The sequence below is a fragment of the Coffea arabica genome, chromosome 7e (assembly GCF_036785885.1).
Source record: "Coffea arabica cultivar ET-39 chromosome 7e, Coffea Arabica ET-39 HiFi, whole genome shotgun sequence".
Lineage (NCBI taxonomy): Eukaryota > Viridiplantae > Streptophyta > Magnoliopsida > Gentianales > Rubiaceae > Coffea > Coffea arabica.
In genome coordinates, this window is record NC_092323.1 from 16982631 (window position 1) to 17054159 (window position 71529).

Sequence of the window (71529 nt, forward strand, 5' to 3'; positions counted from 1 at the left end):
AACAGAACTGTTCTTAAATTCTCAATTAGCTTTTCTGTTGAATTCCTTCACGCGTGCAAAGAGGGCAAACATTCTTCTCCATTAGCCACCTTTTGATGCAGTCGGCATGGTACTCATGCCTGCATTCTAGAGTTCCAATTGTCTCCCCATTCTCGTACTCGCACTGGCAAACTACGCAAATTTCAGGTTCTTGATCAGCAAGTGTTTGATAATTTCTGATTTTCAGGTGCTCTGAGATGGCTGCTTCTGTCAAGCCACTATTTTCACTATTCACGTCTTCTGGGACCGATTGTAGTAGGAACTCAACGATTGGGTCATCAGCAGGAATCAAAACGCTGGCAAGAGTTCCATCCTCATTGACGAACTCCACATCCAATGCACGTACGGGAGTATCATCTTCTGATGCAAAGCTCGAGCTCAATCGCAAGTGAATATTTCGTCCCTGATCAAATTCTTGAAGCTGGTTCCCAAGAGGGTAGTTCTCCTCTGCGTCCAAATCAAGTATGACAGTCTCGTCTTCTGGTGAGAAGCTCAAACGGTAGAGGAAGTCCGGTGTCTGATCAGACTCTCGAAGATGGCTCTGGGGCCATTGGAGGTTCTGCTCTTGATTAAGATAGTAATTGTCGTTCTGATCATAGTACATCGCTTCAGCAGGATGACCGTAGTAGTATTGCAGAGGGCTAGGAAGAAAAAAATCTCGATAATCATAACCTGGCTGAATGAATTGAGGATAAACTGGGAAGCCATAGGCTGATGGAACAGGGTAAAAAGGAGTCTGATCAGGCGGGGGGAAGAAAACACAGTGTCCGTCGTAAATTCCCATGCTTTCCTGAATCCTTTGCGGATAAGTTTGGTAGGGATGATAATGGTGATGAAGAGCAGGTGAATAGAACTGCTGCGGCTGCATCTTTCTTGGAGGGTTTTTTTTAAGAACGATGCTCTGGTATGAATAATGTGAAGCTAACGTTATGAACTCTGATTCTTATATAGGAATTGTAGAATCCACATCTGGTTAGGACATGGGATTTGATTTGGATTTTATCTGGAAAAGTTCGCTTAGGATTAGGAAAACAGGTTTTGGAAACTTTCCTTTTTTTTTTTTCTGATTGATTGCCGTCAAAGAAGGAAGAGAAGGTATAAATTGAACTCAATTTCAATGCTGATTGATAACATAACTAACGGCAAGACTTCTAAACCCAAGGAAAAACTAGGAGCAAAGTACTGAAACAAAATTAATAAAATCCATGCTTTTAATTGAGACTACATGCGCTCGCTGATGAGTTAATACAAATTGATGAATCGTTTTAAAGCAACCGATTATTTCACAAAAGCAAAACCAGCTCCACAAATACCAGACAAATTCTCTTAAAAGTGAAAACATCAGCATGCACACGAAAGCTGAATCCAATCTTAAACAGAACACAACAGGAGAACCACAACCGCGGTATCCCACTGCCTTCTGAAATCCTAGCACAGGCAGGTTCCACCAAGGGCTAAAGACAAAAGTAGACTCCCCCACCATAACTGACAAAGCGTCTTTAGTGCAAGTAGCGAATCTATAAGTCACCTCGGCCTTGACATGTATGGAGGAGCCATCATAAGCAGCTGATGCAGGATCAGCAGGTACGGACTCCAACAACTGTTGGAGTCTTGAGTAGTGTGGTGTTCTTTGCTGCGCTCCTGGGACCAATATAACAAACAACAGAAATGAGAACTTTACTGAAGAACATGCTACAGAACATCAGAGGCTGCAGCATGTACCTGCAGCACCCATGGACCATAAATAAGAGGTTTTTGCAACATCATCAGATGCTGCAATTGACATTGTAAAATGATGACAGAATCACCTAGGACAAAAGAAAAAAGAACAAGAGGTACAAGAAATAGGTTCTTTGTCACCTCTCTTTGACAATAATGCGGCCTACATTATCAGATGAGACCTAGAGGTACATAGTACCGTCAAGCATCATGCATCATGTAGAAACTCCAGTTTCACAAGATGCAAACTATCCACAGATGCCCAGTATCTCTAGCTGGGCTCTCTACATTGACTTGACTTCAGAACTATAAATAGATCTTGAAGCTTGTGCAACGACCAGAATTGTCATCAGAAATTATGAGATCTACCTCTTTCTTGATTTCCAGCAGCATTCCTGATATCCTCCAATGGTCTGTTAGTAGTAAAATCCAAATTGTATGCAGCATTCGTACTGTCATAGACGTTCCCCTGCAATTTCATGAATTTCAATAAGCAACACGTGAGATATTCATTAAAAACTGAAGGAAAAGCAGCAGGTTTCCAAGAAATTTTAATGTTGCCAAAGACTTACCATTGGGAAAATACTAGTGGAGTTTCCTTGTATGTCAGATGCATCGGGCAACACTAAAAGATGATGCAAGTCTGTCGGATGTTGCTCGTAACCAGGAATATTGTCACCATTCCAGGTATGGTTGCTAGTGTTGTATTCAGTGCATAAACTCCCAGCAAACACATGCTCAGATCCACTAGAATTGCTCGGTCTATATAAGCCACCAGTATGCATTTGTTCAGGTCCACAAGATTGAGCAGTGAAATTCAGTGGAGCATCAAGGTCATTAAGTTCTAAAAAGCCACTGTCATCTTGTAGACGCATGTTGTTTGTAGTATAGCCAATTTGATAATTATCAAACAAATTAAGTCCACCTCCATTGAGCTCAGCCAAGTTACTGAGGTCTTCTAGACCACTAAATAGATCACCTCCATCTGAATGAGGGATAGCTTCCGCAGCTCTTCCTTGACCAAGATCACCAAGCTTCTCATAGAGAAACGTAATACCAATCAGCAATTATTAATTACCTATTATATGCATCAAATTAATACAGCATCATCTCTATGTTAGAGCATTTTATATAAAAAATTTGCATTTTACCAATCACTATGCAATTTTGGAAAAAAAATTTACACTAGTAGGAACTTCATGATCCCTACAACAACATCCACAACCCAGAGAGACAGGGATGTCCTGTACACTTTAGTAAACACCAATGAAGTGCTTAAGCAGGAGATGCTCAGTAGTTTACAATGTAGCATTGAGATCATTTGAAAGTTGAATTGAAAAACAAATAAACCTAGAAGACTCTCTACCAATGTCATTACACCAACCACCTGGAATGCACAAAGGTAAGAGGCATAAAGCAAATCAGAAACATAGATGAGTGCTAATCATAGATGGCCACTAGGACTATATCAGCTATAATCTATCACTTGACATAGTCTATGACCCATTCAAATAATGATTAGACTCGAGGATTAAGATAAAAATAGCAACAGACAATTGAAAGCAACATGGATTAAGATGGAGTTTAATGTTTAGGTATAACAGTTATTCAACGGGCAGGATAAAATCTAGCATTTGAAACCTAAACTTAGTAACTTGTGTATTGGACCACCACAACCTTGAACCTCAGATTTGAGTTAAAAGCCAAATCCTAAGAAGCATGCGTAGACTCCAGACCTCTACAACCCGGACGACAAAAGAAGTAATAATGAACATCAATGACCTAAAGGCCAAAAAAAAAAGTAATAATGGACAAGAAAAAAATCCTTAGAATACCAGAATCACAAACTATATCTATACGAGCAGCACAAACGGCTTTCTCAATAGTACAAGATCAGATCTCTTTACTGGATGTAGACTACAATATTACAGTTCTCACAATTATTCTACATAACATTTGTCATTTATCAGCATAAATTGTCTTGGAAAACTACACAAACCAAACTTGGAGGTGACCTTTCTTTCAGTGACACTTTCTCTGCATGATTTAAAACCTAAGCATTCAAACCATTACCGAGAACATTCAGTTACAAGAAAATAAGAATGAGAAAGATATTATGATCCAAATTTTAAACATCCAAAATACATAATTGTAGGCCTATTGTTCTACCCCGCCCCCATCATCGTACATCATGCTTGCTAATAGTTTCTATCCTCCTGAATATTCTAATTTTCATTTATGATTACCCAACTAACATAGAGCCAAAACCTTGAAAACATGGAAAAATAGACAGTAAAAATGAAGAAACCTTTAAAATATATATGAATGGAAAAGGAAGATGTATATCCCCTACAGCTGAGAGTACATTCCCCTTGAAACATTTAAAACCACTTTGAGTTCCTTCTCAAACTTAGTAACACTAAACCATTCAGCCACCTCAACAACTGATCTACTTTTATAGATGGCATTTCAATAAGACACTATAAAGTATATTCTTTCACCAGTCCAGAATAAACAAACTCCAAAAATGATCAAACCAAAAATAAAAAAGGAGTTGTCAACATTTCAACTGTTATTTGCATTACATTTAATCAGGCGAAAGAAAGTGAGTCAAAAGTTATAACTAGCAATTCCACCTACACCAACGCATCCAATCCGACAGAGAAAGAAATAAAGATAACAAAATAAGGAAAAACACACCTATACACAATGAATAATCATACAAATAGCCATAGCTACACATGTCACACCATATCACGCTACATAAACATCAAGAAATCAGATGGTATTACATACCTCAGTATTTCCATTAACAGTGGGGAGCAAAGGGCTATCTTCTGAGAAAGCTGCAAGCAAATGAAGAATATCATCTGGTGGGTCCATGTCCATGCCATTACCAGAATGGCTAGCTGAGGTTAGACCAGCTTCACTTAAAGACCATCCAGATGCATTCCCAGTATCAACCACTCTTGTGACCATTGAACTATTCTGACCATTCGAGAGAACCGTATCTTTGGAAGGCTGAACAAAGGAAGGTCCAGGTTCATTTGGGGGCATTAGGGGTGCATTTCCAAGGTCAACCAAGCTAATGGCAGCAGAAGAGTTATCATTTTCAGGCTGCACAGGTTCTACAGTTGATGGGCCACCAGGTAACAAAGAGTCAACAGGAATCTCTTCATCATCATCCCAGTCCTCTTCTCTAAAAGGCGCTCCATACGATGCACCATTTTTAGGTCCTGGTCCACTCTTGTGGAAGAGTTTGCACAAAACATAAGCATCCTGGAAGACATGGGAGTGAGACATCAACTTGAATCAGATGACAAATGTATACCCGCCAGCTAATAAGATTGATAATAAAAGACGACGAATATCTAATAACAAACATAAAAGGCAGTAAGCAAAAGAGTATATTTTTTAGTTGGGGGGATACTTTCTTAAAGGCTCCACTAGGACTCAGTCATAAACAAAATGAGGTTACATTAGTGATTCAAAATTCAGGTTCAGTCAGTCAATTTGAAATATTTAAACAAACAAGAACCTTAAATTTGAACTTCATTGGCATGCAAAGATGCAAGTTGCAATGATCATTCCATCCCGTAGAAAAGGAAACAAAGAATAACAAAGAGATTAGAGTCAAAAATAATATTTAATATGGCCTCAATCAATATTAATAGAAGAATACAAGAAAGCAGGACAGCTATATTTCTCAAATGAGGCAAAATTTAAAAATTAAGCTAACTTGAGTATAACCATACCTGAGCATACCCCATATCAGCCAAGTTCTTATCTTCAATCCTGTATTCATGTATCACCCAATCAGTTCTTTGCCCGCGCGGAGCACAACCTTGGTGGAACACCAAGGTCTTAACCATTCCAACACTGTTCTTATTATAAGTAACAGGTCTATCCTTTCCTGTGGTCTTCCAGTATCCAGTTTCAGTTGAACGGTTCATTCTTGACCCGCTTGCATACTTCCTCTCTCTTGGGCAGAAGAAATACCACTCAAGATCCTTACTTTTCAAGCAAGATTTATCTGATAAAGAAATTCAAGTTACTGAGAAGTTTTTGTAGTTTATAGAAGGGACAAAGGATGGAAACAAAGAACAAATCTGAGCAGGTCCTGCCACTAACAAGACAGGTCACATGCAAGGATGATGCATATTGTGCTTCCAAAACGATAAATATGATACCATCATATTCAGAAAAGTGGGAGGTGGGTGGGGAGGGAAGGGAAGCAACTAAACAAATTAAAGATTAGAGAAAAATAAGTACCAGGAAGATCCCATGGAGAGAATTTGTAAATGTTGAGCTCTGATATGGCTTCAAAAGGAATTTTCTTTCCCATTACCTTCCGTTTCAGATAGTACATAACCAGCTCAACATCAGTTGGATGAAAGCGAAATCCAGGAGGAAGGGACGTCCTCACCATCAAGAATGACCTCAGAACGTCCCCCAAGAGAATAACTTCTTAACAACAGTAACAATCTTCTCAAAGCTCTGTGTCTGACAAAAAGCAATACCAAACCCTTTCCAAGACAATATTGTACTTCGTCGGAGAAGCAAATAGTTAACCAGATGAAGAAAAAGGAAACTAAAAAGAAAAGCACTAGAAGAAGATATATGTACGCCACAAACCCCAACACAATACCCTCCTCCCTCCTAACTAAGTCAGCCAACGTCAAGTCCAATGCCTAAATAAGATCTTCCGATGGCACCACAGCCTTCCCTGGTTCATGAAACAGAAAGCGCCCCAGAAAAACAAATGATACTTCTTCAAGGAACCAAAAGACATCTGGCGTGCAGTACAAAACCTATATCATCCAAAGAATCAATTAGCTACTTACCAAAATATTGCAACTAAAATAAAACACTCGAGATGTGTTTAACTCCAATTATAGCAAGCTAGATAACATACATCCAAAATCAAAACTTTTTAGGTGAAAATCACCTCACATTAGAAAAAAAAATTTATTCAACATTCATCAAGATGGTGGAAGTTAAAGCCACAAAAAACTTGCACACGTTTGCTACGTATATTACCACAACACTGTAGAAATCCATAGCATTTTAGGCATTAAAAACAATAAAAAAAAAGTTTCATTTTCATCCATCCAATCCATTCAACACATAAACTGAACCCATCCTACGGAACTTTTTTCAAGCCCAAATAAAGTATAGCATGAAAGCACTCAACCCCTAACCACCAAATTTTCCAAAAACACTGGCAAGACCAGATTAGAAAAGGTTACACTGTGCAGATGCTAGTAAACAGCCACAAACAAGATAAACTCTTGCATCAAATAATAAAGCCTCCTAAAACCCATTGAATATGCCAAAAATACTGGAAGCCCAGATAAAAATAAACATCAAAAGCAATCCAGGCCACTCCAAACTTCCGCCGCCAGCCAACGCCGCCGCCACCCCCCCCCCCCTCCGGTTATCAAGTAATCAAAAAACAAATGAAATTACCAATAGTTTTATCCAACATGAAAAAAAAAATCCACAGCAGCTCTCCTCAAATTATTCATCAAACAGACACTAAAAAGGCAGCGAAACCCTAGAAAACCCCCAATTGATGGCAAATTGAGCATTGAAAACATAAAATTTGAACGCCGACCGATGGTAAATTGAACCGCGAAAACATAAACATCGATAAAATATGAGGACTGCATTAAAAAGAAGGCTATTACTCACCCTAATGGGCGACGGACGGGAGAGGCGAGACGAAGAGAGAAAACGCGTGAAGAGATAGTATGTGGGAAGAAGCAAATGCAAATGAAAGAGAGTGAAATTGTTGGGAAATGAGGGGTTTTTATAGAGACAGAGAAGAAGCTCAGGACTCACTCAGGGGTTCAAGGAAAAGTGTGAAAGGAGGGAAGCTTCAGAAGTACACCTTGAGCTGTGATTGGTTTGGCTTATTTCATTAATCGGAGGGTTTTAACTTTTTTTTTAAGTAAATAAATGAGTATTCACTGTGCAGAGGGGTTATTACTTATTATTCCTATTAGGAAAATGCTCGAATCCCTCTTAGGTATCGTCTAATGATTTAAACTCTTCAGATAATTTGAAAATTAATTACCCTTATTCTATATGTAATAGTAAATTTAATTTCATCGATACGATATCTAGAGAGGATTATAGAATTCTTCAATTAATTATAAGGTAAATGTATATTCGCTAATCAAATGGTTTAAAAAATAAACAATTAATCCACGAGATTGAGAGCGGTCCTGGCCATAGTTATTAAACTCAATCTGAGAGTGGGTTAATGGGTTACTGATTGCACTAAAAGGTGGACGATTGAAACTTTTAATTGATGTAATATATTTAAATATAATATTTCGCAATTCTTAACACAAGACGTATGGTAAAAAGAATAAGTAAATCTTGTTATAATACAAAAATAAATAAAAATTTGTTATAGCATGCTATAACAAAATTTTTATTTTATCTTCAATGATTTATCAAATAATTGTCATTGTGAGAGTTATAACCAAGCAAACTTAATTTTTAATTTATCCAACTTTCAAAATTAAAATTTTATTTTTGTTTAGCTTGTTGTTGTATTTTATGTACACTTTTTTAGGAGTAATTTTTTTGTCTTGAGAATAAATTGAAATAATATACTATGTTTTTATTAATCTGGCATTCTACCTCTTACATTTTATGATATTAGGTGTAATGAGCTCTAAAAAAACACACACCAAGTATCTACTGAAAGAGAGAGCTTTATTTTATATATATATATATATATATATATATATATATATATATATATATATATATATATATTGAAAGTAAAAAGAAATAAAACATGTTTAAAATTAATATAAAAAAGCACAAAGGCCACAATTATAACCTACAAGGCTTGTAAAATAATTCCACGAGATCCTTTTTTTTTTTTGTCTGAAATTGTACTTTGTTTGTCACAGACATATTTTTCAAAGAAACTTATACATGTTCCCATGGACATAATCTTTAGAAATAGAAATTAAAATGCAAAGTTGACAAGACTGGAGAGCAATGTATTACACTTTTGGAAATATAAGATCTAAACTCAGAAACTTTTCATGCTTCAATGAGAAATTGGATATCAAATGAGCTTATACCTTTCTTTTACTGTACTTGGTTAAAACTAAGACCTTTGTTCAATTTCTTTAGAAATTTTAGGTTTATACTAACTATGCTGGAACATAAACATTATTGCCTTCTAATTTTTCTTTTTTGCTTCTAATTTTTGGATTTAAACTCTCTATTTATAGCCAAAATATGGAGTGTAATGGCATAAAATTACACAATCTGGAAGAGCCAAAATATGGAATGTGCTAGCTCTTAAAAAAAAATCTCTAGAATCTTCCATGCAATTTGGTTGACTTATAGATCAAAAAATCTATTAATAAAGACTTTAACATTTAGGGTGGGTTTAAGTTCACACCTCCATAATCAAAATTCACACCCTTATAGCCAAGCTGTCCAAAAAGCTCATAATATTTATGGGGCTTGGTAGAATCTTTTTCAATAAAAAATTAGACTTTTTTTGGTGAAAATAGATGGTGCTAATTTGGATTTAAAATTTACATCATTATGAATAGTCATAAAATTTTCTGATTTTTTGTTTTCATTCACTTTGATGGCATTTATTTTTTTCCTCTTATTTGGTGAAGAGAATGTTTTTATCCCTTTTTATCACGTCAGAGGAGATGAGAGATTTTTACAAAAAAAAAAATACAAGCGTTAAGAAAATATTTTTATCTTTTTGGCACGTTGCACTTCAAAATTGATTAAAGTATAATTTTGGAAAACACTAGCAGATCAATAATTAGGATGATAGTATCAAACAATTTCAACTAATTAAAATTTGTAATTGATTCTTTAAACATATCTTGTTTTATGAAAGACATTTTCTTTTATTGGAAAAAGTTTCTATCAAATTCCTATTGAGGGGTACTGTGAATTTAATGCTAGACGTGTGAATTTAGACTGAGGGGTATGGATTTAGCCTTACCCTAATAAATAAGGTGATCAAATAGTCTATTGTTAATTACTTTAATTTATCCACGTCAATTTGAATGAACAGTACTGCACCTTTTATTCTGGAGGGAATTTCTGTTGAAGTTTTGGAGGGTTTGTTTGTGAAGTCTCAGGGAACATTACCTAATCTTCAGTACTCTGGAAGGAAACCATTTAAGTCATTTTTTGTTACGTCCACAATATCCAAGGCTTGGTCTTCTTCTTAGCTTTTCTTCAAACTATTCAAAATTTTTGAATTCCTCCTATTTGACAGTGTAAAACAAATCCAGGGCAACTCTTTTGAGTTCGCAAAGTATGGCATCTCAGGCTCTTTGGAAGCCATATTTTTTCACTTCTGTAGCTCCTTCACTTGCTAGAGGTAGTTTGGAGAAGGCAAACTTCACTTGTTCCTTCCATGATGGTCTTATATCCTTCTAGCTCCTTCTTTCTCTTCTGCTAATGGCGATTTCTTGGAGGTTTTCTATTGGTACCATTCTTCTTGGTCTTAGGCATATTATGAGAACTTGTCTATTGGGGTCAAGAGGATGTAGACTCCACCTTCTCATTTTCGCATGAAAATTTCATTTTTGCTGCATATGATAGTCTTGCCTTCTTACTTGGTTTTATCTGCATTTTCTGTTCCTGGAAAGTTCTCCTAGCTGAGGCATTGTGATCGTCGTTGAGAGTGATTACATAGGAGTTCCTTTAGGCTGCTTCTTGCATAATCTTCCAATCTCCTATAGTAACTAAATTACTCAATTCTATGCTAACAAGCGCTCTTAACTCAATATGAGCCATGTTCGTTTCTATGTTTTTTTGTAGTCACCATATTAATTTACTTTTACTGTAAATGTTTGGATTAATTTTATATACGCTGTCAATGTATATACTATCACTATTATATACATGACATATATGCAAATTTTGAATTTGAAATCCAAAATTATTTGAATTTTTTTAACTGCAGGATACAAAATTTGAAGTCCTGCCTGCAGTCTAAAGAGGGGTTTTAAATTCCTTTTGGTGGCCAACTGACCTAAAACAAGTTGGTTAAATTCTTAGTTTCCTTGATTACCATAACTTCAAAATAGCTACTAAGGTATCAATAATATACTATGCACATAAGAAATCAAAGATAAAGGAAAGAAAATTCAACCATAATATAAATTGAAGAAATTTAGGGCACAATTTTGAATTCCTTGCATTGATAGTAAATAGAATGATACAGAATCTAATCTTCACATTTAGCTTTATGCTTTGTCTTTATTATTAAAATATTTTATCTCTAATTATCATCCATTCATTTTCAGTATGCTTATTAATATAATATTATTTTGCAATTGTGCCTCACGTTGGTTCACCTCTGCCTCCTAGTGGCGGAGTCACATTCAAGTGCGGGCAACCTTAAAGAATTTTTAAAATTGGCTTGAAAAATTATAAATTTTCAATCTTGTCCTATAATTGCACCTCCTAAAATTTCTAAAATTTCCTATGCTCCTTTACTTTGCCCCCATAAGTTCTTGAAGTCTACAATTATCACTTAGTTTATATATGATGACATATTTGAAATGAAGACAGGTACCAGTTGAAAATTTAGGAAAAAAAAAAGAAGAGAATTTCAAAACTTTTGGTACACAAAAATAAATGTAAAAAAATTTGTTGTCTGCTGCACAAAGAAAAATATCATCTAGTTGTTATTGTTGAAAAACACTAAATAATTTTAACCAAATTCACACCATTATCATACTAGCTATTAATGTTTTTCAACAAAAAATTTTGTCTTAATCGTGGTAATTACCTCTCTAGCCTTGGATTCTAACTCCATCACTGCTCTCTCCCAAACTAAAATCTTAGGTCCCTCATTGACCTTCATTGAGTTCAAGTACGAGATGTAAAAAGTGGCAGGACGTTGCCCTCAAAGGGAAGTTTCAATGCTTACGTTAATATATGTATACAAAGAAAATACTAAAGAGATAAGCTCTTAAAATGAAGAAAATACTTGAATAAAAATGGAATGAATGAAAAGAAAATGAAAAATCGACCTTTATAATATAGAGAATCGCAGACGGGCTTCATGGCCTTTTTACTTGTGAGGCTTGACACTTTTTTGGATCCGAATAGGACTATCAATAGGGTCCGGGCAATCCGAACTCGGCCCATTTCGCTCGAAAAAAAAAGTGCACTTAACTTAATTTTTATTGGGTCGGACAGAGATTGGATCTAAATATTAGGTCCAAACTAAATGTGAATCAAGGTGGACTATACTAGGATCAGACCCGATTAATATTCGGCCCATATATGAGTACAATTATATTCGTAAAATATATATAATAATATCTATAATTTATAAATACTAGAAGTTAAGGCACACCCAATGTGTGTGTTATTAATAAAAGATACTAAAAATTATTAGCATTATTTTTTTGTTGAAAAAATAGTAATTGAAAATAGTTAAACTGTTGTAGTTTGAAAATAGGTAAGTGGTGGTTAATTCAGTAGATATGGAGTGATTTTAGGGATATGAGTAGTTAAAATAATGTAATTCTTTCTAGAAGTAAGGTAGATTAGTCAATACATTAAATGACATAATTTGTTTACACCAAACCCGTCATCCCACTTTATATATACTAAGAGATACACATTACGACATAAAATGTTGATATTTTATATATAAATTTATAATTATAATATATATTATAATTATGTGTGTATATATATATTATAATTATGTATTTAATAATGAGTTTGGGCGAATTCCAATTTAAAGTCGAAACTCATATAATGGTGTAAATTGAGATTAAATCTTTTAACATGAGACCAAAAGCTTGAAAGCCCAAAAATCCATGTAACTTGTGAGTCCAAATTGGGCTTGCTATAATTTGGCTTAAAAAGCCTGATTGACACCCCTAGACCTGAATCTTACTTTGGGTTGTAACTCCAACATCCCAACAAGGCCTGTAGATAGTTCTGCTAATTTCTTGTGGCTCTTGGCGGTTTTGTACATTTTGCACACATCGTAACTTTATTTGCACACGGCGTAATTTTAAAACAAAATTTTGTGGGTTCCACACACATAAAAATCGAGGTACAAGATGTGATTTGGACCATATAATTTTTTGTGGCCAAATCCTGCCTATGAACTGTGGGTTCCACACACATAAAAATCGAGGTACAAGATGTGATTTGGACCAAATAATTTTTTGTGGCCAAATCCTGCCTATGAACTGTGCGGTGACGGTCCTTCTGATGACCGTCCCTGCCCCTTATCCCTTCTGAAACTTCATTCCTCCTAGCTATCTGCGCATGAAGAAAATAGATCACGGGACTCAAAAGTTCCACTTCAGTTCAATTGAGGGTAAAATAGCCATTTTCTTACACTGTAATCCTAATTAATTTACATCATACCTAAATTTATTTACAGCATATCTCCACTTAATTATACTTTAGGGACAAGTTGATCGTAAAGGATCTTTTCTCCCACTTTTTGTATTATTTCCTGTCATAATATCTATCAAACTGTTATATATTTTTCAAGAATATCCCATTTTAATTTTTTTTCCTTGTTCCTTTTAAGTTCTAACACTACTAAGAGGGTAGAATACAAGACGTTAATGTCATAATTTTTTTCTTCGACCAACTTGTCCAAACATCTTTCCGCAAATCGGTTTGAACTTAAACTTGTGAGACCCCTAGTTCGAAGAATACAAAAGTGGAGGGGAAAAAAAAAAAAAAGAATCCCACTGATAATTATTAATTACGCTTGACATTGAGGTCAACGAAATTCGGAATCTTGTCTGCGTTTCGGTTTTTGCCGTCTAGATCTGAAGAGTATATGCAATACGTAAGTATTTCTGCAATCCTAGTGGACAGGAACAAATTGATCTTCCATCACTTTTCTCCTTAAAATGGCACAATATATATATTTTTTTAAAAAAAAATACGTAAAATATTAAGGTAATATAAATAGGTTAATTCTTTTTACATTGACAATGTATATATTGATAAGATTGGATACATACCAAATATGTAAATTTAGAAGTTCAAATTCATATTAAGACTCTGAGATATTCAAACCTACTAGCGTATACCCGTGAATGTTAAAAAAAAAATTCACCAAAAACATAAAACTTTTTCTCCCAAAAACCACAATCGGAACAAGAAATAACTAATGTTAGCCGTTGACGATATATGCTTTGTACAGTGAACCTGCACTTTCTTCCAGGAGGGATATAAAACACCTATTCGGGGGCAAAATACCATCCACTCTTTTGGTAAAGATGGCCACCTTTTATATCTAAAATATTAGTAGTAATTTTTGTCATCTCAGTATTTGATTTTGAGCCCTCATATTAATTTCCTCAAAAAAAAAAAAAAGCCCTCAAATTAATTGGGGATAATTTCATAAACCTCCCCTGAGGTTTCTGATAATTTTACTGAACTCTCCTGAAATTTGAAAAATTACACATACCTCCCTTATCATTTAAAATGATAATTTTACCCTTAAATATTTTAATAAAATACCCTTATTTGATATACTTATACTTAGAATGAGTTTTAAAATTATTTTTTTATTCTTTTTCCTTTTTATTCCTTTTTTTTTAATTTTTCGCCAATAAAACTGTAGAACTACCATTATTGCTTCTAATTTTTATTATAATCAAATGTCAAACTAATGATTTTTTTTATGAGTTAATTTTATATGTAATCCAATATTTTTGCTGTTCTTTATTTTTTATTTTTGGTATTAAAATTAACAATAAATTGAAAAATAGGCCAAAAGCACTACGAAATTATGATAATCCCATTATTTCAAAAATTCATAAACTCTAAATGAATTATTTCAACATTTTCTTTTCTATCTTATAAATCTAAATCTTAATAATAAAATCTATCTTATAAAACAAAATACCATCAAAAATATCATATCATAATAATAAAATTATTATTATTATTATTATTTATCAAATAGTAGAGATGATACAAAAAAGTTGGCACCATTTCCTTGTAATTATAATAAATAATCTTATAATTGTATAAAAAAATAAATTAAAACCCATAACACAAGAACATTTTTGGATATTCACTTAAAAAATTGGCCAAGTCAATATTATTTTAAAGTTTTGTATAAAACTATCAAATCAAGGAAGGTAAATATAATTTTTCCAACCTAAGGGGAGCTCAGTGAAATTGTCAAAAACCTCAAGAGAGGTTTCTGAAATTATCTCTATTAATTGGACCATAAAATTAAAAGTACAAAAGATAAAAAAGAAACAGAAATTTGTAAATACTATTTTTTTTTAAAATAAAAGGTATACATATGCTTCCATTAGAATGCCAGGATTCTAACCAGAACAAGAAGAAAAAGATTCACATGTTGGCACTAGATTACAAGATTTTTACAATGTATTGTGATAATGACTGATCAAGAAACTGTTCAACTGAATGAATAAATCAAAAAGGTGCAGATTCAATATCCCTTAATTGGTTATGTGAGATCTCTAAGTCCTCATAATCATAGTCCATCATGGTGGCCTCGTTCTCTCTCACACAATTCACCACTGGTTCCAGCCCCTGCCATAATTAATCACCACCAATTAAGTCAGAATTTTCACAATAGAAAATGATACGTGGAAATATGCAATTCATAAAAAGAATCCATCCTTGTAAAATAAATCATGAAACAAAAGTATAACAAGCCATAGAAAGAGGTGCCAGCACTTGTTAAGATGTATTTCAAGTGCTATATTTTTAAAAATATAAAATTAATTAAAAAAGTAAAATAAACCCAAGAATGAATTAGCTGTTTTTGAAAATGTTTTTAAAAAATTTTGCTGTAGCAGAGTTTTTAGAATATATTTTAAAATATTTTTAGAAAATATTTTAAAATATTTATGAGTAGACCAAAAGCAGAAATCTGACTCCTAAATGAACACATGCATAATAATAGGACTATGACCTACCCTGAAATTGGAATAAAGTCATTATATATATATCCTCCTAAATTTACTTTACAAAAAATAAAAAACATGCAATTTAGGAAATGGATTGTAGTTGTTGAACTTTTACAATACGGTCAAATTTTCTTCCGACCATGGAAAAATGATCCCATAAAAACGATTTTTCTAACCTTAAAGTTTTGTTGAACTTTTACAATACGGTCAAATTTTTCTTCGGACCATGGAAAAATGATCCCATAAAAACGATTTTTCTAACCTTAAAGTTTAAACACAAGTTTATTGCTCTTTTTGCAGAATAACTCCAGCAGTTATTTCATGTGTCCTGCGGTTCTTGCACAAAGACTCTTAACTATCTCTTGATTTTGAATACTATTTTTACTAAAGAAAAAAGAGAACAAGAAAAACTCAACCATCTTAACACTTTTTTCTTGGAGCAATTTTAGCACATGGTTTAAGAACTCAAAATAACCTATAATTTTGAATATGATGATACAGATTACAAAAAAGAAAAAAAAATCATCAACCAAGTGACAAAAAGAATCATCAAACAAGCAAGAATTATAAATCCAAAAAACCAAGAAAGCAGAAAAGGAAAATGTTAAGTAACAAATTTCAAGAAATCGTTAGATATTATATTCATGTTAGCCATTACCTTAGTAAAAATTCCAAGTGCTTCTTCCATGCTCCTCGTACTCATCACATAAAGTGCTGCCTCCTGTACAAATTATCAGAAGCAAAGATCCAGAACCATCAAAATCTTCCAAAAAGAAGAAGAAGAAAAAAAGAAAGAACAATAAGATTTAAAGGAAAAAGAAAAATATATATATATATGTATTTACCCTTGCAAGTTGGAATTGTTGAATATTTAGAGTCCGAGGTTCATTTTCAATAGATGATTTCCTGTCCAATGAAGCCATTGTTGTTTCCTCTATTCTTGAACACTTCTATCTATCAATCACTCAATCACCTGAACTGCAACAAGAGAGAAAAGAATCCAATATGAAGTATGAAGCCTCCTGTCAGGAGAAATGGTGGTGGTATATATAATACGAGGAGATGGTGGGCTAGAGTTTTACGTAAACAAACGTGGCAGAACAAGGCCTTAAACATGGCTGTTTGCGTGGAAGTAACTGAGTCGAAGATGGATTGATTGGGACACGTGGCATTTGATTAAGGTTGTTTTCATTGTGTCTGACTGTTTGCGGAAACAGACCGTGGAAAATGTGGACGTGGGATATTTTCCTAAAAGGAGAAGGTTAAATAGTTTGATATCTTCTTGAGGTCTTGCGTGGTTTGATGGGGCAAACCTGTGAAAGCCACGAGTACCTAACGGATCTGGTTCTTTGACGGACATGATCTTCTGGAAGGACATGTGGAGGAAGAATGGTGGTGGTAGATTATTCTATTCTTCAATTTATTTCATGGTGGTGTGCTGTGGATTTTTTTGAGGGTACATTGAATGGTTGGATGCAGGGGAGGCATTCGGATCAATATTGGATTGGCGGGTCAGGTCAAAACTCGAGTACAACAAGAGACCTGTTGACCCGAATACGATCCGTTAATCGTTGACAGGTTAATAAAATACTGTAAAAGTGTTTTATTCCAAACCAAATCTGAAATAAATTAAGACACTTTAAAAGGTGAAAATAATATAATACATCATTTGTCCAAACATAACAATTCCAACTTCACACAAGTTAAACAAATTTATTTAGAATTAAGTGGTTAATGCCTTTGGAAAAAAAAAGAATAACGTTGTTTAGTTAGATAAATTATTTTTTATATTTATTAAATTATTTTTAATTCATAAATAGGTTATCGGATCAATCCGTGGGTGATCTGAATTCGACCTGTTTTTCAGATTTGATCCGAACCTGCTCAACCTCAACTTAAACCCATTAATTTTATATTAATTCGTATCGTATTTTAAGATCAAGTCAGAAATTGCCACTCCTAACTGGAAGGTTAGGAACGAGGGAAGGAGAGAAGATCTGGGATAACCGAGAATACAGTTAGTTTCATGAAAGATTCACTCTCTTCATAAACAGTAAGAGACAGACTTAGTATTGGTGATCCTAGGTGAGATCGGAAGGGTGATGGATAAAATGTAGATCATCATAGCTACCTTTCATGTAGAATATTGTACAATAGCATCCTTAACCTTAGGAAAATTGCACTGATTTTCCTTATTGCAAGGGTTTGTGTAACACATCAACCCAAGAATTGGAAGACTATGCAATACTATTCAAATACGAATGGGCATAATAATTCAAGAATTGGAAAATTATGCAATACTAATAGAAAATGAAAGGGCATAGAATAGTTAATTGATGAAATAATTGTCCCTTTATTCATGACTTCACGGCTCGCCTTCCTAATGACCCCCAAGCCCTCCACTTGGCTAATCACATTCAGCGTTGCTACTTCCATGTCCTTCATAACCTAATAATGCAGAGCAATTCTAGCCCATTGAAAATCTAAAAAGAAAAAGATGAGAGCATGAGATTAGTTTACAAAATAAAGGAGATAAAGATTTAATTTATGACCACTGTATGGTGTTTTGTAGAATGGAAAGCAAAAGTAAGTGGGGAGAGGGGGCAAGGGGAGGCCATAAGGAGTGGGAAAGGTAGGGATGTTAGGTTTCTTCCATGTCTCTCTCTTTGAAACCTTTCATCATTTATTTGAGTATAAGGATTTCTGTTAAGGTTATTATGTGTATTTTACTCTACAAAAGGGAGGTATGTGCAAATTTCAAAAGGTGTAGGGTACTGCCCGTTAAATCCATTAAGGGAGGTTTCTGAAATTATCTTACAAAATAGTGTGTAAATTAGACTAGTGATATTTGCTAGGGATTGCAGCAAATCGGATATTCTCAAAAATCCCTCGTACCAAACTATAACCCGCATATCCAATTTTTTTTATTAAACCCTATCGAGTAAACCTACAGATTTTAACTTTCATTACCAAACTCTCTCACTTTTGGATTTAGATTATTCATCGGGTACCCTCTACTTGCTAATTTGAATAATTCAGAAAAAGATAATTAACTATTATCAAACTAAAATTAATACATACATAATGTTAAATCAAGACATTATGTTAAATTTTAAACTTTGGTAGAGTTATACATGAGAGGAATTCAACATTTTATGAAGGGCAAAATGCCTATGCTATATATATATATATATATATATAAGGTTTGAGATTTTTAAGGCTCTCTTACCAAACCCTATCGGATTATTCATCGATTACCCCCCATCAATATAATGTCCTAATGGATTATTTATCGGCCATCTAATTGGATTAATCATTGGATCGAGTACTTGCGGGTATCGGATTTTATCCTACCCATTACTATCCTTGATATTTGCATTCTAAAAATAATCATTGTACTCCACTTTGATATTCTATTACGTGAAGGAAGATAAGGTGCCAAAGGATTATTTTGGAGTTCAAACATCATTTGCCGTAAATCATATAGAGAAGAGCAAATTATCTAGATGGCCATCAAACTTTTGGAATCATTGAGTTTTAACCATTGAACTATTAAAAGTCTGATTTTGACCATTAAAATATTTAAAGTTTAGATTTCCGGCAATTTCATTAGATTTTATTGTTAAACATGACAGATTTGAGTGCTTGCACAATTTGACAAGACAAAATTTGATGGAATGATCCGAAATCTAAATTTCAAATAGTTCGGTGGCCAAAACTAGACTTTTAATAGTTTAATGGTCAAAACTCGACGATTCCAAAAGTTTAGTGGCTATCCGGATAATTTGGTCTATCGAGAATTATGTTTTTGAAACAATTCTCATTCTTCTCTTTTTAGATTTAGGAGATTTTGTTTATTGTATTTCTTTTAAATGTTTGTTAGGAGGAAAGCTAATAGTATTAATCGCGTACTTTATTATGTTCTAATCAATAAATTATTTTAATTGAAGCATTAGCTTTCTTTTGTAGCTTTTGTTAATGGTTCAAATAATCTTCAACCAATTATGTAATCTCTGTTCAATGATTAAACACTATTTGTTATCGTCTCTCTTTTTTTTTTTAGAAAAAAATAGCAGCTATGCTCCTTAAATTTAAAGGCCTCAATTGTGGTCAATGCCGACATTATTAAGCAGAAAAGTGGTGTTAATTATGGGCCGTTTGTTCTCTTCCACTTGATCTTTCATTGTAGTTGGAAGTTGGAACTAAAGTAGGTGACGGAGAACACACTTGGACAAATCAAATCCGCACACGTTAAAACTATACCGTACAACGAGTCCTATATAAAAATAAATTAAGCACTAGATATTTAATTGGAAGTGATTGATTAGACTTTCTCTTTGCAGCACAATTTTTTTTTTTTTTATGAGTTGGAGAATTTTCTTGATCAAACTTAATGAGACTTTCTTTGTCTTCCTCAAATGAAGACCAGTGACGGAGCCAGGATTTTTTTTTTTGGGGGGTCAAAATTGAAATTCCATTCAAAGATGACTAATTCATATATATATATATATATATATATATATATATATATCAACTCTCATAATATAAACTAAAATTGAAAAAATTTAGGGGGGGCCAATTTTATTTTACACACATATTTACATATTATGAATTAAAATTCTCAAAACTTAGGGGGGGCCATGGCCCCCCTCTGCCCCCCTTGGCTCCGTCATTGATGAAGACAACCTTTCCACCATATGAGTTGACCAACCTCTTTGGTATGGTCTCATCCTTATGACTTATTTATTGACTAAAAATGACACACCATGAAGGATTGCAATATTGCATGCATCATAAAAGGATGACCGTTGAGCCCCCACGTGAATGGGTTGGTGCCTGGTGGTTGGCGCCTCTTCCTCGGGACCGTCAGGTCCTGGGGTCGAATTTCCGCAGCAACATTGACTTCTCCGTGCAATTAACGTGCTAGGTCTGGTTGGGACGCTGGGCCGGGCCGGAGTGGGATTAGTCGGGCCGCCTTTACGGACTTGACCCGGATACCCACTCCGTCGACAAAAAAAATAAAAAAATAAAAAAATAAAAGGATGACCGTTGAGACTTGAGTGTTTTTAGACGTATTATAAGAGCGCATCTGCGTTTTTCTGGAACTTGGGGAATTTCGTCGCTACATGCCCACGTGCAATATGAGTACATGCAAAATTAGAAGAAATGTTGCTTAATGTCTTGAATCAAAATAAGAGATTTAATATTTTACAGTAAAATTTTTATTATCTTCCACGAAAAATAACCAACCAAATATTAGATTATTGAGGTGATGTGATTCTTGAGGTTCAGTTGCATGATTGGAATGGCAGGACGGAGATAGAATATGAGATAATTTCTGAATCCTTCCGCATAGTTTGCAAAAACTATATAGATAACTTTTTTGATTATTTTTTCTATATTCACAGTGTATAACATTGGACGAATATAACTATACAAAATTTGAATTTGAAATTCAACTTTTGCATACATGTCATGAATCCAATGATGATAGTGTATATAATGTCAGTGTGTATAAGATTTACTCTAACTTTTTTATATACTTGTTAGTGTAAAGATTTTTTTTACACAAGTAGGTTTAGATCAATGGCATATAAATTGAATTCAAATTTAAAATTCAAATCATGCATATTTGACATACATTCAAAACTGTTAATGTAAAAAATCACTACACTGTCAGGATATAAAAAGTTAATCCAAATTATATTTAAGGGTATGTTTGGTTCCCCATAAAATTGGGATTTAGAATTGAAATTGGGTCCCCAATTCTAATTCGTGTGTTTGGTACTACCTTTCCTATAGAATTAGAATCGAATTGCAGTTCCATATCGATCGAATTCCATGGTTCCAATTAGGGGTGGCAATTCAGGTCCAAATCAGGTTGGCGGGTCGGGTTCGGGTCAACCCGTCAGAAAATCTGTTGACCCGAACCCGACCCGCCAACCCGTGACGGGGCAAGTATATCGACCCGAACCCGAAAATTTCAGGTTGACGGGTTGGCGGGTCGACCCGAAATGACCCGAAACTTAATTTTAATTTATTAATTTATCACTGTAATTTCTAATAAAATCAATTTCTCACAAAACTAATTACATAATCAAGTAATAAAAATTTAAATAAATAATTCCAAACCAAATCTAACATAAATTAAACACCGTAAAAGTGTTTTATCCCAAACAAAATACAAAATAAATTAAAACAATATAAAAGTAAATAATAATATAATATATTAGTTGTCCAAATATAATAATTTCAACTTCACACAAATTAAATAAATTCATTTAGGATTAAGTAATTAATGCCTTTGAAAAAAAGAATAACTTAGTTTAGTTAGATAAAATTATTTTTATGTTTATTAAATTATTTTTAATTCGTAAATGGGTCATATCAGGTCACCACGGGGTTGACCCGAAATCGACATGTTTTCTTTTCGGGTTCATCGGGTCCAACCCGATTCTGACCCGAATTCCCGAAACCTCAACCCAAACCCATTAATTTCGTGTTAGGTTCGTGTCATGTTTTCAGGTCGTGTCGAAAATTGCCACCCCTAGTTCCATTTCTTTGGCTAGACCAAAGAATTCCAATTCCAATTCCAATTCCACAACTAAATCTTGAGAAATGGGTCTACACGCGGATCTTGAGGGTAAAAAATAAAAAACGGGTCAACTATGTAAGCAGCCTCTCTCCCGATCTAACTAATCATTTTTCCTCAGCCGCAAGTGCTTCTGCTCTCCGCCTTCAATTCCACCCTAACTGCTTCGAGTGCTCTCTACTTACCCGTGCCTAATTTTCTCCAACTGGGTTCTTCAGTCCGGAAGGTAACAACTAAAAGCTCACTCTTTTTTTACTTTGCCTTCGATTTTTAACTTTGCAGCATTGAATATTGAATTCTGAATTTCTTTGACTGGCAAAATCTCTGTACAAGAGAGTGATTTGATGTCTTTCTTCAAGAGAATTCTGAATTTCTTTGACCGTGTAATATCTCTCTCTCATTCGCTCACTTTCTCTCTCACACACAGCACGCACTGCTCTTCTCTGTGCTCTGCTCTGCTGTTGCCTTTTGGCCTTTGGGGGAAGTTACAGCTTGCTAGTTGCCTCTGGTGGATTTCAATCTTTTTCTCTGCTTCTCCTTTCTAGTGGCTTCAAGGATAAGCGATTTGGATCTTGGGCTTCTGGTTTTCTCACAGTAAGTTCAAAGGCTGTGCCTTTTCTTCTGTTTCGATGTGATTCTCGGGTTTTTTTAGCGTTTTAGTGATTTTGCTGGCATTAATGTTTTATGGGTTGTTTCTAATTTAGCTACTTGCTGTAGGTTTTTGTGATTCTGGACTAAATTTATCTTTTACTTTTGAAAAATTGCACTTGTCTCTCTATCTCATACGAGTGTGTAGCATCAACCCAACAATTGAAAACTTGTTTAATAACAGGAAGGGAAGAGGATATAATAGTTAATTGATGAAACAATTGGAGCAGCAATCATTTGCATCATTTACCCAACCTTCATTTGGCTAACCATATCCATTATTACTGTCTCCTATGTCCATCACAATATAAAAATGCAAAGTAAATCAGCTCATTCAAAAACTAGATAAGAGGGAAATAGAACGAAGGAGAGGTGAACGAGTGACTATTTTACAATATCAAGGACAAAGGATTTAATGTAGGACCATTGTATGGTGCTTTGTCCAGTAAGGAGCAAGCAGGGAATTGAAGTTATAAGGAGTTGGAAGAGGTAGAGATTTTAGCTTTTTTGTTTTGATAAAAAGAAAACTTTATTAACAGATTGTTAGAAATTATCTAGCATGATTTTATTTACATAATTTCCTTAATGACAATTTAAATATGCATTATAAATTATAAATTTTCAATTCAATGTGCACAATGGATTTGAAAAATATAAGAAATTAAGGAATAGAGAGTTTAGGTTTGTCCTGCTTGCCTCTCCTTGGAACCTTGCTATATGTATGAGAATATATGGATTCTATCAAGGTTAATTACCACAAATGATTTGCTCTACAAAGGGAGGAATGTCTAAATTTTAAAAACATGGGGAACTGTTTGAAATTTTAAGAAACTTCAACGGAGGCCTATGAATTATTTCTCGCTTTAAATTTAGCACATTTTGTTTGTTATATTGCTTATTTATGCTTGTCAGAAGAAATGGTAATCATTTCAAATCACCTATTAATTTATTATGTTCTGAATTATGATTTTATTTGAAGCATTAGCTTTCTTGTGTAGCTTTTAATTTGTTATTAGTTCAAAATGATATCAACCAATTAAGTTGTACCATGTAATGTCTATATTTTTTTTCATAAGAAAAAATCCACTCATCTGTGCTCCTTAAAGGCCTCAAATATGGTCAAATGCTGACAATGTTGAATAAGAGCAAGTGGACAAATTAGGGCCACTTGCCCCCTCCTAGTGAGACAAATTATGCACGAGGCTTTATCTACCTATGTAGTAAAAGCATGAATGGGTTTGTTAAGATGAATGGTTGCTGTGCTGACGTGGTTGAATGGGATTGATTCAAGCATGGTCGTATCACGAGGATCTCACGTGCTGAAGCTGAAGAGAAGAATTGGCTTGTTATCTTCCTTCTCCCGTCTCTTCTCTCTCTGGCTTCTCTGTTTCTTCTCCCCCTTTCTCTTCCTTTTTTATGCCTGACAATCACGTCAATTTCTTCCTTATTTTCACTGTAGATTTCTTCCTTTTATCAGTTATTTGTACTTGCAGACATGAAACCCACAAATTTTTCCATAGATTAGGTGTACACTTTTACCCTAAAATTCAGGGATTTTTTGCCCAGAAAATGGTCACTCGTCTGATTCACAAAGCCCGTACATACCCTTATTTCTCAACCTTCAGATCTTTGTCAACAATTTCTGACTCTCAATTTTACTCTCTCGGCTTCGATTTGATGGCTGCTTAGTAAGAGGGAAGTAGAATCAGTATTAAAAACCGGAGGAATAGAAAAGGGCGCTTGAGGTTAGAGGCTTTATAGGATATACATCTTATTTCATTTTCTCATAGGTGAAAAGAAAAATAGAGAGGTTTCTTGCCTTTTGGTGTATTCCTCTATGGTAAAGAAAAATTTTAAACTTGTTTGCTTTTTTCCTCTTCGCATAGCAGACACACGAATGCTACACAATTAGTGTTTTTTTTTTTTTTTTTTTGGTATTTTCAGCTTTGTTTGGAAAGTGGAAAATCTTTGCAAGTGGTTTGGTGCCTTTTGTTCCCTACACTATCTCATCTCCCATCCATGCAATTCTTTTTTTCCCAGAAAAAGGAGAGAATCAAAGAGGGGAAAGCACTATACAGCTCCCCTCCCCACCCCTATTTGCCTTTCTAGCCAAAAACACGAAGAAAAGCTCACACTTTCGCATCAATTTTCAGCCATTTGATGAATTTATTGTTGAGTTTTTCTAGCCTTTTTTTTCCCAAAATTGACGTCCTAGCAGAAATGTTTGCTTTTGTTATTATTGATTGTTTTGTAAGTTTGAAAGAACCAAGAAGAAGCACAGCAAAGTAAACATCCAGTGTTTAAGGTGTGTGATCATCTCTTACAATAGTAGCATGCTTTGTATTTGATGATTTGCTTCTAAAGGTAGCTTTACCACTACACTGGTTTAGTTTTCTGAAAATTTACATGTCCTATTGTTATGGAGTATTAGATGATTTGAGAGATGTTCTTTAGCTTACTGTTTGGTCCTAAACAAAAATGATTTTACTTTTGCCTTTGTGTTTGTATGCTGAATGATCCTTTAATGTCTTGCAATGGCTCGAACTATCTTTAAATTCCATTGGAAACAATACTTTGATAGACCTAGAAACATTAATTTCATCGATTGTTTTTGACTTTTACTGCATTGTCATGTTAGTGACTATCATAGTTTGGACCAAAGACCAGTTAAAGAGTATTTCCCCAGCTTCTACTGTCTTGGTTCTAATTTTCCACATGTTTTGGGGCTCAACAAGTAGAATCTGCACTCAAATCATGATTTGTTTGATATAACTTGGTTTCTGCTTAAATTTTGGTTTTAGGACCTGGTCATGCACTGATTAATCCCTGGCACAGATAAGCACTGCTGAGTTCCATGCCTTGGTTCATTGAAAGGGGATTGTTCAATGGACGGATCCTAACTTGGGGGGACAAAGACTTTTAACATACCTCAGTCTTCAATTATTTTGCAGCTTCCTTGTTACATTAGTTTCTCTGGTTTTGCACATGGACATGGCCATTGCTTTAATTACCCTACTGCTATAATAGTTTGCACGTGGACATGGTTTCTCAACATGACGACAATTAAGATCTTCCATGTTCTATTAATTTTAAAAATGAGAGTTATAGGGAATTTTTCAATATTTTTTACACATCAAATTGGGCCTGGAAATTTCTAGTTTTCACTGAGAAATACACAAATACACATCTTCTTCCAGATATCTCCAAATACTGAATGATCCAAAAACATGGCCATGGACTGGGTTGATTGTGTCAATCAGACATTGTCTCTGTGTTGATCTAGGTTAGACTAATTCATCCATATTATTTTCCTATAAAGACTTCCTTTTCTACATTTTTATCTTCTGAGTTTTTAACATTCTGAAACATTCATTCAGAATTTTGGAAAAAGTAATGTGAAAATGGCTCTTCCATTGAAATTTATTTGGGTAATTAGAAATGCTTCTGGTATTAATACTTTTTACATGCTTTTCCTTCTGAATAATTTAATTTTTCCTTTATAGATCTAGATTGGGTTAATATTTTTCTTAGTTCGGCTAGTTGTTCAGATCTCTTCTGATTTTGAAAGTATTTTTAATAATGTATTTTTCATGTATTTTTACTACTACAATTTACTGGATGTGTTCTCCTAAATCTGGTTTTTATGAGTTTCATAATTCTTCCTGTAGTTTTGATTTTGTGGTACTTACAAGATATGTTTTGAGATCTAAATCAATTTTATATTTATCTTAGTTTGAACAGTTCTTTTAAGATCTTTGATACTTTTTCTGTAATGTATTCTCTTGTATTTGGTTCTTATGAGTTTCTTAATTCTCCCTGTATTTTTTGTTGATTGTGTAGTTTTTATGAGGTACCTTGTGAGATCTAGGTTGGGCTTTTATTTTTCTTATTTCGATTAGTACTTTAAGATATGTTTTCAAATCTGTTGTAATTTTTATTTTTCCTTGAAATGTATTGCTAAGGTTTTTTCTGCTACCTCTGATCCAGAGATCTTGTACCTTTTCTGGTGGTTCTACTGCTACTACACTTTCTAACTATGAATTTTCTTTCATTGTATGTGTTGGGTTGCATATTTTCTGGTCTGGCTGACTTCTGATCAACCACCGTTTACCTCTTCTTCATCAGACCGGAATCCAGTTTAATGGTAGTTTATCTATAATACAAGACGGAGCCAAAAAAGAATTACAAGAGACGAATTTCTCAGCCCACGAGTGGATGGAAAAATGGTTTATCACTCCAGCTTTGTTGTTGATGAAGGGATTGCCAAAGCTTGTGGATGCCCTCTTCTTCCTCTAAAAAGTCATATAAAGGGACCTGCTCCAGCATCAGATACCACTGACATTGTTGATGAAGCAATATCATTTTTCAGAGCTAATGTCTTCTTCAAAAACTTTGACATCAAAAGTTCAGCTGATAAGCTTCTTATCTATTTGACATTATACATAAATGTGGCTTTAAAGAAGCTAGAGGGCTGCAGAACTTTGGCTGAAGGAACGAAGGCAATTATTAACCTGGGGTTGGAAAAGGTTCCTGTGCCTGGAGAGTCTGGCTTTCCCTTTCCAGGGTTATTTACACTACCACAATCTCAAAAAGAGGCAGAGCTGTTCAGAAATTATCTGAGGCAAATTCGCGAGGAAACAAGTGGAAGACTATTGAGTGTTGCATACAGGCACAACGGGACTCCTAATAAATGGTGGTTGGCATTTGCAAAGAGAAAGTTCATGAATATTAGTAATCCATAAGGAAGTGGCCCCAGTATTTTGATGTTCCCGAGTGCAGCTCAATTGTCTGCATCCCCTGCCCATGTCCTGTAAGCATTGGACAACAACTTTGCATAGAAAGACAATGCAGAATCTTTGTGTTTATGTTATTATTTTTCAATTTTGACATTTCTGTCAGTACTGTTGAATGAAGGGGGGAAAAAACTGTTGGATGAAGATATCACCAAAAAAAACAAACAAAGTATGTGTTTTCTTCTAGCTAGCTCCTTTTTTCCCAGCTTGGTGATCTTTTTCAGTTTCAGCTTTTTTTTTTTTTCTTTTTTTTTCTGTTGTTTATTAATGTGGGATTCTTCTGTAACTAGATATGGTTAAAGAGTTTACGTACTGCAGAACAAGGTCATCAAAAATTTGCAAGTTTCTTGGCTTTGTACGACAATTAATTTGTAATTTGTGTAAAAAAAATTGTAATTTATGTGCTTTGCTGTGTAATTAATGTGCTGTTGTGTGGCTTTGGGAGGAAATTTCCTGTATAATTACCAGCATTGCGGGTTTCCTTTCTACAAGGTCAATGAGCTTAAACAGCATTATGATTTATGAGAAGGCAATTGAGATGCAATACTCTCATCATTACTTTACAGAGAGGCTTCATCAAACAAAATTGCAACAAATAACTCGTAATTAAAGGGATTGCCTCTTTTATGTCTTTCAATTATATTCATCAATACGTGTCCTTATTTTAAATTTTGTTTTATTATTTTTTAAATGTTATTAGTTATTCTATAATGTTTTATAATTTTATAAGTTTATAATTTTATTTTATTAACTTGTGTTTTATATGAGTTTAATAGAATACCTATCATAAGTATGGATAAGGTTCTTGAATTTTCGTGGCTCCTTTCGGTTTTGCGCCCACATTGATGGGAAACACTTTCACTTACTCTTAAGCATCAAGTTACATATGATGGAATTATTACTAAAAATTGTTCTGTCTTGTTATTGGGACCTGTTTGGTTTAGTTAACGACAATATACATGTTAAGGAGAATAGACAGCAGAAGATATTTCTTTACAGAGTTACAGAGGAAAGGTATGGTAATAATTCTCCATTGTTATTATTCATCTCACGGTCCATCAAAGTTTTTTGGTTGCAAGCTTTTGCCTTTATCTTGTTTTACTATCCTATGCTCATGTGCAATTTTTAGGTTTTCGCTAACTTCACTTGACTCTCTTGAGATTTACATAATTGTGAGGACCTCTCTTGATATGATAAAAAGATAACAATGTCCTTCATTAATTGTCGATTCGTTGAAAAACTCTATCAAAAATTAAAGTTTTCTCATCTATTGTCAACCAATAACTCAAATTACAATCTTTTCCAATTAACACTCTATTCTCTTCCTCCTACATCTATTTTACTTTCAAACTCATTTATTTATTCTTATCGACCAAATGTATACCGTCACCATTAGCAAAGCCACCATATATACCAACCATTAGTGGCTATCTATCTTGGTGTCTATTCCTAATTCTCTCTTTTTCATTACTATTAAATAGTTTTTTGTACCCATTTTTGTTTTCAATTTTTGATAGGCATTAGCAAAATGAAATTTTCAAATGATGAGTGATGACTTCGTTATCAAACTAGATGGAGACGAAAATAGTGGTAGTGACAAAAAATAAAAAATGAAGACTATGAAGTGGAATAAGAACTAAATAAAGATTATACTGTTATAGTTGTTATGAAAAAAAAAAGTGTTTCTTGTATATTTATAACTATATTGTGTTTTTATTTTTGATTTGCAGTTATTAATGATGTTATTCCTATAGAGAGAATTTGATTGATTTTGAATTTTGTGCGAATGGAGTATATTGGATGTTGATATTAGTAGTGGTGGCTTAACTACTAATTTAGGGATATTGATCAATATTATTGTTTATTAGGTAAAATCTAATATTGATATGAGATTGTAGGCAAGTTTTTGGGTATATGATACTGCGTTTGTAGTTGATACCATGGTCTGCATGAAAAATTTTTAGGTAAAAGTTGGACATTAGAACAAAGGCAAGTGTTTAATTAGTGGTGATTTGAATATTGATGGATAGACAATAGTGATATCGAGTAAGGATGAATGAAATAGAAACAATGAACCATTTTCTCCTTTTTATTTTTGTTGTGAATTAAAACCTAAGGGCATTATAGGATTTTCGATAAAAAGTCTAGCCTTACGGGTCTAGAATGTTGCTTAAATAATGAAAATAGGGGAGGTAAGTGTAATTTTTAGAGCTTGAGAGGAGCTTCCTGCAATTGTCAAAACTTCAGGGGAGGTATGTGAAATTATGCTTTAGAGGAATAGGTGTCGTTCTAAACCTCGATTTAGTGCAACCTTGCTAATGACTATATGCGTATAAGGGCTCTATCCATGGAAATATTTGACATAGTAACTTTAGGTTTCGATTTATAATTCAATTTAGTACTTAAATTGATAATTTAATTTAACACTTAAATTTAATGGATTTAAACCTTAATATGTTCAAATATGTTTGATAACAAAAAATAGAGCATTTTAATTATTTAAGTGCCTTTGAATTGTCTAGGCAAAATTTACTCCAAAAAATAAGTGAAAAACTATTTACTTATCATGTAATACAAAATATTCTCAAATGTTAAGATTTTAATATTAAATAATTTGGTAACTTAACAAATTCAGATGTTAAATTTAGATTTTAGATTTCCATTTTATAATACACACCCTTAATGCTTTTTGGCTTAATCTTTTGCATCTGAAGAGATAAGATTTGCTTTCTTAGGTTGATTTTTTTTTTTTTTCAGATCTGGAGGCTAATCCCCTCTGGTTGGACAGAGCTTTGCTCCAAAGACACCTAACAACAACGGTAACACGTGAGGGTCGAATCTGGGACCTTACTGTAACTACAGACGACCAGTCCCAGCCGAACTAACCACGGGAGGCGCTTTCTTAGGTTGATTGCCAACTGTTTTTTTGCTAATTTTGTCCACTAAGATACTAAGAGTGTACATTTTTCCTTTTGAAGATTATAGTTTTCAAATGTAAAGAAGCATTGCAAAGTCACTGTGTATGACATCAATTCCTATGATTTGCATGGTTAAAAGTATTAATTCGAGTGTTTAGAAGCTGATTGGATTGTACAGCAGGTTAATTAATAGAGCAATTAAAGAGACGTATACTATTCGCCTTTTATTGTTTATGCGTTCTCTTTAATTGCCCTTTCTTCCACTTATTCCTTTGTAAATATTATGAAGGCCTCAGACATTTTATTATGCATATCAGTTTGGATGACTTTTACATGTCCTTACAACCAATGTACCTAGCATATCACAATGTTTTATTGTAAAACAATGGGTCTGTATGTATTGGACAGTTTTTCTGAAAACTGTTTTTATCTGTAGAGTTTACAGTACCAACTTTAAAAACACATGTAATCTCAAATATAATTTATAAAAATTTTAAAAAAATTACTAAATACTATTACATTTTTTCCTTCCACCTACTACCACCAACCACCAACCACCAACCACCATACACCATACACCACCACCCACCGCCTCCCTCCTCCCCTACCTCCATTGTTGCCCCTTCCCTCTTCTCTCCTCCCTCTTGGAATTTAAAAGATAATAGAGGTATCTTTCTTTTAAAGTAGTGATTAAATGATGGGAGGAAGAGTTACCTATTACTCAAAATTAACAAAAAGGTCAAGGAACCAATTTAATTAACAATTAATTATAAAAAAAATAATAAACTAACATTCCAAAAGAGAGAGAGGAAGTGCGCACCCATTATGTTGCATCCCTTTTTTCTTGGACACTTATACCTATATATATGAGTTATCATTTTCTTTTCTTTGAGTCTCATTTTTGCATACTTGTGACCTCTTTGAAGATCATTCTTGAGTTTCGTAATTAATACAATTAGTACCAATTGAATCTTGAAGGGACATTTCTTCCCTTCTGATATCCTATTTAGATTTAGTTTTGCATCCATGTAAGAAATATCCAAATGTGATAAATTTAATAGTTAGATTAAGAAAATTTTGGCTAAATCTCGCAACTAGTACAAGGAAAACGATTCTATAAAAGTGTGACAACACATATTCTTAAATTATATACTAGGTGATATACAATATTCTTCATTATAAAACTTAGAATAAGACAAAGGAAATCAGGACAAGTTCAAACTATATGGTGCCAGACATTTATGAAAATGCCTATAAAAAATTTCCTATATAAATGAAGCATTCAATACTGAAATGGAATGATCCTCCTTTGGAGTTGCGGTGCATTTACAAAAAAAAAAAAAGCACTTTTAAGTACTAAAAGTACTTCTAGGGTGTTCAGTAACTAATTTTTCATAACTTAAGAAGTTCAATTTTTAATAATTTAAAAGCACTTTTGTCAGAAGTGTTTCTTTATAAGTTACGGCAACTTTAAACAGGGCTTGATTAGAGTTTTTCTGCAATAACTTTCTTATTCAGGTTATGGAGATTAGAACCAATATAAAAAGAGTCATCGTCATTATTTTGTGGTACACCTTATAATATGGCACCTTTAACCAAGCACGTGCAACGCAAAGACTATGGAACTTTTTTAATCTTCTATTTAATTTCCTTCTTAATTTTGTCTAAATCTAATTGCAAGGCCAACTTTAAAAATCTAGATGGGATTCAAAAATTCCTTGTAACAACTGTAGAGGGCATTAATTTCATTACAATCATGAAGGATTGTCCAGACTCAAATGGGCGCATAGAGATACAGTCAATAGGTGGAAATGAACAGTCCAAAGCTGTGGAAACAAGAAGATATTGTGCTTCTTAAATCCAGTGCGTGCTTGGACAAAATATCAACTGTCGCATTTCCTTATCGATGTGTAAGAGGGACTTGGGAGTTTCTGAAAAATACAGGCAAGAGCAGTAGCAATCCCTGTCCCTCAGGGTCGGCTTGGCTGGTGATAGGGTTGCCTCATTAGGTCTTGGCATCGTGTGATCGCGGTTCGATTCCTTTTATGGTCATATGTATCTTGAGAGGCGGGTGCACAGGCGCAAGGAGATTAGTCCGAAAAGGATACTTCCTTGTGATGACAAAAAAAAAAAAAAGACTTGGAATGCAATTGAAGGTATTAGTTTAGAGTTAATTTTATATAATGATGGTGTGTATATTATCATCGTTAAATACATAATTTTACATAGAAAATTTAAATTTAAATTATTTATCATGCATCTAATGATGATGATGATATATAAACTATTAGTATATAAAAGATTAATCCTTAAAATAGGTTGAGCACAACTCTATAACGTGACAAATTTGTAGCGTAGCATTGAAGTAGACAAAAAGATTCCGGATTTAGCTTTTAGCTCTAGTTGTTATGCTACGTGTATACTTAACGAAGATATGAATGAAAACCTAATACCATGGAATCTTTTTAAAGAATAAATTGCATAGACCTTTTCAAGAAGGATTTATCATAATTAGAATGGAGAATCCATCCAAGGTTTGTTTTGTAATTTAATGTGTCATGTATTTTGGATATATTATGGAAGCTTGTGTTGTAGATGTCTAGATGGGGAGCTAATTGAACAAGAAACACTAGATTAGCTAATAAAATGTTAATAATGTCAATGAATTAGAATTTTAAAGTGTGTGTGTGTGTGTTTACATTTCAATCTTATGAAATTGATTTTGAAGAGGGGAAAGCGTGATTTTAGGGAGCACTTTATTGGTTCCCTTGCAAAAAAAAAAAAAAAAAGGAAAAAAAAGAGGGAGAGAGAGAACAAAAAAGGATTTGCACTTGAAATGCTTATTATATTAGCACAAAAATAGGTTGTGCATCATTTTAATGTACTCGTTTTTTGAGAGACATTAACTTTACTTTTCATACTTGCATTAGGGGTATACTTCAAGTGGGTAAGGAGTAATATAAAACATTAATTTGTGACTTTTATAAATACTTCAGTCTATCAAGATGACTACTTTATTACTTTTTCTTAAACTTATACAATGATACCTATAAAAGTTTCAAGGTACAAGTTAAAACCAAGAAAGCAAGAATAAAAATGAGAAAGGTGTTTCTTGATAATTTTGTGCTACTAATGCTCTAGTTTTAATTTTATACCCTTAAACCCATCTTGTGAAGAATAAAAGAGAAGCGTTAAATGTACACCGTTTCGCAATAAATATACCCAAAATTACTCTTTTTTGCTCTAGTTCAAAAGAATCGAAAGTCTTTAAGTGCGTGTTTTTTGCAACAAATAATTATGTTTGGATTGTAATTTTTTTTGAAAAATTGTTACGTTTTCCGTGGACACATATTTCAGTCATCTTTTTATCTTACATATATCAAATTACTATAGTAGTTTTTCTTCAAAAAGTCCAGAAAATGCAATCCACACAAAACCAGTTCAAAAGAATCAAAAGCTTTAAGATTCGAATCAGAATTCGTGTTTTTTTTTTTAAAATATACCTACAAATTGAGTTTGTTCTTCAAAATGAACCATACTCTCCTACACAACAAAAACTTCTAACAATACTTCTATAAACGTACAATGATTTACCTAATAATACCAAAATTTTTAAAAAATAGAAAATATAATTAGCCTATAAAAAGAGAAAAGGAAATTCACAGATAAAGTGAAAAAGGCGCAATCGATTGACTGATAGATTCTCACCTGCAACCTGCACCTCGCTCCCCTGCACTGAAATCCAGCTTCCAATCTAACTTAAAAAACGTAAACTTTTTCGTGTCTTAAAATTCTTCCTCATATTCTTCACCCCATCCATTATCCCAAATTACAACTATGCCCCCATCGTTTTTTATATTATTAAAACACACACAGTCACACACTCACTCACGCGCTGTTCCCCCTTCATTTCACACTCTGATCCGAATAAACGATCAAGAAAAGACAAACAATGCACGACTCCACCACCACCTCCCGCCACCGTCACCGCCACCGCCGCGAACCACCACAACCGACTCACCGCCGTCGTTCTTGGTGTTGCTCTTTCGCCGTTCCGCCGCAGAGCCCAGAGAACCACTACGACGGCGGCGGCAAAACCCGCTACTGTGTTTCTACTCGCTCCCAGTCGTCGAAGCATCTCGGAAATCCTCCGACGCCTAAAAAGACCGAAATGCACCCGAAGTCTTCTCATAATTCCTTCCCCAACTCGCCACAGTCGCAGGCTTCGACTACCTCCTCCTCCTCGAAACTTGGGCTCCGGAAGATTCTATCTCCGGGTCGGGTCTCCCCTATTGAGGAACCCGCTCCGGTTCCGACGACTACGAAGGGGAGAACTGCAAGTTCTTTGACGGAAGTTCCGAAATCGCCCATGCGAGATGATTGTAGCTGTGGTGAGGCGGAGGCGGACGAGGAGGGTAGTTTGGGGAATTTTGACGTGAGGTTGAATTTGAAGGCGAGAAATGGAGGGGAATCTTTGATTTTGGAGCTGAGCTCGGCGGTTCTGGCGGCGAATAGCTCCGTGTTCGCCGGACTAATTGCTGATTACCGGACGAATTCGAATGCCAAGGGTTTGTGTCGAATTGAGGTGCCGGATGTTGACAATTTGGGTGTTTTTCGAGAAACGATTGAGCTTATGTTCGATGAAGATATCCCGAAAAAACTCGTCAAGATTGGGCCTTTTCGCGCCATTGATATGCTGGAGGTATATTTCTTGGAATATTTGCGCCATTTCTTTTAATTTGCACTTATTTTATTGGATGATTGTACCCTGTGCTTGTTGAGTTGTACTTTGCTTTGACAAGAACTAGTTGTCTTGTAATATCATCTGTTTTAGGAAAGTTATTGTGTAAAGCGATATTAATAGGTTCGGCTCTTTGCATACTGTTAATTATATAAAGTAATGGAAGAATATTTTAGATACAATATCTTGAAAGCATTCTCAAATTTGGTCAATTTTTCTCCTAGGCTGGTGATGTAGGATGTAACTGGGGCAGATTGGCTACTAATGGAAGAACCAGAATTGAAGTACAAATATGTTGTTGTTAGTTATAAGCAGGAATTCTTTGACCATTTTGTCAGAGAAATGACTAGTGCATTAGGAACGAGCATCAAAATAATTTTCGTGCTGAGACAATTAGTCAAAAGAAGACTTGAATGTATTATTCCGTGTAGAATGTAGTCATTTTAAAGCACAGAAGAGTCATTATTTGCTTATGAGGGGGTTCCTACTTGTATCACTGTCAAAATTCTTGATGTTAGCTCTGAACAAGTAGTCTTCTGTACAATGGCAATAACTGACTAGAATGTGTTCATTTTAGTTGTGCTTATATGTGCATTTAAGGTGTTTCCGTACCCAAGTGCCATGACTAGAACTTTTTCCTACTCTAGTAGCATTTTAGGTTTATGGGATAAATAAAAGATTAAACCATAAAGTACACTATGCACTTCATATACTTGGATTTCTCTCTTTAGTTAACTTCAGTGAAGTTTTAGTTCCTGAAAGATTACGAAAAGAATATGGTGAAGTAGCAATGGAGTCACATAAGACCAGCAACAATGATCACTGATATATGCAGTAAAATCTGTATATTGGCTATTGAGTTTAAATTCCCTGGAGTTGCCTTGGTTTGAAACTAGAGTTGGATAAACAGTGGATGTTTATGGCAATTATCTGAGACTATATATGAGAGTTTAGTGTCCCCATAATATTGGAAATCACATACTCCCTCGTAAGTCACTTTCCTTCCACGAAAAGAATAACTAATGTAGGCAATGATGGCTAAAGTTAAAAAATTATGTTGCTGCAAGGAAAAAAATAGTCATCAAATTGCTTGTACTGGCTCTGCTTTCTTAAATTCATTGTTCTTTATCTGTACCATCGCAGCAAGATTTGTCAAGTGCTCATTTGCTTATGTCTTTTCCTTTTCCTCTTTTTCTTTGTAGATATGCTTTAACAGGAAATCTCCATTTTGCATTTTCTTAGTATTAAGCCACTTGTAACCGTTTAGTAGGTATCTATGGCATTTGCCAAACTGGGTGTGTTTTTATAATATGGCATTAGCATGGTTGACCCTCTCTCCCCCTCTTTCTCTCTCTCTGTGCTTTCTCCCCCCTTTCTCTCACACAGTTTATGTAGGTTAGCTATTTGTTTATAACAAGCTTTTGGCTAGAGGCAAGAGTCAATTACTATGAAGTAGCTGAATTTGATAGAGATTTGGCATACTGATTTTGCTTTGTTTCAATATCAATGTTTCTTTGAGGTTTGGATGGGTGTGAAGATATTCACAGTAGCATGTGGTTTTTTCTCTTTTCTTTATTTTGTTGAATTATTTCGGCTTAAATATAGCCTGGATAGTTTATTGACAACTAGATGTTATAGCTGCACGTTGTCTGGGAACTACATTGGCCCAGCATCGCCATTTTTGTGCTTAAATCATCTGCTTTTGTTTATTTATTACGTGTTCACATGCTGGATAGAGAAGGAGAAGGGCACTGTTGTTTTTGTAGGCTTCTTTTTTCCTGTTCTCTTTGGATTGTTAATAGATGTTTCTGGCTCAATCTGAGATGAAATGTTTGTCATGTTCTCACACCCCTTTACTTCTTAACTTCAGGTGGCTGCAGGTATCAAGTTTGTCAGGGGTGTTTCGTCATGCTTAAAGTTCCTTGAAGCAGTGCCCTGGACTGAGGAAGAAGAAGAGAAACTGAGGGTCCTCTTTACAAAATATAAGTTCGATGATGGAACAAGTAGAGACATATTGGCCAGGCTTTATGCACTTGAGTCGGTAGATTCTCAACAAACCATGGCTCGACAGCTACTTTGGTCAATTATTACCTGTGCTGATACCAATGCTGGAAACGAGCTGAAATCCTTAGTCAAGGGGCTCCTGTCCAAAAGCTCAGTTTACGAGAAGGACTACGATGATATTGAGAGGGACGACATTTTTGCTGTTTGCCAGTCTTGTTTGAGTTCTTTGATCAATCTGTTTGAGGAGGCATCTGGCACTGCTCAATCTGAAAAATTAGCGAAACAGGATAAAGGTAAGCCGATGATTGAACGCATCTCAAAGCAGGTTGACAACCTTAATTGGTTGTTTGAAATCCTGCTTGATCACCAAATGGCCGAGGAGATGGTAGATATGTGGGCAGATCAAGCAGACTTAATTAGAATGCACGAGAGCTCATCTCCTATGATTAGATATGAGCTTAGCCGGGTGTCAGCAATGTTGTTTATCGCACTGGGCACTCGGAAACTGCATTGTCCGTCAGATTCTAGGCTGAGCCTCCTCAGTGCATGGTTCAGACCTATGCTATTGGACTTTGGTTGGTTACAGAGGTGCAAAAAGGGGCTTGACATGAAGGCCTTGGAGGAAGCAATGGGTCAGGCACTCCTTACCCTTCCTCTAAAGGAGCAATACACGCTGTTTATGGATTGGTTCTGTTATTTCTCGAAGCATGGCACGGAATGCCCTAATCTCGGTAAAGCATTCCAGATCTGGTGGCGCAGATCGTTCTTGAGAGGATCTGAAACTTATGCTATTGAGTCTAGGTAAAATGATACTTCTTTGCATATTTCCGATGCAATCAAATATCTTGGCATCAGAGATTGGTCAATTCAAAACATGTGAAACCGGTAATGTAGGTTATGTAGAATATCTAACTGTTGTAACAATGTCAACTAGATAGAGAGTGCCAGCTCCTAACCTCCATTCTTTTGTGCATCATATGGAGTTTGATTTCATTGGGTTTGATAGAGACCCCTCCCAGAACCCTATTAGGAGCTTGCTTTACCAGAGTGGGATAGACCTATTTGTCTGAGAAGTAGTCTTGCTCTTCTTCTTCTTTTAATGTATCCTGGTGAAGTGATTGCCATCCATGGTGATGAAGTTGACTGCAGTTACATCTAGTTTGAGTTTTGGAGAATTAGAAATTGTCTGTTTGCTGGAGAGTGAAAATGCGTATATTGGCTGTAGCTAAAACAATATTACACCTATCAATTTGGTGCATATGCTTTGTTTGTTTGAAAGTTATTAATTTGAGTGAGGCTTGGCCAAAATTATGATCACCGCAGAATAATCTTACACTTGAAAATAGATTAAAAAAAAAAAGGAGATAAAATTATATTATATGCTCAAAATTGAGTAAGGTCCTTGAATCTGCAATTTCAAGCATCATTATTGTCTTGCGGTTCATAAAAAGTTTCAAGACTTCATATCCCTAAATCATAGAATTGAGATCCAATTCTAACGAGGGCCAAAGAATTTGACATTCAAAAACCTTGCCAGAAAGATATAAAAAGAGGAAAACCAAATAAAGCCTCTCAGCACGGTGGCGTTTGATAGGAATCAACCCTAGCAAAACTTTGCATGAGAGTTTCAAGAAATTCAACCAAAACATGTTCAAACGTTGATTTTAAATAGAAATCAAAAGGGATATATGTGAATGGATCAACTTAAAACCATTAATAATAGGATAAAAGAGAGAATACCACATAAAAATAAATAGATGAGTCTTCAGTCAGAAACTAACAAGAATTATTTATATTTTTTATAATACGTGGGAAAAAAAATCTTGAGTTTAGTGATAACCACACTATGTTTTCTTTTTTATTAGGTTAGTATTTATATACTCAAAAACTGAATAGAAAAATAGTAGTCTTTCCCTACTTAATGTGATCTTGTTTAAGCATCAACGTGTTGGGAAAAATTCCCTAAAGAATACATGAAATTCATCATTATTATATCACTATTCATTTAAGATCCCATAAAGGTACAAAATATCCGTGCAAAAAAAAAAAGGGTAATTACCCAATGATCCTTGTACAATTTGCTTGACAGATTAAAAGTATAACATATTATGTTAGTAAATTACTCTCCAAGAGGCAGACGTAAACTCCGCACCTATGTCTTTATTTTGGAAGCCTTTTGGCTGGAAACAGTAATCCGCAATACTCCTTTGTTTTGTTTTGTTTTGTCTTTTTTTTTTTTTTTTTTTAAGTGGGAGGTCTTATCAAGAGACCTCCTACTTTCAACCCTAGCATTTTACCACTCAATTTAACCTTCCACCTACAAAACTTTTTTTTTTTTAAATCTATGTATAATACGCAAAAAAAATAATTTAACTAAACACATTGTAGTTTTGTACTTTCATTATGCCAAATATATAAATTATGCATACACCTACTTCACAAGAATCTGGTATAAAATCTATCTCAAGTTGCTGCATCTTTGCCCATTTTTTTGTTACTTTCTATTTAGTTTTGTAGTAGCTCTTATATTTACTAAATATAACTCATAATTATTACATAATTATGGTGTAATAATCAATTACGGTTGACCTAACAATTGAACTGGTTATCCTGGCCCAATTAATATATCTAATTGATAAACTCGTTGGGGTTCCTAAATCATGTTCTCTTAGATAGGCGGCTGGCTTACATTTTTTTAAAATTTCTTTCCGGTAAAGGAACGGTGAAATTTAAGAAGTGAGGAGGGAGCAGAGGGATTAGAACTTGTGACCTCTAATTTTTGGAGTCTCAACCTTAGATGATTAAATTACATATTAGTGTATTAGGTCACAACCAGAATTTTATAAGCTCTGAGTAAGATGGAACAGAATTTTCAGAATATCATTTTTGGGCCCTAAAATCTAAATGTGAAGCAAATCCAACTTTTCTCTTGGTTGCAGAATGTTTGGGAATGCCGAAACTCCTGGCAGTGACAAGATCCCTTGAAGAAGGGTAATTCGTGAGAATTTCTGAAAGATTTTTTGAAATTTGTGCCCCGCCACAACAAGCTATTAACTTTATTTGACCTGAAAAATAAATTGAAACTGTCTTCTTTTCTAGAGAGTGGATAAATCAAGTCTTAAAACTACAAAAAGTACATAGAGTTGACCATCAAATTCAGCCAAACACGACGATCTAATCCCAACCAATCACTGATGTATTAACATTTCTAGAACCCTAATGATAAAAAAAAATTTAAAAGAAAGTTTAACCTTGTGATTGATTTCAATCGTACATTTGATAGAATGCTTTCAAGAATTTGTATCTAAAGTATTTTGCCATTATTACAAGCAATGCAAATAGCCTCACGTATTAAAATCTTGCATTTATAAACTTTTTAACCTCCTATAATACGAATTATTGCTATATTTCACTAGTTCAGCTTCTTTTTTTCTTTTTTTTTTTTTTCCAAAATCATTGTTTCTTCTTAACCTTTTTATTTTTTTTACGAGCCTAATTTTCAATTTATCCTCTTTTTTTCAAATGTCCACAGTCCATAGTTAAAAAACTAAGGCACTTCTCCTACTCCCCTTTGTCATTTCCTTTGCCTATTCTTCACCGAAAGCAGATGAAAGAAAGAAGATTGAATTAAATGCATGCACCCAAAAAAGTTTAAGATCTTTCAAAAACAGAATAAGCTACTTCAGTTTTTTATCCAGAACAAAATTTTTTTTTTTGACATTTCACTTGTATTTTGCATTAGTTATTTCAAAAGCCCTTATGTATGGAATGGTTGGTGGTAGTATTTTTAATTTATGAGATACGTAAGTAGTTGGAGTTGGAAAGAATGAAGTAATTATAGTAATTGTTTAATATTTCATAGTTTACTTGGAAATTTTCCTTTTTTTCCTTAGATGTATATTGCTTGATTATGATGTTTCCTTTATGATATTCGTTGCATTCCTCTTATTTTCTTTTCAGTCGTGCGTATCAATTTTTCCCTTAATGGTTTCATTTTAATGTTTTCAAATGGCCACAGAAAGAGAAAGTGAGATTCTGTAGGGATCCTTTGTTGCAGTGACTAGAAATAAGCACTGTTCAAGTGCCCACGAGTAAGCCCTGCGCAAGAGCTCATTAAGGTGATCCAATGGAGGAGTCGTCAAAAATCATACTAATTTTGTTCTGCATTATGGCTACTTTGGGTTGTTCCATGGCTGAAAATTTGGATGTTGAAAATTTGGGTGGTAAGTATCACTTATATTCTTGAAAAATTGTATTATTTATTAGATTAATCTTTTCTATTTCATCTTTACCGTGACAGTTTTAAATGTATGTCATACATGCAATACTTTATTACAGATTCCCAATGTAAAATTTTGTTCACATGACTACCATGCCTTAATCTTGAAAATCATGAACCCTAGAAAGTATCAAAGGATTGCCAAAATTCTGTTGTGTAACATGCATGCAGGTTTCAAGTATGGTCCAAGGTTTGACAATGCCTTGCAAGTGAAGAAAGATGAATACATAACCTACGAACCATCATCACCAATTGCTGTTTCACCTGAAGAAGAATCCTATTTCATCAGTCGCAAGGATCATGAAGATCACAAAGACAAACATCACAAACACAAACATAAAAAAGATTGTGGAGCATCAACAACTAATTGTTTGAAAGGCACCATGCTTGGGGTCGCATCTATTCTTGTTACTTTTCTATGGTTCCTTTGATTCTTGGAAGATGTGGAGGAAGAAATAGACTACAATATACATTTGGTTCTTGAGTTAGTTCCATTTTGTTTAGTTGTTAGTCTAATTCTAGAAGATGGTGCGTCGTTGTTCTTGATGTGTTTTGGATTCTCTTATAGTTAATAGTACTTTTATATATTTATATGTTATTGAGAAATTTTTATAGCTACTCTTTTTTTTTTCAATCCTTTCACTCCTCCTGACGCCATTCTTACTTTCAATTCGAACTCTAAATTTAACAACGACGAAGACTATCAGAATTGCTGACCATTGCATTAACTCCAGTGGTTTTAAAAAACTACTCTAGTCATGGTTTTTTTGTCTTGGCATATATGGGTATAAAAAGCTTGAAGCATAATTCAGTAACAGATCAATTATGAGATGATTGAAAATTGGCTATCTTGTGCTTCGTCTTCTTCTATCTAAGTTGCCATTTCTTTTGGATCTGAGTTGCATTGATTGAAAATTGGCTATCTTTTTGTTTTCACCCGCCTTTATTGTTTGGGGCAAGGTTTTTCAATTTGTCCTGTTTTAACTTGTGCTAACAATGGTTCCAAGAGAAATCCCTTCTAAGATAGTTATTTGTAGAATTTATTCTGCTCAAAATTAATAAGTTAAAAACAATACCATTTTCTAAACATGTTAGATTCGTATTCTTCCAAGGTAAAGAATTACATTTTTTAATTAACAAAGTAAAATTAATACTCTGTCACATTTAATTTATTGGAAAGAGATTGCAAGGTAGTAAATTCTACATTGCGGATTACCCTATAATTTTTGCTCTCTAGTTACCAAAATATGGAAACTATATAATTGATTGTCGATCGTAATTGATTTGGTGCACATTTCATTTCGTCACATAGATTTCATAGATGTTTTTGAGTATATTTTTTAAGGGTTTGATTAGGGCACTCGTTAAAAGAGTTCCATTGTGTTAATTTTTTCGCTAAAGTATTAACTGTTTCGGAAAGTGTCCAAATTTAAGGGAGTAATAAATGTGAGTCTGTGTATGGTAAATTAAATGTAATTTTGGTGTCTTAATGAATGTCTTAGAGCATTGGTTGGAAGGAAAACTCTTCTTTTAATATTCTATCTTGATTCCCAATTCATTACATTCTATCTTGTATTGGTATATTTGGAATCTATTTCATTGATAGACTTCGCTCTTGCCCATATCAGATTATTATTCTAAGGATGCACTTGATAGAAGTGAAATCTGAGATGAAGTATAGAATCTGAAATTTGAAATCTTAACATTCAAGCGTATTTTGCATTAAGTGATAAGTGAACAGTTTATCACTTATTTTTCAAAGTAAATTTTGTCTAGATAATTCAAAGTCACTTAATTAATTAAGATGTTTTATTTTTTTATTATCAAATACGTATTAACATATTAAGGTTTGAACTCATTAAATTTAACTACTGAATTGAATTATTAAACAAGGCCTAACACTTAGAGCAGAGTTATATTAAACAAATGCGATGAGAAGAATGATGGAAAAGAAAATCTCATTCATTGTAATTAACAGGCCGTGTTAATAGTATATTTGAGTGATTTTAAAAAAAAAAAATACTAGTATATTTGACTATAATAGTGAAAGGACTAAGCCAAAATAAGTAAAAACCATTTTCCTAGTCACATACTTCTCAGGGGGGAAATATATATATATTGTAAATATAGGTGCTTATGCCACTATACAGCTTCCGCAATGCCAACAGAAAGACACAATCAAAATATCATACTACATAGACTTTAACTTTTTTATTTCAGAAAATGTGTAATTCTTAAGAGGTAATATTTATACTTTTATATCCATTAATTACTAATGTACTAGAATATTACTGATGTACTTGTATGCTGACCTATACTATGCACACATTTACATTTAAGATAATAATAACAATAAATGAATTATTTACAATGGTTACATGAAAAAAAGTTAAAAAAATAAAAAAGAGTGCAATTTTATCATCTATTTTATGCCGTAGTTATGTATCTTATCTAAAACCTTAAAGTATACTTAAAAATATGAAAAAATATCACAAAAACACTTGAAAATATCAAAAGGACATCAAATACAATATTATTACCCCTTCCTTCCACATTCTTCCCCCTTCACACCATTTCCCTGAGGAGCCCCAACCCACAATTCCCCTCACCTCACATCATTTAAATACCTCTCTTCTACCCTCCACCATCTTCTTCTTTACCTATTAGCTAACATTCTCACATTCTTGCAGTCACTCTTCACTTCCTCAAACCCTACATTCTCTTTGCCCTATCCCACTCCTACCTAATTGTTTCATCTCTTACCCAAATTTGTAACCCATTTATCTCTTATCGGCCGGACTATACTTTTCACACATTTATAACTGTAAATTATAACCTATTTACTTTGACTCGCCTATCAACAAATGGGCTAGATATGTAATTTAATGGGGTTCAAAAGGGTGATTCAATTAAACCCATTGATTAGTGGTTTAAATGTGTAGATTTATATCACTTATTTAGACCTAATTAGATGTGGATTTAAATTCAATCATTAATGGCTAAATTTAAATCACTACTAATCCAATAATTATATTCTAATTTTTGCAAAGATATATTTAGGGTTCTTTTCCTCTTCTTTAATTTTCATTCTTTTATTTCTTAAAATTTTATCCTCCTTCCTCCCTCCCTTCCATGAAAGTCTAATAAACTTCTTTAGCGTTAATTGATTCTTGTACTAATGTCTAAATTATTATTAGCTTCTTGTAGAGTGACACAATTTGAAAATTACAATGATCACTATTTTTGGTTTCTCTATGCAATTTTTATATTTTTTCTTTTTATTCAGGTAAAAGCTTGTTTTCTAACTTGATATATTTTTTTTTATTTTTTGGTTACAATGACATACTATTTTGTTGTTTAATGTAGTAGAAAAGTAAATAAAATTTAATAATGGGTCATAAATGGGTAATTAGATAACCCAAACTCATGTAAAACTACATACATTTATGGCTCACCCATTTTCAACCATTAACTAAATATATATAAGTTGGCCCAATTATAATTTTGCTCAAACCCAAACGAATCATCCATTTCTTAAGGTCTTAACCTAATCACTGTACCAAAGCATCATCGGCTTTCTCTTCCATCTTTTTTGCCTAAAGAAATGTTAAAGTAGTGAGGGTAATTTTATCCCTTTATATAATGTGACGATGATTAGTGGTTCCATAAGAGAGGTAAGTGATATTGTCAGAACTTCAACAGTGCTAAGTGTGACGGCCAGTGATCTTGAAGGGAAGGTGAGTATATCTTTAAAACTTTAAAAATACTAAGTGATATTAGCAGAAACCTTAGAGGAAGTTTCTGAAATTATACCTAACCTCAATCCGTTGAAAGATGACATTCAAATGATTATGACACAATGTAACACTAGATTCACTTGCAACATATACAACTACCTGTACAATATTATGGTCAAATTGTGGAACGGTAGTCCCCCCCTTCTTGTACATGTAAGCTTCTCCTCCAACTTTGTCAGAAAGAATAACCAGTCAGGCCTCTTTCTCTGACTTTCTTTGCTTTATAATTTTATCGATACGACAATTTTTAATCTACGCCAACTTCTATTTTTACATTATATTAAAAAAGAAAAAAGTAGACCTAAAAAATTCATTGAAAACTTAAAGGAAATTGAACCACTTTCAAATATGCATATTGATACGTTATGCATCTATTAGCAAAATTTCAAAACATCTTAGATTAAAATGCAAACTGAGGACTTCGAACCCCTGAACTACACCTAGGGAGGGACCCTCCTTGGTGGCTAAGTGCTAACTCAGGTGGGTTAGGTTGAATTTTTTTTTTTTTTTTTGGTTTATTCAAATAACCTCAATTTTGATATTCAGCCCATAATATTCCCCTACACCCCATAATCAAGACCATTCATTCTTATTCTGTAATTACAACCAGCCCACATCATCAATAAAGGGTCTCCCTGTGGGCTCTTTTTTAACTTCAAATATTGCCCTCGTTTTCACTTGCCGAAATTCAACTGGTTGAACAAGCTGTTATTTATTCAGCTTCAAATCTCTCTTTTTTTCTTTTTTTAATGAGAGCTTCAAACATCTAGATATTCACTGAAAAAAAAAGCATTTATTTTTTCAACTTCAAATCTCTCTCTGTCTCTTTTTTTAATAAGAGCTTCAAACATCTAGATACTCATCAAAGAAAAAGGTATAATTATAAATTATTTCCCTAACGTATACCTTAATTCTCTCTGTACTCTCTAACCCTTTTTTTTTTTTTTTTTTCTGTATTACTTAAACTTCTACAAAGCAAAATTATCCCTTTATTATGCTGATTTTTTTGTTTTACTCTCTCTTCTCTTTTTTCCAAAGTAGATTTATCTTTCAAATTTCTATTTTAAGCAAACAAAACAATTTATATCCATTAATTTCTTTTTAAAAACATTTTTATTTGCGAAAGTTAAAATGTTTAGTGCATTTTATGTGAACTTTTGTATCCTTACATGTAGAGATCATACATTAATTTGCTTCTCTTTTATGTGTAATGTTTTGTCCTAACAAAAAATTTAGAATGTCAATTCTCTCACTTATAAAAATGAAAAAAATTTCTTTTCTTATAACGGTTAATACTTATTTATAATTGGTCAATTACAAATCAAAGTCATCCATTCTCCAATTTAAGAAATTAAAAAAATATGTCCTATTTCTTTATAATTAGACAATTTAAGTCATCTGGACATCTTTTTGTCTTGTTTTTCCTCCAACGGATTTGTGCTTATTACGATCCTTTCTTTACCATTTTTCTAGATAATCAATTGTGAGCAGTTTTTTACTAATATATCTACTCCTCTAATGTGACATTTTACCATCATCAATTAGAGTAACTAAAATTGAATCACGGGTTAAACTTCACTGTGAAAAGAAAGAAGAAAATGTAAAACTTAGCAGGAGGTTAATTAACAGAAAATAAATGTTAAGGAATAAGGTGAGAGGCAAGGAATACTTGAGGGGGATAAATTATAAATAACCCTTAAAAAAATGAAAGTCTTCAGGCAAATGTATGGGGGAAAAAGAGGAAAAAACAAAGCTGAATAGTGAAAACCATCTAGAAGAAGAAAATTTGTTGCTTAATTTTCTTACTTGGTGGTATCACCTCGTATTGACTATCTAGTTATAGTCTATATATACTTTTCCCAATTTCCTTTTTTTCCAAAATGAGCTGCCAGAAAGTTGTGAGAATACAAACATTGGAAGAAATCCTTCGTAGTTCTTCACAAAAATGTAGGAATAAAATATCACCCAGAAGCAAGAAATTTCTTGCTTGCTAAGCAATTAACACCTGGGATTGACTGTCTGATTGTATATATATACCATTCTTAAACACAAAAATATCTGTAAGCTTGGGTTATAGTTTCTCTTTTCCTCAAAAGGGTTGGCTAGAGAATCTGTGACAAAACAAAAATCAAGAGTCACTGCATTCATTTTTTTGAAAGAAGGGGAAAAAACACACATGCACATGCACATTGAAGAATATTATTTAGCTTTCTGCAATCTGGTAGACTGTAGTCGTTTGGAAACTTGAAACTGCAGTTTTATTTGTATTTTGTATAGTTCTGACGTAGTAGGAAAAAAGGGGTGGTGGGAAGAATGGCTAATTTTGCAGGGAATGGTTTGTCACGGGCGATGAGTAGTGGGAGAAGTTGGAGGTCACAGAGTGTGAGGGAGATATTGCAAGGTCCACCAGATGTGTTTAGTAGTAACAGGAGGGAAATGGTGGTCGATGAAGAGGAGGAGCTCAAGTGGGCTGCCATTGAGAGGCTGCCTACTTATGATAGGATGAGAAAAGGGATGTTTAAGCAGGTTGTTAGTAATGGAAAAATGATCTCAAATGAGATCGATGTTACTAAAATTGGTGCTGAGGATAAGAAGCTGTTGATGGAGAGTATTCTTAAGGTTGTTGAAAATGATAATGAGAAGTTGCTTAGGAGACTCCGAGATCGAACTGACAGGTGAATTCTCTCTGTGTTGCTATTACTTATTTGATTACTGTCAAAAAATTGTAGGATTAACCGAATTTGGACTTCAAACTTTGATATTCCTTCTGTTTTTGATGTTTTTCTATGAAGGTTTTTTTGACAGTTATGTCGAATGTGTAGATTCATTTTTTTTCCTGGTTTTTTGGGACACAGGGTCGGAATTGAGATTCCAAAGATTGAAGTGAGGTTCCAAAATTTATCTATTGAGGGAGATGCATATGTTGGCACACGAGCACTTCCAACTCTGTGGAACTCCACCCTGAACACACTGGAGGTATAGAACTGAGTTTTGTTCTTCCCATGGTTGCTGATAGCTCTTTTCTCAATTTGAAATTGAGTATAATTGCACATCTAGATGGTTTTCTGAATCTTCCTCTCCTGGATTTCGCTAATACGGATTCTTTAATCTATAATGTTGAGTATTTAATTGGATTTTCTTTGTGAGAGAACTAGATGAGAGAAAACAGTTTTGATGTCCTTGTTTAATTTTATCTTGAAGGAAACGTAAAGAAATAGTTTAGGGAGATTGAGCTTAAACATTCAGGTTTCTATAATTAAGCATCCTTTTCTGATTCTTTTCCTACATGTTGCTTTCTTCTGATCTTTGATATTTATATCATTGTTCTGGAAAATTATTTAGCCTTCATTGTTGCACTTAAATAGGCTGCGTTAGGGTTGATTGGACTTTCTCCATCAAAGAAAAGGATAGTTAAAATACTTCAAGACGTGAATGGGATTGTCAGACCATCAAGGTGTGCTCCTGAATGTCTCTATTTTGAGTTGATTTCACTTTGACAATTCAAAAGTGCCTAGCTCCTTGGTATTATTGTCATTTTGTACTTTAGATTTTGGTTTTAGAATTCATGTACGTACTTATTCTTGATCCTTGCTGATCTTCAGGATGACACTGCTTCTTGGGCCTCCAGGTTCAGGAAAAACAACCTTGCTAAAAGCACTGGCAGGCAAAGCTGATGATGATCTCAGAGTATCTTACTCCGCCTTTGTTTTAGTAACCTGTTATGATAAAAATGTTTACCTTTCTGAGGTTGACTAGTAATAGGTCACATGCTTTGCACGTGATTATAATATCATAAAATATAATGTTTCTTATACATTAAAATTTATTTGTGAAAATTATTTTAACAAATTTAATATTTAATATTTAATATTTTACTTCTTTAATTAATTATCCTTAAAACCATTATTTTAAAAGCAAAAAAAAAAAAGAAAAGAAAAAGATCACAACATGTTATGTCTACAAATTCATATAAAACCTCTAGAAACTTTTTAACAAATGAGGATACATTCGGTCTCTTTCAATTTAAAATAATAGTTTTAAGGGCAATTAATTAAAAAAGATGAAATAATTAACATTTAAAAAAAATAAAGATTTGACCAAATATGAAATGATTTGACAAAAGTATCAATATTTTGAATGGTATGTATAATATTGATACTTCTAATTACTTAATTTGTTTTTTCTCCATGACAAACAAATTATGATAATACCACTAAAATTGTATGACTTTTAATTAGACACATGAACAATTTTTCTTTTAGAGTTGGATGAACTAAATTTGCACGCTAAGCAAAAGTTAATTGTTTGTCAATCACTGGGGCTGGCTTAGTGGCTAAGGTAGGGTTCTTAGAGTTCTTTCCAGTTCCGAATTGGAACCCTGTGCGTGGCAGTTAGGGATAGAAACGGTGTGGGAAGAGGTAGGAGGGCAAAGAATAAAATAAAATAAAATAAATATGATTGTTTGCATAAATATTAGTTGCATGCTTTACCATTATTAGTTTTCATGTTACGTAAGTTAAATTTGCAATTCTTTAGTATGAAGTTATATACACTATTTTTTAAAAAGTAAAGAGATGTATATTCTTTGAAATTGAACTCTTTGTATTATTTTGTATGTTATTTGTGTTAACAATGGAATATAAATGATTCACCAAATATAAATTTTTTCCGTCCTACTGTTCCATTTTTTGAAAATTGAAATTTCAGTGGTAGATGTAATCGAGTCTTTCATTTTTTGCTTTTGTCTTCTTTTATTTTTTATTTTTTGGACAGAATCTAACTTAAAGCACAAATGACAAAGATTCTATTGTCATAAGAGCACCTGGTTTTGGTATCAATAGTAATATTTTTGAAGATTTAAAAAGTTAAGTAGGCTATGACTAATTAATATTTTTTAATTGAAACAAAAAAACTGAAAATAGAATGCAAAAAGGCACATTGGTTTGGAGTGTTATAGTTTGTTTATTGTCTTCATAATTCAAATTTAATTAAGGTTACAATGTTCTCCCAACTACTTCAATTATTGTATTATTAAAATGTAATAAATCTAATTATTAGGGTTATTAGGGAGAATGGTATTTTGGACAAAATAAAAAACTAAGGTCAAATCATGCTCAGTCTCTAATGCTTATCATCAACTATTATTTTCTTCTAAATCAGTAGATGTGATACAATGAATTTTAATCATCATAATAAATTAAGAAGAGCATAATCTGAAACTCCAATCATTAATTAATAAGGGTATAACTGAAATAACAAAACCTAAGATTACAAGAATACTTACACTTACACTCCAAAGTACCAAGACTCATGGTACTTTTTAGATAGTAATGATTAGTTTGCTATAAACTAGAGCTAACATACGGTGCTTTCACCCTCAACTAACCACATCCCTCATGCAATATTCTGTCTTGTTCTGTTTGTATCTTTTGAGGTCTTGATTAGATCAAGAGTGATAAGCTTTCATTCTTGATGAGTTGCTGATTTAAGTACACCAACAGGTTTCAGGAAAAATCACCTACTGTGGCCACGAATTTCATGAATTTGTTCCTCAGAGGACAAGTGCTTATATTAGCCAGCACGATCTTCATTACGGTGAAATGACAGTTCGGGAGACACTGGATTTTGCTGGTAGATGCTTGGGAGTAGGAACCCGATATGATATGCTAGTGGAGTTGTCAAGAAGAGAGAGAGAAGCAGGTATTAAACCAGATCCTGAGATTGATGCATTCATGAAAGCCACGGCCATGATGGGATTAGAAACCAGCTTGATCACTGATTATGTGCTGAAGGTCTGTTGCTTCTGCGCAGATTTAGCTTTCTGCATATTGGACAAGACTAAATATGTTGCTAATGTTCCAACAGATTCTTGGATTGGATATTTGTGCTGATATTATGGTGGGAGATGACATGAGAAGAGGCATTTCTGGAGGGCAAAAGAAACGTGTCACTACAGGTATGTGTGAATTTAAGCTTATACAGAATTGGTAATTAAGTTTGCTTTACACTGTGAAGTAAAAGATACTGTCTGTATTCGTAATGACATAAAACAGTCAGGTAAACTTGCTTATCCTCTTTCCGGTTCTCATGAATTAAAGCTCAGTTATCCCACTGCACTCTTGGAATTTATGTGTGATGGTTCGAAGACTCGGCCGAGACCGAGACGTCTCGGCCTAGCCCGAGACGAGACCGCGACGAAACATTTCCGAGATACGTGACAGGCCGAAACGTCACCGTGAAGGGTTGAAACGGCCGAGTCACTCCGAATCATCCCGAGTCAACTTGAATTTTTATTATTTTTACTAATTTTTAATTATTTTTATTTATCATATTTTTTATAATTTTTAGAATATTAAATATTTTAAAATTTCACGTCTCGCTGAGACCGCGACCGATATGCCGAGACCAATGTGGAACGGTCCAAGCCGCGACCGCGACTTTGAACCATGGTGTCAACTGGACTAAAATCGTAATTGTGCCAAATGCAGGTGAAATGTTGGTAGGACCAGCAAAAGCATTTTTCATGGATGAAATATCAACAGGACTGGACAGTTCCACGACTTTCCAAATAGTCAAGTTCATGAGACAAATGGTTCACATTAATGATGTAACTATGGTTATCTCTCTCTTACAGCCAGCACCAGAGACATTTGAGCTTTTTGATGATGTTATCCTGCTTTCCGATGGTTGGATTGTCTACCAAGGACCGCGTGAGAACATTCTTGAGTTCTTTGAATACATGGGATTTAGATGCCCCGAAAGGAAAGGGATTGCAGACTTTCTTCAAGAGGTTACCTCAAAGAAGGACCAACAGCAGTATTGGTTCAAAAATAACCAGCCTTATTCATATATCTCTCCAAAGGATTTTGCGAATGCCTTCAGTTCTTTTCACATAGGACAGCAGCTCACAATAGACCTTAGAGTTGCTTATGATAAGACCAGAACCCACCCTGCTGCATTGGTGACACAGCAGTATGGAATTTCAAATTGGGAGCTCTTCAGGGCATGCTTCACACGTGAATGGCTGCTCATGAAGCGGAGTTCTTTTGTTTACATATTTAAAACGACACAGATAACCGTCATGGCAGTAATTACCCTGACAGTGTTTTTAAGAACTGAAATGAAAACTGGTCAAATTGATAATGCTGCTAAGTTTTGGGGAGCATTATACTTCAGTCTTATCAATGTGATGTTCAATGGAATGGCAGAGCTACCAATGACAGTTGCTAGGCTTCCTGTGTTTTTTAAGCAGAGGGAAAGTCTATTCTACCCAGCATGGGCCTTTGCAGTACCAATTTGGGTCCTACGTATTCCCATTTCAGTGATGGAGTCCTTAATATGGATTCTTTTGACATATTACTCCGTTGGATTTGCTCCTTCTGCTATTAGGTAACTTCAAGTTCACATCATTTATTTGAAGCTTTAATGTCATTTCTGTGGTAGTTATCTAATAATACAGCTTTTCTCCTGTTTGTATCCCCAACTTTTCAGGTTCTTCAAACAGCTCTTGGCATTTATCAGCATACATCATATGGCTCTCTCTTTGTTTCGCTTTATTGCAGCAGCTGGGAGAGTAGAAGTTGTGGCAAACACCCTTGGAACCTTCACCCTGTTAGTGGTATTTGTGCTAGGAGGATACATTATTGCGAAAGGTGAAAAAACAATTTATACCTGGCACAAATTTCTTGCTACAATTGATTGTTTATATCTAGTAGCAAAAAAAAAAAAAAAAATGGTCGAACACTTATATTTCTTCACTATATATTTGAATTACTAATATATTTTATTGTGCCTCTTTAATTTCACAGATGACATCAAGGATTGGATGATATGGGGTTACTATGTTTCTCCAATGATGTATGGACAAAATGCCATTGCCATCAATGAATTTCTTGCTGAAAGATGGAGCAAGGTAATATCTCCTAAGAATTTGCGCTGAAATTTGACGTTTTCTTACAAAGCACTGCCTAACTCTTGAGTGCCAGATATTAATTCTAGTAATGGTTCTTGACTTTGGTTTTACAGCCCAGCAATGGCTCAGAACCTACAGTTGGAAAGACCATTCTTAAGGACAGAGGTCTATTTTTCACGGAAACCTGGTACTGGATTGGTGTAGGAGCTCTTTTTGCATTTTCTCTGCTGTTCAATGTTCTTTTTATTGGAGCATTGACATTTTTAAAGCGTAAGCCCAACATACAACCTTGTTATCTTGCTATTTTGGTTTCTAATATACTATATAGTAAGAAGTCTATGTCTTAATTCCGTGGTGTCAACCTAATGTCAGCTCTAGGAGATAATAAAGCTGTTATTCTTGAGGATGATGAGCAAAACAAGGATAGACGGCAAGTAGCATCAAATCCTGGAGGTTTGTGGTCTATTCAACTCCAGCTTTTTGCATATGCAACTCAAAGATAAATCCTTCTGCGTCCCTTGATAAAAATGAGTTTTGACAAGGTTTGAAACGTGATATATGCATTTTTTCCAAAATCCAATGTAAAGTTTAATAGAACTTAGTCAGAAGATAACTGCCAATTCTCTCTGCAATATCCTATTAGTACATTTAAAAAAAAAAAAAAAGGTAATAGCAATTCTGGGATTTGGTGGTAAGTGTATACTGATATTGGCATGAGTTACCTGATTTGAAGTTCAACAAGCAATTAGTTTTAGGAGACTTTCTTTTGTTCGCAACATTAGTTGACATCTTATTTTTAAAGGCTTTCATCTGCTCTACACACTTTAAGACAGAAAAGCTTTTGTTATATGCTGTCATTACTACAGGTGTTCAACTGGCAGTAAGAAGTGCTCAGGAAAATGGAAACTCAATCGTTAGTGAAACAAGCATCCAAACAGCTAGAGGAATGGTTTTGCCTTTCCAGCCGCTTTCCCTTGCATTCAATCATGTGAATTACTATGTGGACATGCCTGCAGTGAGTGCTATTCATCCTCGACTTGAACTTTGAAGAGACAATGCAAAATCTCGTTTCTAGATTCTTGTGCATTCTCTGAACTTGCATTTTTATTTGGACATTTGGCTGATATCAGGAAATGAAGACACAAGGGGTTGATGAAGAACGATTGCAGCTACTGAGAGATATTAGTGGTGCTTTCAGGCCTAGCATTCTGACTGCATTGGTTGGTGTCAGTGGTGCTGGAAAGACCACATTAATGGATGTCTTAGCAGGTAGAAAGACTGGAGGGTATATTGAAGGAAGCATAAGCATTTCAGGCTACCCAAAAAACCAAGAAACTTTTGCCCGAGTTAGCGGTTATTGTGAACAGAATGATATCCATTCGCCTTATGTAACTGTTTATGAATCGCTTCTTTACTCAGCCTGGTTACGGCTTGCTTCTGATGTGAATACAGAAACCCGAAAGGCAAGATCCTGAGCCTGATCAATGCAATCATGACCTTCAATCATTTGATACATTTTATGCATTACTCTTTCTGCCTAGAAATCAATCATGCTTTTACGTTATAATTTTCATTTGCCTTTATTACTGCAGATGTTTGTAGAAGAAGTCATGGACTTGGTTGAGCTTAATCCTTTGAGGAATGCTCTTGTTGGACTTCCAGGAGTTGACGGTCTTTCAACTGAGCAGAGAAAGAGACTTACTATTGCTGTTGAATTAGTTGCTAATCCTTCCATCATCTTTATGGATGAGCCCACTTCAGGACTTGATGCCAGAGCTGCTGCAGTTGTAATGCGTACAGTTAGAAACACTGTGAATACAGGTCGAACTGTGGTGTGCACAATTCACCAGCCAAGCATAGATATTTTTGAAGCTTTTGATGAGGTTTGCTCAATTTTCATACTCATCACACTTGATCCTTATCTAATGCACTCCAACTTGTACTAAAATCTTTCTTTTATCTTCAGCTGCTGTTGATGAAGAGAGGAGGACAAGTGATATATGCAGGACCGCTTGGTCCCCATTCTCACGAGCTTATCAAATATTTCGAGGTGAGGTTTCTCATTTAATCATATTATTGCTTGCTTGGTGCCTTCACTCTTCTCCAGCAGTTGTTAAATTTCATCCTGACACCATAATTACTACCTAGAGTGCAACATCTCTGGAATAGAAACTGTGTAGTAGACAATCTCAGACTTGTTTCTGCTTATTCAGATATCAGCATGTTGGGCATACAGTCCCCATTCAAAATGTCTCATAATGTGGCTCTTAAAGCCTGAGCCCTGAGGAGAGGATAAGAATACAATGTTCTCCTAAATTTAAATCTTATCAACTTGCAGGTTATACCAGGCGTTCCCAAGATAAAAGAGGGCTATAATCCGGCTACCTGGATGTTGGATGTCAGCACCTCTGCAATGGAGGCCCAACTTGAGGTTGATTTTGCAGTAATATATGCCAACTCTGAACTTTACAGGTAAAAGAACATAAAAGTCACAGAGTTTTCTGCACAAATTCCTCAAGAAAGTAGCATCTGTCTCTCCATATATTCTCTAAGATTCTTGACTTCTTTCTTGATTCACGTTTCCAGGAGAAATCAGGAGCTAATAAAGGAACTAAGCACCCCTGTACCAGGTTCCAAGGACCTACATTTTCCTACTCGGTACTCTCAGTCCTTTTTAGTTCAATGCAAGGCTTGTTTTTGGAAACACAACTGGTCATACTGGAGGAATTCACAGTATAATGCCATCAGATTCTTCATGACAGTTGTCTTCGGACTTATATTTGGTGTTATCTTTTGGGACAAAGGAAATGTAATGTAAGTACAACTTCTCCTTATTTCATCAGCATAGCAAACTTTCAAATCCGTAACCTGTTGCATGATGATAAAGTCCAGTCAATTCAGTTGCATTCTGCTAATATCAGGTTCAAGTATTTTATTTATCTGTTAACAGATTTAAGCAGCAAGACTTAATTAATTTACTGGGAGCTATTTATGCTGCTGTTCTTTTCCTCGGAGCTACCAATGCTTCTGCAGTGCAATCTGTTGTAGCAATTGAAAGAACAGTTTTTTACCGTGAAAGAGCAGCAGGAATGTATTCAGAGTTGCCTTACGCGTTTGCTCAGGTGAGACAAGCTTATGACATTCATGTTTTGCTAAGCAGCTATCATCTAGAATTTTTTAGTTCTAACTTATATACTTGTGTATCTCATCATTGCAGGTTGCAATAGAAACTATTTATGTTGCAATTCAGACTCTAGTATATACACTTCTTTTATACTCCATGATTGGATTCCAGTGGACTGGCCAGAAGTTCTTCTATTTCTACTATTTCATCTTCATGTGTTACACCTACTTCTCAATGTACGGGATGATGGTTATCGCGCTAACTCCTGGCCAACAAATTGCTGCAATTGTCATGTCATTCTTCTTGAATTTCTGGAATCTGTTCTCTGGTTTCCTCATCCCACGTCCCGTACGTATACAGGCCTTGTTTTCAATTGATTATTTCGCTTGATTAAAAATTCTGATTTTGGAAAATCAATAATTTCTCTTCTTGAGTTTTTCGATCGATCATTTCACCAAATTCACTCCACTCATGGGTAGAATTTTTTAACTTAGCAAGTATGCCACCATTAATTTTGAAGTTGAATGTTTTGCAGCTTATCCCAGTTTGGTGGAGGTGGTACTACTGGTGCTCTCCAGTTGCATGGTCAATTTATGGTATTTTTGCATCACAACTTGGTGACAGGACCAAAGACATTGAACTCTCTGATAAAAGCACAATGCCAATCAACAAATTCCTCAAGGATAACTTGGGCTATGACCATGATTTCCTCATTCCAGTGGTTTTTGCCCACCTTGGTTGGGTCCTCCTATTCTTCTTGGTCTTTGCCTATGGCATCAAGTTTCTCAATTTCCAAAGGAGATGAGAAACCCTCCAGTAGTTTTTGGCTAAGCAGATAGGAGTAGCTATCTTTCACGTCATCTTTTCGTTATATTTATTGGTTTTCTGTTACTTTTGTGCCCTACGGGCACAGGTTAAAAGCTAGCATACGAATCAGAGGGGTGAGTCCATCATAAAATTCGAACTGTAATCTAAGATGCACTTCAACTGACCTAGTCGTTTTGGTTTTCTTTTAACCTAAGAAGACGATTGGTATGATAATGATGAAAGTTAAGAGAATAAAAATTTGGGAGTAGGATCTGTAATAGAACCTGAGACATTATTGTCCCTCAGAAAATGACCACTTAATAGTTATGTGCATGCAACTTTTAGTAGCAAGCTAACACAAGTTGGCTCAGTTAGCAAGAACGAAATACTTTTCTACAAAAAATCGTGTGTTTGAATCCCATTGTCGATGTGAATGTTGTATTGGTGGGCGATCTGTAAAAACTTCTACAAGAGACTTGTGGTTTTGGAGACATGCCTTGATTCGTGATGATGATTAGAGCGGAACTTATCCAAACTTTTTATTACCAAAAAAGAAAAAACTTTTAGTGGCAAGTCTTTTTTCATAAATAATATGAGTAGCAGGTTTATCAATCTCCTTGTGTTGTTTCACCTTTTAGCAATTCTTTTCCTTCTTAGAAAAATAAGTATCAAGTTTATTTCGTTGTAGTACTCATTTATAAGAAAAAATTCAGGCATTCAATTTCCCTGCAAAGCATGCATTTCCAATCTGACGTTGTTTTCTTCTTTAAAAAAAAAATAAACACGTAAACAATAAGCAATTTAACAATTTTGTGAAATTTTTTTCTGGAATAGCTGGACTGCTCGTGTAAAATTCACCTTACATTGTGGTCCATCTGGTTAAAGCCTAGATGAAGCCCATAAAGTGGTAACAAATGTAATCAACCTAGAAAACAAGCTTAAGCTCATTAGCCAAATCATAAAATTAAGGGCAAATTCCACTTTACCCCCTGTGGTTTAGTGTTTTTTTACATAACTCCTCTATAGTTTCAAAAACTATACATAACGCATTCATGGTTTGGATTAAAGTGTCAAAGTGATGAAAATAGTCATTCTTAAAGGAATTTTTAAAAATGTCGAAATTACCCTTATAAATATATGATGCACTAACCCTGTATGATTTTTATATTTTACCATATAACTCCCTTATGGTTTTCAAAATATACATAAAATCCCCCTTGGTTAATAAATAATTTTCAACTTTATATAAGGGTATTTTTGACATTTTAGATAACTCCGTTACGGATAATCATTTCTGTCACTTTGACACTTTAATCCAAAACATGAGTAGGTTATGTATAGCTTTTAAAATCACAGGGGGGGTTATGTAAAAAAAATTAAACCACAGGGGGGTAAAGTGGAATTTGCCCTAAAATTAAATATTACCAACGGGAAACAATTGTTAATTGATTTTCTACTCAATTTTAGGACAATTATTTTTATCAATCCCTTCAAAATCTTGGTTTAAAATACATGGAGAACATATTTTCTTTCTAGAATCTATCTTAATATATTAGTTGAATCTCATTTAATTTTTTTTTTATTTTCAACATTACCTTTAATTCAATGTTCAATTACAAAAAATTGGGCCTGCATTGCTAAACATACTTATTTAACTTATTTAAATGTTCATTTCTAGTCCTATGAATGGGATATGAAACTACTACAAAATATGTTTTACCTTCATTTTCTGGAAAATAATAATGAAAATATTTTTCAAATGTGTATCTACAAAACGCATAATAATTGACTTACCATGAAAGCAAAAAAAGCATCTAATTGAATCCTTGTCTTCATATGTTTGTGTGTGTGTGTGTGTATATGCTAAGCTCTCTTATTGATCATCCCAAAAAAAAAAAGAAAAAAATAAAGGTTCCCAATGGACTCTTTAGGGTGCGGTTGATAAAATTGAAATTTGAAAATTAAAAGTTAAAATCTGAAATCTGAAGTCTAAATCCATTAAATTACTAAATTTTTAAGTACTAGATTTGATATATTTAAGTATATATCACATTAAGTGATAAGTGAATAGCTTATTACTTATTTTTGGAGCAAGTTTTGAGTAAAAAATTCGGTGATAATTAATTAATTCAGATGTTCTATTTTTGGTTATCAAACACGTTTGAACATGTTAAGATCTGACCATTAAATTTAGGTGCTAAATTGAGTTATCAAGTAGAATCTTAATCTCTTCCTCACAAAGTGTGCATCTTTTATGGCACATACTTTTGCTCTCTTTTCTTGTTTTCATCCTCTTCAACTCCATAGTGGCAAGCAGACAAGAGTTGAGTTTTGAGCCATATACTCTGCCCCCGAATAAGGTGTTTTCCAGGCTTTCAAGGGGTGCCCATCCCTCCATCGGGTCATACAAAGGAGCCTCTACCGCCTCTAAGGGCCACCTGCTTGACTCCGAGGTAGGGCATTCCCTGGACTTCCAAAAAGGGTACCTATCCCTCCATCAGGCGTTGCAAAGGATCTGCCGCCACCAGCACCACTACTAGGGCCACCCGTGGAACAAAATCCCTAAATAATGAGTATCCCAGTTCCTGAAATATTGATATAATACTAATAACTAACTGTTATCAAGGTCTAGATTACATAACTAGGTGCTCCTCTTTTTTTTTTTTTTGGATACAAAGGAGAGGCAAATGCCTCTTAACACGTTACTAAGCGCGGGACTGTTAACCCAATTACATCAGCTCCTAACAGCTCCCTGAGTCCTGTTGGTGGATGTTCTATCAATCCATTTGACAGCTGTAGCTGGATTGCTTCCTTTCCTAGCTAGTCTGCGCATCTATTTCCTTCCCTCCAGATGTGTTGCAGTTTGCATGACCATTCTCTATTCTTCATGGTTCTTATCTGCCTGACCAAGTTATGGTAAGGCGATGTGGCCACTGCTTCTACTATCAGCTCCAATCCCACTTTTGAGTCCGACTCTACCCAATAAAAAATGGATAAAACCGAATGGAGCCATTTTTTAACGGAACAATAATTTGCAATGGACGAAATGCTCCATTCTTCTCCTTCTTCCCTCTGCCTTTCTGGAACCCCAAAATTTTTTTGCCAATCTGTGGATCTTTAAACCTTTCATCCTCAGAGCATCTGCCAGTGGTTCTGAAGTCTCATTTTTGCCTAATGAGGAGCAAAAGTTCTGAAGTTTCCAATGGTTCATCAACTCCATTCTGCAACTGTGGGTTGAGAACAAAAATGAAGTCTCCAGTTGCTCTTTACAAGGAATCTTCTTCCCGGATTCTCGCCGCGCCAACAGGTGCTCATTTTTGTTCTCAACCCATAGTTGCAGAATGGAGTTGATGAACCACTGGAGACTTCAGAACTTCTGCTCCTCATTAGGCAAAAATGAGACTTCAAAACCATTGGCAGATGCTCTAAGGATGAAAGGTTTAAAGATCCAGAGATTGGCAAAAAAATTTTGGGGTTGCAGAAAGGTAGAGGGAAGAAGGAGAAGAATGGAGCTTTTCATCCGTTGCAAATTATTGTTCCATTAAAAAATGGCTCCATTTGGTTTTACCCATTTTTTGTTGGGTAAAACCATTGGTTCTAATGATAAATTTGCCAATTCCCATCAATTGTCCTTAATTGGCCAAAATTACGGAACTTTGAGGATGAAATGTGCTTTGGGTGAAACTTTGAGGATGAAATTAGTCAACAACCCAAACTTTGAGGATGAAAAGTGCATTTTTCCCTTAGTGTAAATAATCATGAAAAATTGTCATCATGTAGTTACATCAAATGGCCCTCCCTGGGTTAGCTCTTCTGGTAGCAAGCGCCTCTTCAGGCCACGCTTACCAGGTTTCGAGTCTTGCCTGGGGCTACCGCGTCCGAGGGGGTAGGGCCTCCCTTCTCGGGCCGCAGGGAGATTAGTCGGGCCGAAAACCTGGATACCCCCTGTGTCTGAAAAAAAAAAATGTAGTTACATCAGATGCGTTGCATCCGTTACAAAAGCAAATACGGAAACTCGTCTAACAATCTTAAATTCATGTGTCATCTTCCACAAATTTAATTATTATCAAGAGTAAAGTAAATCTTATATACAATATCATCATTGAATTCATGATATATGTGCAAAAGTTGAATTTAAAATTCAATTTTTGCATAGTTGTCATTCATCCAACGCTGACACAATGTCAGTGTAGGCAAGATTAATCCTATTACTAATGCCAAAATGGCAAGAAGCCAAGATTTGAAGTCTAATTAACCCCAGAATCCAACTAATAGCTATGAAGACAGAAAATTCCACCAAAACTCGGCAAGCTGTTTCTACAGCAAAACAAAAAAATACATCTGAAGAGATTACATTTAATAGGTTTGTACACATAAACACATTATGGGAGAGTTTGATAAAACTGAAATCTGAAATTTGAAATTTGAATCCATTAAATTAGTGAATTATTAAGTGCTAAATCTGATACATGTATATCATATTAAGTGATAAGTAAATAGTTTATTAGTTATTTTTTAAAGCAAGTTTTGTCTAGAAAATTTAGTGCCACTTAATTAATTCAGATGTTCAATTTTTTGTTATCAAATGCGTCGAAACATGTAAAAATCTGAACTCATTAAATTTAAATGTTGAATTGAATTATCAAACAAGACCTTGAAAATAGTGGAATAGTAGCTCAAAACTAGTTGCGCTTGCATTGATGATTTTTAACTTGTCTTTGTCCTTTTTTTTCTTTTCTTCTTTCAACTAGAGTACGTAGAAACTTATATACATACACATATATGTACACTATCTGAGCACTGTAATATTTCTGATGCTGACGTCATTTTGATACTTTTTCTCTTGCAACATGAACCATTGTACTCTGTCCAAGAAAACAAATTATTGTACGAAATATTATGCATTAATTAATTTCAATGGGGTTTACAAAATGTTTTGTATAGGCCACAGTATATAAACCCTAAACCTAAACGGCACGGAACATTTTTATACTATGAATAACAAGTTTCTTTCATGTGAATGAGTTTAACTCTATATGCAAAAGAGTAAGTAATTGATAGAAACCTAATGCCAACTATTCCAATTTTAACATTTCTAGTATACCCATAATTTTTCTATGTTGCAACTGAAGGGATTATTGACGATGTTAATCCAATTTAAAAATTTTTCTTTACTCTCAATTACAAAAAAAAAAAAAAGTAGCCTTCAATGGAGTAATATGTCAAGAGGTAGTCTATTAGTTTCTGGACTAGTGAACTTGGTAGTGAAGACATATCAATAGATTTCAGTACGAATCAATCTTTGTGACAAAATTATTGACATTTTTGGATGGGATAATTCTTGGTGTTTCTTATCATAAATCAATAAATCTAGTACATCTATCTGCGACACTATTGGCTCTATAGTTTTGGCAAAGTCTTCTTGCATGATATTTTTGAATAGCAAAAACCAAGAAACTCCCAGTTTGCAATAAGTTTTTCCAGGATGATTTCAACGGAATAAAATTCTGGTTCAATAGAAGGATTGAATTAGGTTATAGGTTGAGCTTGTGGACTAGGATGGATGGTCTATTCTTGTGTCAAACAGACTTCATAATGCCAACATCTTTTTTCTTTTGGCTTCATAACCAAGTTTTGAAGCTATGATAATACAAAAGATACATCTCTAACTCTAGTAAACAGTTATTTTTGGTAATTCTTTGGTTATTCCTTTATTTTATGGAGTTTAATATATATATATATATATATAGACACACACACACACAAAAGATTACATGGCATTATAGTTTATTGTATATCTGTCAATGAAATGGCTCAAGTCTCAACCTATAAGATACAATTAAATAAACATTCAAACTGTCACGTTTCTAATTATACTAGTTGGGACGGCTTGCGCGTTGCGCGGGAGGGCGAATATTTCCCGTGTTAAGTTGCACAAGTTTTAGTTATTGTATATTTGTTGTAGTATAGAGAATTATATAGGTGGTATAAGTTTGGTTTGAATTATAAAATAATAGTGCGGTAAATTGGTTGGGTGAATATAGTGTTAATAGTTTGTAAAGTATGAAAGATATTTTGTAATATAATGGTTAATAAAGTACTATAATTGAGACAATGCAGTGTCAACATTTTGTGTGGTATGATTTGTATAAATTATGTGGTTTGGGTGAGGTAATTATAAAGATACACATTTATATTTATGTATATCTCTATTACTCACTAAGTTCCATAAATATGGGCCTATTTCTTTTTTTTTTTTGCACAAATTAAAACATTTAATCAATATAATCACAAGAATTGCTTTTCTTTCATATTTTTGTATAATGTCACTCACTAATATTAGATCATTAATCCACATTAAGAGCCATGTATTATTACATTGTTTTTGAAATTTACAATACTTTAATTTTTTTAATGTAAGAAACAATGTAATTAATGTTGCATGTTTGACTAAAAGAATAATAAAAAAATACCATACAACATTGCTTTTCAATTTAGAGTAATTTAGAGCCATTAGGAAAAATGAATATATACACATTAAATTTAGAGCCATTAGGAAACATTTTATAATAATTATATATATATACATTAAATATGGATATTTATCTAACAATATAAAAGCGAGAGTTGCCCCATGAACAATGTTTTTTTGTCAAGCGGTTATCCTGCAATTGTTATTGGATGCCCGGACTATTAGTAAATAACATATTAATTATTCTTTTCTATAGAACGAAAAATAAGAATAAAAACAAGGGCATTAAAAATTTGTAATAATTATATAGAGTAATACGGATATATAGACTAATATATCTTTATAATTGTATGTTTTAAAAAATAGTAGGATTAGAAACCATTTTTAGTCCATGACACCTTAACCGATTTTGGTTAATTGTGATAACAATGTTGGACTTCATTTTTTTTTTTTTTTTTACTGCTGTTCAACTTTTGGGAATCATTCAGTCAAAAGCTACTACTGAACATGCTAAACAATCACTGCATTCAACAATTTTACAGAGCACTATTTTATTTCATTTTTTTGCAATATATGCATTCATTTTTTTCCAAACAATTTTTATTTCATGTCACAGTAATAAAATCCATTTTTTAAAGTCATTAAAGCCAATAATAATTTATTAATTATTTCCTCAATAATTGTGTAATTACAGAACACTCAACATTAATTAGATTGTTTCTTACATTAAAAAAATTAAAGTACTGTGAATTTCAAAAATAATGTAATAATACATGGCTCTTAATGTTGATTAATGATCTAATATTATTGAGCGGCATTTTACAAAAATATGAAAGAAAAATAATTGTTGTGATTATATTGATTAAATGTTTTAATCTGTGCAAAAAAAAAAAAGAAGGAAAAAACCAACAAATACACAGATTATCAAGAATAAGAAATAGATAGAAATGCGTGAAACCTCAGAATAAAATTAGAAAAAATATATTAATCCAACTTGATTATCAATTTTTATTTTTAGCCCAGATTATTTGTATGATTCTTGAGCTTTATCTGACTGAATTAGAGAAAATCTATACAAGTTCAGAAGCTCAACTGCTGCGACCCTTTATTGCTCTTCATACAGATACATAGAAAGTTATGCCTTTTGCCTTTCTTTTTTTTCGTTATTATGCTTTGGTTTTCAGCTCAGATTTCATCACCGTAGCATTTGACCAGAAGGATGACTGGAGGCTTCTCAATGACCAAAAGACCAAAACGCCCCTCAAAGTCACAAAAATAGCAGCATAACTGCTTGACCAAAATTCACTATTCATTTGCCAACTCCCTCTTTTATTATATAGACTAGTGAGACGGCCCGCGCGTTGCACAGGAGAGCTAATATTTCCCGTGTTAAGTTGCACAATTTTTAGTTATTGTGTAGTTGTTATAGTGTAGAGAATGATATAGGTGGTATAAGCTTGGTTTGAATTAGTTCAAATAATATAGTGTTGATATTTTGTATGATATGATTAGTATAAATTATGTGGCATGGGTTAAGTGATTACAAAGGTGGGAAAAAGTATAGTTGATGTTACAAAGCGAAGGAAGAGTTGTTACATGCATGGAAGTCAATCCACAAGATAGTTATATGCATAGTTGGATTGATAGTTACATGAAAGTAGAACAAAAGGATGGTTACAAAGTGATTGAAGTGCAGTTACATAGATGGAAGTCAGTCCATAAGATATTACATGCATAGTTGGGTTGATAGTTATATGATAGTGGAACAAAAGTGCATCTGGAATTGATTTTATTAGAGTAGCAATGTTAAATAATTGCGTTGAGTTTGTGAACAATGTTATTCATTGGATTTCATTGGATTTTATTGGACTATGTTTATTAGAGTAGCAATGTTAAATAACTACGTTGAGTTTGTGAACATTTTAATTGTATTTTATTTAGATTCTATTGGATACACTTGAACAAGTTCATCGTCAAATATCTGAAGTGTATATTTGTTCAATCCTAAGTGAGTAAATACGACAGTATGGTCTACTTTAATTACATAAAATTTTGTCAACTTTTTCCATCCATTTGTTAAATAATTGTCCTCAACTTTTATGTCCCAAGTCTTTTGTTGACAATAGAGCACAATTATGCTATCTTTATTTGGTAGAATATGGAAGGCATCATCTGGATGTAATTCCTGTCATAAAAAGATGTGAAATTTTTGTAAGAATATTGATACACTGATATGTTAAATATTTTGTGTAATATGAAAATTACCAAGTATTCTATATCGGATGGCCGTATTGTCACATAGAATTGAAACTTTTTGTTAGTAGTCCTTCTGTTGGGCAGAATGTTCCTGCAGTTTTCTTGGATAACAATTTAGGTTGATAATTTGTGTTTAATTAGAGAGTAATAATTTTGTACCATACCGTATTCGTTTTGGCCATAGTCTTGGGCTGGTAAAATGTTCCATTCATAGAAAGTTGAGCAACGATTTGGAGCAAATATCTGCACTCGAAAGGCCATTACACCTATGTGAAAAAATTGGATCATGAAGTTTTCTTGTATTTGGTGATCACATAGAAATTCTCTCCAGCCAGAATTTGCGAGACTTTCGTGTAATTTAATAAACCAAATTTTGTTTCCATTTTTTAGTATTGCTGTTCTTCGCATATGGTGTCCTATATGCGGCAAAAATTTGGCTGGTATGACCTGAAAATTAGTAGCAAAAGTAAGAAAAAATTAAAGTGGATTTTGATTTGCAATATATTTTGTTGAAAATATTGATCTTACCATTTGCTCTTACCAATATTTTGCTCTTACCAATATATTTTGATCTTACCAATATATTTTGGGACTCCATCAGCGTCTTGAGTTACATATGTAAATGTTGTTTTTATTGTTCCATTAGAGTAGATTTGTTGAGCGGTTTTGGAGTCTACAAAGAAAATTGGCTCCATTTTTGTTGCTGCTGAGTTGTTTGGTTTTGTGGAGTTTTTTGCTTAATTTTTTGTGACTAACTGGGCTTTTGTTTTTGGAACTGTACTTGAGCGGTATTTACTCCCAAGGTGAAAGCCGAATCAACATTTTATGCTATACGGCATACCTTACTCTTTGGGTGATGTGGCATTTGATTATTCCCCGATTCTTTAGTACAAATAACAACAAATTTGCAGTGCTGTAAGTACCTGAAGTTGCTGAAAACCAAATGCCCTCAAAGTTGCTAGAAATTACGTTATAACCGCTTGACAAAAAATGGACTGTTCATTGTCCAACTCCCGCTTTTATATAGTTAGATATATATATATGTATATTCTAATTTATCATTCATACATTTGCTCTTTTAATAGTTGAACGTTATTTATGGGTTACTAGATTTTGACTCTTAATATTTGATACCCTTCATCAGAAAATAAAATTTTTTGGATATTATTCGCAACGGATCTTCTGTCCCACATTCTGTGCCACCCTTCGTCTCACTTTTTATTATATTGCTATTTCTCCTACATAAACATCATGTTTTAGTTCTTTTTTTATTTTCTTAAGATCTAATAACTATTAATTCAGTAAAAAATAAAAACAACAGTTTCAAAAAAGTAATATATAATAGAAAATTAAAAAATACAGTAGAAAATTTATAAAAAATCTCATTTTTTATGCATTTTGATTTTTTGAGTTTGATAAATTTTATGTATTACTGAATTAATAGTTATTGGATCTTAAGGAAACAAAAAAGAACTAAAATATGATGTTTATGTAGGAGAAATAGTAATATAATAAAAAGTGGGACGGAGAGTGGCACAGAGTATGAGACAGAAGATCCGTTGCGGATATTATTACTCTAAACAAATAATTCTTTTGGGAAGAACACATTTTATTTCGATCATTCTATCTTTGGAAAGGCAACAAAGGAACATATATTCCAATCAAATCTCTCAGAAATTCAATCTCTTTCTAGCAATTCAAATAGTAATCAACCATAGTTTCTCCTCACACTTTACCCTCCAATACCGAAGCGTTTAAGTTAGAGTCTATTTGTAATTATATTTTTTTTCTCAAAATTTCATTTGTAATTATATATTAAACATAAAACGGCATTACATATTACTTATCTTCTTTCAAATGAATGTATGCACCACTTATAACTAACATTAATCATTGCTGTATTGACAGGTGCCGAACCTGTGCAATAATAAATACCTACTCGAGAAAAATATAGATTTTGTATATAGCGGTGAGTATGGTCGAATCCACAGGGACTGGGGATAATTCGTTTCTTCTAGAGTTCAAAGTATGGGGGGATTTTTGGATTAAGTGCTAACTAAATAAATTAAATGCAGAAAATAAATAAAAGAAATAATTATTAGAGAAACTCTAGCCAATGGTACACGTCAGAAATGGTTCATGCACTGATCATCGATGCAGAAATAATTCCAACATTTAGTAATAGATCAGTTATAGTTGTCATACACGCGATAAACAACCAACCCTTCCTTAATTTATCGATAGTCAAGGTACGACCGTTAACTATTTCCCTAACCCAAAAACAATCCTAGGTACGACCGTAGGATTTAATTTCTAGATTGCATTAATAATTAGAAAGGCCCAATCCTAACTAACAAACACGCTACGAGGGTTTGTTTAAATTAGATCGTATGTTCCCCTGACATAAACACAATTACGCCAGTTGCTACTGAGATAAAGATAACGAACAATTACGGATTCAATTATCCCTATTTAGCAAAATAGCCTATGTGAATAATTAAATATTGCGCATCTATTCAATCATTCACACGAGCTATAACGGTTAAAAGCAGGAAACATATGAATACCAATAAATGGAGGAAGCAATTAAAATAAATTAGATCTCACAGAAATTATTGAACCAAATCTTCAGTTGTCCCCTTGACTAGCAGTAAGGCTTAGCCACGCCGCATAATTAAATCACCACACGAAGTAATGGATTGCAAAGGCATGGCGGTTTTTAGTAGAAAGCAAGGAATAAAAGATGTTTTTCCCGTTGGGGAATATTGTCGAACACCTGGCGTGTGTCAGAGGCCAGTCAAAAGAAAGAAAAAAAGGAAACTAAAACTAAACTAAAAACTAAACTAAAACTAGGGATCTCCTTTCGCTTCTGTACGTCTTCCCTTAAAAAGCCAAAAGAAAGAAGCCTAAAAGCTATTTCCTGTGGTCCCCACACATATGGACAAAGCCTCCAAATTACTTCTTGGTCCAAGTCTCTCTACGTTGCTTTCTTTGAAAGGCCCAAATGACTAAATGCCTTTCACCAGCTTGTGGTCCCCACCAATTCAAGAGTCCAAGGTCCTTAGAAGTCTCCATTTTCCCATAAAAGTCCCTCCTTTTTGGTAATTTTCTGCTTTGTTCCTGAAATTAAGTCCCAATACCAAATATAAGTAAATATTAATAACTAAAACAATATTTGGCAAGAATAAAAGGGGAAATTAACAATAAAATTACTAACAATTAACACCCTATCATGTATTTAATGAATCTGCATTATATTCTGAATTTAATTCAGTAGATACGTATTTTTACTTCAACACACGTAAATATAATGTATATAACTATATATGGTATGCAATCCCAATTTGAAACAACTACTGTTCACTTAGCCTTATCAATAAAGAAGAGTAAAACTAAACTATTACACTTTAGCTCCCAAAAAAAAAAAAGAACTATTACACTTTCAAAGAATAATAGACTGAGGCAGGCAAAAGAATTTAATCACATACACACAAAAAATGGATACATGCCCAGTGGAGAAAAAAATTTGCACTCAAACAAAAAATAAAACGATGGGAAACAAGACAAAAGGAAAAACGCTTGACTTTTATCTATCTATTGTGTTTCGGAATTTGTTCTCTAGAAAAATCTTATATACACTGACGGTGTATACACTATCACGGTTGGATATACGACACATATGTAAAATTTGAATCTCAAATTCAAATTTGGATTATGTATCATGCATCTAATGGTGAAAATGTATACACTGTCAGTAAATAGAATTATATACATATATATATATATATATATATATATATATATATATATTTGTGTGTGTGTGTAGATGGATAACATGAAACAAATGAGCTCAAGTGGGTGTGAAGTTTAATTTTTCATCTATATTTTTTGGATTATAATTAGAATCATTAGAAAAAAAGGGTTGAGGGGAACAAAAGAAAGTACCCCAAACTTTGAGGGGCATAGTAAAAACAACGATAAAAATTGTTGTCATGTAGTTACAACGGGTGCATTGCATCCGTTACAAAAGCAAATATGGAATCTTAAAGAAAATCTAAAATTCATGCGTCATCTTCCACAAATTTAATCATTGCCAATACCAAAATGGAAACAAGCAAAGATTTGGATTCTAATTAATGTCAGAATCCAACGAACAGCTATGAAGATTGAAGACTGAAGACTCCACCAGAACTCATTAAGTTGTTCTTTAAACAAAACCAAGAAATCATATCTCCAACTCGGGTTTAGCAGCAGGTATGTACGCATAAACGCATTGAGATGCAAATGGTGGAAGACCAGCTCAAAACTAGTTGTGTTTGCATTGATGATTTTTAACTTGTCTTTGGCTTTTAAGATGATAGTAATTTATGGACTGTAGCTAGTGATCTTCTCCTTTTTCTTTTTTCCAGTTCAGAGAAGATTGGTTTTAGAAGTTATATCCGGAATTTAGAAGTTCCTTATGTTTTTTTCAACTAGATTGGTTTTAGAATCTGAAGTGAAAATGGCAGTCCTGAATTTGGTTGAATTCCTGGTTAAAAAATTCTGTTCGTCTCCACAAAAACTGGAGAACTGAAATGGGATATCTAATGTGGTTTGATTTGTGGTGAATCTTGGATTACACTGCATATCTGATGCATTGGCATATTTAACACATAAATCTACCTATGCAGTTATAGAGATCATCATTTCCTCTTCATTCTGCAACAGTTATTCAATTTGCGTGATATCCATGTTTGCTGTTTCAGCTTTTTCCAAAGGGAAGAAGAATCTGATTAAAGAATCTCTCAATCAGCCAGCTAGTCCAGTTTACTGTTGATAATCAGGAAGCAACAGGAGATGGGACAACATTCAGGTCAACCACAAGAGAAATCAAAGTCGGTTCATGATTCAGCAACGGGAACAACGATCAACAAATTGGTTCAGCCAACAGCATCTGATCAAAATGCTTCCCAACAGATGTCACATCCCTTGGGAAAAACCAGCAGTCAGATGGTCGAAGCTCAGAATCATTTCCAACAAGTATTATACCCTACCAGAAATTCGACTTCTGTTGGACAGGAGCAAGCAAATGCAGGATGTACAAGCATTTTTGACTTAGTTGAGCAAGAAGATGATCGACTACACAAGAAGCAGCGATACCTCCCAATGTCCTTTCAGCCATCTCATACCTCAGTTTTGAAGGAGCAAGAAGTTCTAACCGGCAAAGCGCCTGTTAAAAAAGATTCAGGAACGTTAGTCTCTAAACCAGGGATGTGTGCTCTACGATTGGCAAACTACACAAGGCAGATGCAGCTAAGGCCCCAGGTATATATAATTGAAGCCAAAATGAATTATTTCCATTTATTATTCTACAAAGCTTAAGAGTTTGATCAAACATAATTAAACAGGACAACAACATTGAGTTTTGGAGAAGCTTTGTAGCTGAGTTCTTTCTCCCTGATGTCAAGAAGAGATTGTGTGTTTCTTC

At 34.0% G+C, this 71529-nt stretch overlaps 5 protein-coding genes across 17 annotated transcripts; 3 read left to right on the forward strand and 2 right to left on the reverse strand.

Annotated features, from left to right (window-relative positions):
• Window positions 1-1121: 1121 nt before the first annotated feature.
• Window positions 1122-7639, reverse strand: LOC113701825 (NAC domain-containing protein 82-like). Of its 2 annotated transcripts, none has more exons than XM_027222650.2 (7): window positions 7453-7639; window positions 6031-6569; window positions 5514-5791; window positions 4555-5037; window positions 2331-2792; window positions 2128-2227; window positions 1122-1680 (listed from the first exon to the last, which is right to left on the reverse strand). In XM_027222650.2, exons 2-7 carry the CDS (start codon window positions 6185-6187, stop codon window positions 1208-1210), a joined length of 1953 nt encoding a protein of 650 aa, XP_027078451.1. In that variant the 5' UTR covers window positions 6188-6569; window positions 7453-7639; the 3' UTR covers window positions 1122-1207. The 2 variants fall into 2 exon arrangements, 1 of the variants encoding a protein (XP_027078451.1); XR_003451015.2 differs by having other exon boundaries at window positions 1233-1680; window positions 1762-2227; window positions 7453-7637.
• Window positions 7640-15045: 7406 nt separating this feature from the next.
• On the reverse strand, window positions 15046-16749 carry LOC113701328 (uncharacterized). Its single transcript, XM_027221917.2, has 3 exons — window positions 16565-16749; window positions 16378-16440; window positions 15046-15339 (listed from the first exon to the last, which is right to left on the reverse strand). Exons 1-3 carry the CDS (start codon window positions 16640-16642, stop codon window positions 15220-15222), a joined length of 261 nt encoding a protein of 86 aa, XP_027077718.1. The 5' UTR covers window positions 16643-16749; the 3' UTR covers window positions 15046-15219.
• A 5629-nt stretch (window positions 16750-22378) lies between these two features.
• On the forward strand, window positions 22379-27938 carry LOC113702218 (actin-related protein 2/3 complex subunit 3). Of its 4 annotated transcripts, XM_072059300.1 has the most exons (4): window positions 22379-22537; window positions 22739-22905; window positions 24181-25264; window positions 27085-27938. In XM_072059300.1, exon 4 carries the CDS (start codon window positions 27183-27185, stop codon window positions 27699-27701), a length of 519 nt encoding a protein of 172 aa, XP_071915401.1. In that variant the 5' UTR covers window positions 22379-22537; window positions 22739-22905; window positions 24181-25264; window positions 27085-27182; the 3' UTR covers window positions 27702-27938. The 4 variants fall into 4 exon arrangements, with proteins under 4 accessions (XP_071915401.1, XP_027079097.1, XP_071915402.1 ...); XM_027223296.2 differs by lacking the exon at window positions 24181-25264; XM_072059301.1 differs by lacking the exon at window positions 24181-25264 and having other exon boundaries at window positions 22419-22537; window positions 22857-22905.
• A 6563-nt stretch (window positions 27939-34501) lies between these two features.
• On the forward strand, window positions 34502-38573 carry LOC113701034 (BTB/POZ domain-containing protein At2g13690-like). The gene is made up of 2 exons (XM_027221482.2): window positions 34502-35372; window positions 37282-38573. Exons 1-2 carry the CDS (start codon window positions 34623-34625, stop codon window positions 38218-38220), a joined length of 1689 nt encoding a protein of 562 aa, XP_027077283.1. The 5' UTR covers window positions 34502-34622; the 3' UTR covers window positions 38221-38573.
• A 9231-nt stretch (window positions 38574-47804) lies between these two features.
• Window positions 47805-57332, forward strand: LOC113700649 (pleiotropic drug resistance protein 2-like). 9 transcript variants are annotated; one of them, XM_072059740.1, is made up of 20 exons: window positions 47805-48166; window positions 48347-48467; window positions 48857-48945; window positions 49094-49178; window positions 50993-51283; window positions 51357-51447; window positions 51980-52880; window positions 52983-53143; window positions 53300-53403; window positions 53517-53673; window positions 53776-53860; window positions 54292-54418; window positions 54534-54866; window positions 54996-55286; window positions 55370-55453; window positions 55742-55875; window positions 55990-56217; window positions 56354-56525; window positions 56621-56875; window positions 57063-57332. In XM_072059740.1, the coding sequence occupies exons 1-20, from the start codon at window positions 47805-47807 to the stop codon at window positions 57330-57332; spliced, it is 4341 nt and encodes a 1446-aa protein (XP_071915841.1). The 9 variants fall into 9 exon arrangements, with proteins under 9 accessions (XP_071915841.1, XP_071915839.1, XP_071915840.1 ...); XM_072059738.1 differs by having other exon boundaries at window positions 53776-53856; window positions 54237-54418; XM_072059739.1 differs by having other exon boundaries at window positions 53776-53856; window positions 54285-54418.
• The last annotated feature ends 14197 nt before the right edge of the window (window positions 57333-71529 follow it).

What these genes read in the sequence shown, in the direction of transcription:
- LOC113701825 (XM_027222650.2), bottom strand. Translation starts at nt 6,187, where the DNA reads ATGGTGAGGACGTCCCTTCCTCCTGGATTTCGCTTTCATCCAACTGAT. An exon ending in CTGATATGGGGTATGCTCAG is followed by an intron (nt 5,038 to 5,513) that starts GTATGGTTATAC and finishes CATGTCTTCCAG; the next exon opens with GATGCTTATGTTTTGTGCAA. An exon ending in CTGTTAATGGAAATACTGAG is followed by an intron (nt 2,793 to 4,554) that starts GTATGTAATACC and finishes CTCTATGAGAAG; the next exon opens with CTTGGTGATCTTGGTCAAGG.
- LOC113701328 (XM_027221917.2), bottom strand. Translation starts at nt 16,642, where the DNA reads ATGGCTTCATTGGACAGGAAATCATCTATTGAAAATGAACCTCGGACT. An exon ending in AACAATTCCAACTTGCAAGG is followed by an intron (nt 16,441 to 16,564) that starts GTAAATACATAT and finishes TAATTTGTACAG; the next exon opens with GAGGCAGCACTTTATGTGAT. An exon ending in CACTTGGAATTTTTACTAAG is followed by an intron (nt 15,340 to 16,377) that starts GTAATGGCTAAC and finishes TAATTATGGCAG; the next exon opens with GGGCTGGAACCAGTGGTGAA.
- LOC113702218 (XM_072059300.1), top strand. Translation starts at nt 27,183, where the DNA reads ATGGTTTATCACTCCAGCTTTGTTGTTGATGAAGGGATTGCCAAAGCT.
- LOC113701034 (XM_027221482.2), top strand. Translation starts at nt 34,623, where the DNA reads ATGCACGACTCCACCACCACCTCCCGCCACCGTCACCGCCACCGCCGC. An exon ending in GCGCCATTGATATGCTGGAG is followed by an intron (nt 35,373 to 37,281) that starts GTATATTTCTTG and finishes TCTTAACTTCAG; the next exon opens with GTGGCTGCAGGTATCAAGTT.
- LOC113700649 (XM_072059738.1), top strand. Translation starts at nt 47,805, where the DNA reads ATGGCTAATTTTGCAGGGAATGGTTTGTCACGGGCGATGAGTAGTGGG. An exon ending in CCACCCTGAACACACTGGAG is followed by an intron (nt 48,468 to 48,856) that starts GTATAGAACTGA and finishes GCACTTAAATAG; the next exon opens with GCTGCGTTAGGGTTGATTGG. An exon ending in AGGATACATTATTGCGAAAG is followed by an intron (nt 53,144 to 53,299) that starts GTGAAAAAACAA and finishes TTAATTTCACAG; the next exon opens with ATGACATCAAGGATTGGATG.